Below are 72089 nucleotides of genomic sequence, written 5' to 3'. Positions count from 1 at the left end.
AGCATGGCTGAAATGCAAGGCCTACAGTCCGAGACTGAGACCTGTAAGATTTTAGCTTGGCCATACTAGGACATAGGCTTAAGAATGCTTAGCATGAGCCTAGGCCACGGGAGTGGGAGGGACTGTGACAGAGTTCTTGGCGCTGGCTGGACCTCCGAGCCCGGAGCCTCTTCCCCATTCCACCCCTTCCCCTGCAGCCATGCCCCCTGCTCGCTACTCCCCTCTCTCTCCCCCCCGCTGCAGCCCCAAGAGCAGAAAATCTTTGTGCTCCCGGTGCTCCTCCAGCCCCAGGGCTATGGCTGGAGGAGTTTTTTTCCGGGCCCCCCAAATCCACCACTACCCCCCATCCTGGTGGCATGAGGTTTGGGGAGGCTTAGCCTCCCCCAGCCTCCATTACGTGCTGCCCATGAGAATGACTCCATCTTTGGTATATACGTATGTGTGCACACACACACTTGGATGAGGGGAAACTGGTCTAGAGAAGTCTCAAATGTGAATCTCCACAATGTTTCATTAAAAATAATTGACTTTGACCTTTAGAGAGAATGAAATTATACAGGTTCACAAGGGTTTAATTGTGTTTCTTCACTAAATTCAATTTACTTGGGCTTATGATGACTTAAGTTTTGTACAGCTGCAAAAGACAGATGAAAGGCCAGCCATGAGGAATGTTGGTTATGTTTAACACATTAATTAACCATAATTGGAAGTTATATGAAACCTTTTATTCACAGACCTTAAAGTGCTTTGCAAACAAATTAATGACACTTGTGCAGTAGGTAAGTTTATTATCCCCATTTTAGAGATGGGGAAACTGAGGCAGGAAGCAGTTAAATGACTTGCCCCACAGTCACAAATTAAGTTGGTGGCAGAGCCAGGAATAAAACACTTATGCTTCAGCCCTAAAGTCATTCTCTCTTTAGTTGTTTCTTTGTCATCCCTGCATTTGTATTGTTTCTTCTCCTCCCTGGATAGATACTACATCTCTTCCTGCTTGTCTTGGCTCTCCCTTCAAACATACCTGTTGTAGATAGAGTTCTTCAGCTCACCAAGCCTTATTTTACACTTAGGAGTAAAAGCTGTTAGTTGATAAAACTATTCAGTCTTTTAATCCTTTTTTATGCTTTAAGGTTGTCTCATCACATAAGGAAGGAGAAAGAGAGGACATTGTGTTAGGGCAGCTGTATGCAAAATAGGACATGCTCTCCACTGAGCTGTCTAATAATATATCAGAAAAAAAGCATTAATGTTTGCTGGATTCTCTTCGAATTATAGATAGAATTAAGCAAAACTGGTTTGGTTTGTTCAGGTAGGAACATTTGAGAACCATTTGATTATGTTAGAGGCGGCTTGCAATTCTGTGGTCAGATCCTCAGCTGTGGAGCTTGGCGGGCACAGCCCAGCTCAGAGCAGGGAGCTGGTTGGGCACAGCCTGCAGCTGCCCGTAGGCTTCTGGCTCCCCACTCCCTGTGGGGAGCCCATCAGTTGCACAGAGGCTTCTGGGAGCCGTCTGAACTCCGTGCGTGGAGCTCATAGCCAGGACCCTGGCTGCAGCGAGGACCAGGAAGCCAAGACCCTGGGGGGCAGCCAGGCTCCCAGAGGGGAGCTCCATGTGGAGCTGAGAGCCCACGCTCTCAGTCCCGCACACTGCCCCTCTTAAGTCAGTGGAAGCGCTCTTAGGGAGGATGTGCACCACTGACAGAAGGAGGCTGGACATGAACCACCACAGTAATTACTGCAGTGGCTATAAGTCAACCTAACATAAGTCAACTTACATTTCTAGTGTACACCTGCACTCCTTTACAGGGAGCAGGAGGGAAGTGAACTGTTAATGTGTAACCTCAGAGAGGGGGCAACACTGCTCCTGAGGGAGCCATGGGGAGGGATCTATTACTGGCATTAATTCTTTGTCAACAGGAAGGTTGGGAACTAGTTCTGTCAACTTTTGGGCTTTGCTGAAGTCTAGAGGCTGCATAACTCCCCTCTTTTATAGGGACATATTTCTCCTCTGAGGAGCACATGGTCCCAAGTCTGCAAGGTGAGCCATAGTAGTTTTTTGCAGTAGTTTTTGCCTCATGCTTGGTGATTTCTCCATGGCAGGGGAGCATTGTGACACATTTGACAGGCCTGTGAACTACTAGGATGACTAGTATTTCCAGCATCTGAAACACATCATAATTAAGTTCATCATCTTTTACTATGGTGTCAGCTTAATAGATAGTTTAGGAGACAGGTTTCAGCAGATTATATTCTGCAGGGTTTGTTCCTAGAAGAATTTGGCATTGGGCATGTTAGCATTTTGGAAAGCTTTAATGTATTGGTGAGTGGAAGTTCTTACATCGAAGATTAGGTGTGTGTCCTTAGTGGTAGGTCTGAAAACCAGATAAGGACTCTCAGCTCTTCACATACCCACACATGAAGACAAACAAGCTTCTGTAGTGCTAGGCAGTGACTAGAACTGGGTAACCACTTTTGGTTGGCAGGGGTTTGTGTTTACATTTTTCCTGGCGGTATGTCACATGAGTTTTGCACCTGCTGAATTTTGTCAAGAGCTCCAGGTTAAAAAATAAAAATGAAATGCTATCAAAATAGCTGTGTTTAGTCTGACCTGAAGTGAAAAGTCATGCTGTTTTACATGGTTTCCACACAAATCTATCATTCATCCCATAACTCAGCACAGGTGCAACTGAAACTTGATCCAGCTTTCCGTAAAGATCCTAGTCTGTAATGAAGCTCTGCACCAGACATGATACCTCAGAGTGCCAGAGAGATCAACTGTAGACCCATTTCCCCCACAGTTTGTTGCCTACTGGCCATGACTTCCTTTTCAGAGAGCTCTGCTTCTCCATCTAGACTTGTTAGTGCCACTGACCCTCCACTAGCTTGGAGGCCTTGCTTTCCTTTTGGAGAGTTCAGCCTTCTCACCTCCATTCTTGTCCCAGGGTGGTAGATCTGGCTTTATATTTTGGAGGGAGTTTGAAATTACTGAAGCAACGAGACTGGCAACAGATCAATGAGGGTTGCAAACCTGACACCCGCAGACATAGATCAGCTTCATTCCAGGGGTCAGAGATGATTAATAAGAGAATATTAGGAAAATGTGTATGTTTTTAAATAATGGTACAAATTCTGCTTCCAACTACACTGTAAAAACAAAGCAATTCCCGGGAAATCACTAGATCTTGAATTTGAAATGTTCTGAATTTACATATCAGCTTTAGTGTTATAGCCCTAATCCTGCCAAGGCTTAATTATTTGCAGAATTCTGAGCACCCTGAGTAGCTCCACTGATTTCAGTGCAACTAATTACAGGGCATAATTTTCAAAAGCGTCAAATAATTTAGGAGTCTAAGTACCCCTGACTTCACAGTGCATAAAGTTATACCCAGGCGAAAGTCTGCAGGATTGGAGCTTGTGTAATAGTGACCTTTTTGACAGCAAATATGTAAAATATAATTATTCTATCTGTACTTTTGTTCATTTGCTTCCTTTTCTTTTATATAGGTCCCTCTTTCCCTTTAGTCCTCTAGATAAGTGGTTCTCAACCAGGGGTATGTGTATCCCTGGGGGGTATGCGGAGGTCTTCCAGAGGGTACATCAACTCATCTAGATATTTGCCTAGGTTTGCAACAGGCTACATAAAAAGCATGGCGAAGTCAGTACAAACTAAAATTTCATACAATGACTTGTTTATACTGCTCTATATACTATACACTGAAATGTAAGTACAATATTTATATTCCAATTGATTACAATTATATGGTAAAAATGAGAAAGGAAGCAATGTTTCAGTAATAGTGTGCTGTGACACTTTATTTTTACTTCTGATTTTGTAACCAAGTAGTTTTTAAGTGCGGTGAAACTTGTGGGTATGCAAGGCAAATCAGACTCCTGAAAGGGATACAGTAGTCTAAAAAGATTGAGAGCTACTGCTGTAGATCCTGTATTTTTCTGCAGACTAGTTTTTCCTTTAATACAGCCTAAAAAAAAAAGGGATTTTCTGAATTTTTTCTTAGTCCAAGCTGGGCTTCTTTCCTCTTTCTAAACTTTTTCTTTTTTTCAGATTCATGTTGGTTATCTCTTCTCATGCTTGTGAATAAACCTTTCCCATCTCAGTTGAATTCCCCTCTCCCACTTTCATCCTTCCTCAATACTATCCAACTTCCCATCTCTATTTTGTCGGATCCTCTCCATCTATGTTCCTCCATTTGTGTATTCCTCCTTCAGTCCATTTCTACTCTCACCTTCATTTGATTCTCCAAGCCCCCTACCTTGTTTTCTCTCTGTCCCTTACTTCACTCCCCCGTCACTCTGCATATAACACATGAATACAGTTTTGCTCAGTATGTACTGTGGAGATTGAGTTAAAAACCCCCATTCAGACAGTAAAGCTTCCTTCCCATGAGAGACATTATTATTTGTGAAACAGAAGACTAGTGTCTGACACAACATTTCAATGCAGTTGATTTATAGTAAAGAAATTATGTGAATAAATGTCACTTTACTGTTTAAACAAGGGAAATATTGTATCAAATCTCACATCATGCTCAGAAATTCCGTTGTCATAAATGGATGGACAAGCTCCCAAATAGTAATTAAGATTTATTGTCACTTCAGACACTCGTAATTTGCAAATACAGTTCCTTTTGAAGGCTGATCTTATGAAGAAATGTTTGCCAGAAGTGTGAAATTCTGCCCTTACAGTCACACAGTTGATTTCAGTATAAGTCACTTGTGTATTGGAGGGCAGAATTTAGCCCTATTTGTTTTAAATCCCACCCCACTATGTGTCTGTCTACATGACGCAAGGAAACTAGTGCAGGGACATAAAGTGGTTATGAGGGGAAGAAGCTGGCAGTGGGCAAATGGGGAAAGGGTAGTGTGTAGAGAGAAGGCATTGCATGCGTGTTGCAAGGTCAAGGCCAATATTCTTTTAGCAATGGCTTTTGTCTAGTAAAGACAAGGCCCGTGTAGTTATAGTTCGTTGACTGTGAGCATAGCTGGGGGCTATTTTATGGCATAGCTGGGGGCTATTTTCGTACCATAGAGCACAGAACAGTACCTCGCAGCTTTTTTGAGGTGGAGCAGGATTTAACCACTTCTGAGAGCTCCAACATGGAAAAGCCCTAATGGAAACACATAAGTGGAATTTCAGATGTACAGAGCTAAGGCAGCTGAACAATTTTAAATACATTTAAGCAGCTATTTGAAATATACTTTGTTAACCATGTCTCTCAACTTCCCAGACAGGAGCCTGAAGGGAACAGTGACTGGGGAGTTTTGCCAGCACACCTTGTGTTTCCTTTGCCTCATCTACTCCTTCCTGTAGCATTTTTCAAGTTACATGTGAATTATCTGCCAATATTTATTGAAAAATCCCTGCCTGACCCCTTCATATAGGTAAACTGTCTAAAATGCAAATTCTTCCCCACTCTCCTCTCAAAAAGATTCTGAGATTTAAATTACCATGCATCATCTCTCTCCTAATTCTAAGACAGAAAGGGACAATTGTGGTTATTATGGCACATTCAGTGATGGTCCTGATATAAATATGAGTGAACTTGACCGTGCAGCTTGGTGCCAGTTTCAAAGGGAGGGTTAGGGCTTTGCAACCTCTAGATGGAGCTGCTTCTTCCAGGTAGGTTAAACAATACTGCAGGCTTCTTCAGTCAATTTGATCATCCAAGTGCAGACTGCCCTGTTAAGGAGCCTGTGTCTGAAATTTGGAGTGAAATCCTGGTCCAAATGAAGTCAATGGGAGTTTTACCATTGACTGTGGAGCCAGGGATTTCACTCCTGGACTTCCTGTTTCATATGTCTTCTTTTGAGGATTTAAATATGTTAATTTTAATTTTATAATTGATTGAGAGAGCAAAATTTCATAGTTAAAATCAAGGTGGATATGCACAGAATGTAGTATAAAGGGTTACAGACGATATACTGTAGAAAAGACTCAGAGCCTGAACCATTATTGTTTTCTTTCAGCCTTACACTGGAGCAACTCTTGATTTCAGTGGATCTGCTTTAGCATAAAAGTGATGTAATGCAGTGATGAATCAGGTCCTCATTCTGTTCTGAACACGTACATTGCTGGCAAGGTTGTGCTGCTGTTGCACAAATACCTGACATTTTGAAAGTGAAAAAACAGACTAATATCTAAATACATTTTTGAACTACGATTAGAAATGCTAGGTGGCCCCCTTGTGGCTATTTAAATTAAAGCGAACTCTCCTTCCCCAAACAAATCCCTGACTCTGTAAAACCATTTGAAAAGATCCATTGTTTTTGATGATAAGATTTTTATATTTGTGTTGTGTCATTACACTTGTTAAAGATGTCATGTTGGAAAATATTTATAATTATTCATTGTAAAAAAGTACTCCTGTATCCTCTTTATACTACAACAATGGCATTATTTTAAAAGGATGTATTTATTGTTAATTTCTAAGGCCCCAGTACTACAAAAATTTAAGCACATATGCGTGATTGCAGATCTGATTAGTCCCATTGACATCAGGACTGGGTGTGTAAAATTATTCACATGCTTAAGTCTTTGCAGGATCAGAACCAGATACATTTAGTTCTCATAATATTTATATTTATTTTATTATAGGATTATGGTAGAGATTTACAATAAATAGGCATTGCAGTTTTGGTCTTTTTTTTATTGTGGCGTTGGTCAATTATTGGACTCAATAGGACTACTATGAGGACTACTAGCTTAAAGCTAAGCATGTGTGCAAGTGTTTGTAGGATTGGGGCCAGGGTCTTGGTGATATCAATTAAACAATGAGTTTGAGAAAACACATATATAGGGGGGAGGGATAGCTCAGTGGTTTGAGTTCAATCCTTGAGGGGCCACTTGGGAATCTGGGGCAAAATCAGTACTTGGTCCTGCTAGTGAAGGCAGGGGGCTGGACTTGATGACCTTTCAAGGTCCCTTCCAGTTCTAGGAGATGGGATATCTCCATTAATTATAAATTATTATAAACATATAGATATCCAGGCCTGATCTATACTATAAATTTACATCAGTATAGAAAAATCCATACCCCTGAGCGATGTAACTGTACTGACCTAATCCCACGTGTAGACAACACTAGTTCAATGAAAGAATACTTCTGTTGACCTAGATGGAGTACCTATGCCGACAGGAGAAACCTTCCATCGGTGTACATAGTATCTACTCTGAAGTGCTACAGTGGTGCACCTGCACCACTTGCAGAGTTTTAAGTGTAGACATACCCTCAGGCAGAGGTGACACATAGGGGGTAGGGATGTAAATAGGGTTTTAAAATAGTAACCGTTTAACCTATTAACATTCTATCAGTTAAACAGTTAACCGTTAAGGAGTTCTGCCGGCCCCGTGCCCAGGGTCCTGGCTGCCAGGATCCCAGGTGCAGGGCAGCAGCGGAGTTTAATAGTTAACCAAAACTGATAAGACTGATGCTTATCGGTTAGCCGGTTAAACTTTTACATCCCTAGTAGGGGAGGCATGTGGGGTAAAGTGCCTCCCCAGATTGTCCTGCCAGGGGGATGGGAGAGGGTCTCTGTCCTCCTGCTGCGGTTGCTCCCCGGCATGCTCGGCTCCTATTCCTGGCAGCTGGGCCTGGGCGGGGAGCAGAGAGGGTGGGACCACCTGCTTCTCACGCCGGCTGCTCTGGGTTGCTGCTCCATGCAGCACAGCAACTACCTCCTCTTTTCCAAGCCAAACATGCCCAGTTCCTTCAGCCTTTGCTCATATGGCTTGCATTGCATCCCTTTGTTCATCTTTGTTACTCGCCTTTGGAGCCTTTCCATCCTTTCTATACATAGATGACCAAAATCCAACTGAGGGCAAACCAGAGCCAAGTAGAGCAGTACTATTACCTCCCATGTCTTGCATGCTATGCCTCTGTTAATGCAACCTAAAACCGCATTTGCTTTTTTTGCAACAACATTGCAGTGCTGACTCATGTTCAGGTTGTGATCCACCACAACTCCCAGATCGTTCTCAGCAGTGCTGCTGCCAGGCAGTTTTCCTCCATTCTGTATTTGTGCATTGGTTTTTCTTCCATAAGTGTAGCACCTTACATTTGTCTTTGTTAAATTTCATTTTGTTGTCGATAGCCCAGTTCTCCAATTTATCACGATCCCATTGAATTTTAGCTTTATCTTCCAAAGTCTTGGCACCCTCCCCCCCATCCAGCTTTGTGTCCTCTGCAATAAAGATGTTAAACAACACAGGACCCAGGACAGATCCCTGTGGAACCTCACTTGAGACCTCCCTCCAATCTGACATCATTCCATTAACACTTACTCTTTGTTTGCAGTTGTTTAACCAATTATGTATCCACTTAATGGTAGTTCTGTCAAGCCCACATTTCTCCAGCTTACTTATCAGAATGTCATGTGGGACAGCGTCAAAAGCCTTGCTGAAGTCTAAGTATATTATATGTACCGCTTTCCCCCTAATGCTACCTTTTTGATCTGGTAGCATTTCACACCTATTACACTCATTTTGCATTAATGTAAAGGATGACGCAGAGTGCAAGGAAAGGGAAATTTGGGCCCCAGTCTGCAAATAATCTTAAATTGTTATTTAAGGAGGCACTGGCAAAATAGTGTAGTGTAAGTCATATTATATCTCCATTAACCTAAAAATAGCTCCACTCACCTAAACTCGGTTGTTGCTCCAGAGGTTTGTTTTGGGCCCATTGTTATTTACTTTGTATGTAACTGATTTGAGATGCCTTCATTTCCAGAAGTAACTCTTCTAGAACCCAGCCCACATTAGCAAAATGCTATGCTGATTTGGAAAACAGTCCTACAAACACAGCTGTAGCACAGTTACAAAACTATTTTGTAAGCAAAACTGTCCCATCCAGTATTAAACTGTGCTGAGGTACCAATTTTCTGTGTGATCAATGGTTTGCTCCACTGGACATTGATACCCTTATTTTTGTTACCTTTAGTGCTGCATATGATACTATCTGAAAGTATTTTTCTTGGTTGGCTAGCACATTTTCCCACTGTAATAAAACTGGGGCTTTTCAGCTTGGAAAAGAGACGACTAAGGGTGGATACGATGGAGGTCTATAAAATCATGACTGGTGTGGAGAAAGTAAAAAAGGAAGTGATATTTACTCTCTCATAACACAAGAACTAGGGGTCACCAAATGAAATTAATAGGCAGCAGGTTAAAACAAACAAAAGGAAATATTTCTTCACACAGTCAATCTGTGGAACTCTTTGCTAGAGACTATACCAGGGTTCAAAAAAGAACTAGATAAATTCATGGAGGATAGGTCCTTCAATGGCTATTAGCCAGGATGAGCAGGGATGGTGGCCGTAGCCTCTGTTTGCCAGTAGCTGGGAATGGGCAACGGGGGATGGATCACTTGGATAATTACTTGTTCTGTTCATTCCTTCTGAAACACCTGGCATTGACCACTGTTGGAAGACAGGATACTGAGCTGGATGGACCTTTGGTATGACCCAGTATGGCCGTTCTTATGTTCTTATCTCAGCTACCTTTTTCTCCACTTTTTGTTTCTACCTGTCCAAAAGGTCTCTTGCTATAACTAGCGCTAGTCTCCTCCTTTTATCCACGGGGTTTGGTAACTGGACTCTGCCTGTCTAACTCCACCTTGTTTTGAATTTAACCTTTGTTAATGTCGGAGATATTCACTCTAGACTCTTGACCAGTCCTCTGGAACAATCAAAGAATCTGCCCCCAAATGATCTTTCCAAGGTTCTACATGGAGCCCACATCAAGAAGGGGCATACAGGGCTTTTGAGTTTGGGGTGAAATTCACTCCTGAGCATGGAAGCCAACTCAAGGTTTATGCACAAGTTAAATTCCACTAAAGCCCTATTTTGAGGATGAATTTGATTCCACCAACAAAATGCATTAATTCCTTTGTGTATCAAATTATTATTTTTTTTTTTTGTGGCAGGTAGAAAGTAACATAATATAGGAAAGAAGAAGACTACCCATTAAAATATTTGAAAGAAGAATGCTGAAACCTAGCGAAGTCAGAGATGGGCTGTAAAAATTGGAACAACTTAGATATCTGGCTAAAACTTATATGAGAAACCCTAACCATGAGGGTCTTTTGTAGCAATAACAAAACTGTTCAATCAGCTGTACATTTAGATTGGAACCATCAGTAAAAATCTCTGGATTTTTTTATTCAGATTGCTCTTGGAACATTATGTTCTGCACATTATAAACGCTTCCCACTTTCACCTAAAAAAGAAAGGCTAGACTGAGGTTGTCTAGCTGTTGGCTGATTCTGATAAATCCGTATGTTTTCTTCTCTTCCAGACTAAAATACTGGAATGCTTTGCTTGTTAATCTGCCAAGCAGACTGATTACATCTTGTGCAAAACTCTGCTGCCTGGATATCATAGAAAGAAGCATGAACATTTTATTGACAGGAATGTGTTGTCTTATGAGTCTGACATTTCTGCACTGAGGGTGAAATTCACCCCAGTGTAGAGGACCAGCACAATGCCCGTGCATCCCTTAAATCCCTGTAACAATCTCAGCATTGGGCGTAAGTGGGATTTGTAGGGTACATGGGACCTCTGCACAGGTGTGAATTTCACCATGATTTACTCATTTTTGTCAGTAATCTAACAGCGTAATTTCCCTACAAGAGCCTCATGATCAGGGCTCTTAGTATAAATTTTATCCATGTCTCTCAATTGTCTTGGATTTGCTGAAGATCTGATTTCGGTGGATATTTTGATAGGCATGTGTAGGACTCATGGATCTTGAAATATGTGTTGTGGGGAGTATTGATCATTGTAGCAATGGAGATGTGTGTGCAGGTTTTGCATCTGTTGTTCTGGCAGAATGTGGTGCCGCTTTGAGTTGGTGAGTCCTGGTCTGTGGGAAGTTTGGCTCTGAGGATGAGCTTGGAGAGGTTGTGAGCTTGTTTGAAGGCTAGAAGGGAGGGGGAGGGTTGTGGTCCCCATCTCCACTGCTACAATGATCAATACCCCACCAGAACATACCTTTCAAGATCCATGGGTCCTACACAAGTGCTCTGTGTAGCTCAAAAGCTTGTCTGTCTCACCAACAGACGTTGGTCCAATAAAGCAGCGGATCTCAACTGGAGGGCCGCGAGCCCTTTCAAGGAGGCTGTGGGGCCCTGCAGCTGAAACCCAGATCCCGAGCCCTAGCGCCCCCAGCGGGACTCTAGTTGAGAGGCGCAGGGCTGAAGCCCTGATCCCTGCAAGTGCCCTCCCGGGGCTGAAGCTGGGAGGGGCAGGGCTGAAGCCCCGATCTCGGGTGCCCGGGAGGTGCAGGACTGAAGCTCCGATCCCTGCTGGTGTAGTGGCACAAACAGCTCCCTGGCAGAATTTCCTCTCTAGGTTCTACTGAGCACTCTCACCAGAACTGAGCAGGCTCAGTAGGTAACTGCTATTGGTGGGGAAATGTGCCTGCTGCTGTTTCTGCCGTTACACGGGGCAGCTGCTGCTCTCTCTAGTGCCATAGAGCAGGCAGCCGCAGCATTCCCTCCTCTCCTGCTGGTGCCCCGGGTTGATGCTGGTCCTCAGCTCCTGAGTCCCAGCCTCCTTTGCTTCTGCAGAAGCTGCTGGTAAGAGGGGCCTGGGCTCAGCTCCTGGAGCTACCCCCTGTCTGCACACAGCCCCTAGCAACCTCTTCCCTGTAACCTGAGCTACCCCCCCTGCCTGCACTCAGCCCCGGCCCCTAAGCTGTTTTCAAACTTTTTGAGCTAAGCCCCCGACTTTGAGTTATAATTTTTGGTTGCTCCCCCAACCCAGACAGGTGGGTGGCCTGCTGAGGTGAGTCAGGGGGTGGAGGTGGCACTCCCTCCCTGGACCACTGGCCCCTGCCCTAGAGTTACCATATTTCAACACTGGAATAAAAGAGGACACTCCATGGGGGCCCTGCCCCTGCCCCAACTCTGCCCCTTCTCTACCCCCATTCCAACCCCTTCCCCAAAGTCTCCGCCCCCTCCCCTGAGCACCCCGCAATCCCCCTCCTCCCTCCTGCCCCCCGGGCTCTGGCTACTGCTGCGCTGGGGAAGTTGCTTCGGCCCCCGCCAAGGTGGAGAGCGGCGGGAGCCAGGAAAGTTGGAGCCCAGGGAGGAGGCGGCTGTGTGCTCCGATGCTGCCCGCCGCCTCTATGCCCCAGCAGATCACGGGAGTTGAAAGTTTTGCTGCAGCCACTCGCACTCGGGGTCCTCTTACCATGCCTCCCTATTGTCCCGGACATGTTCAGCTTTTTGGAAATTCATCCCGGACGGGGATTTGAGGACCAAAAAGCCAGACGTGTCTGGGGAAAACTGGACGTATGGTAACCCTACCCTGCCTAAGGTGACCAGACAGCAAATGTTAAAAATTGGGTTGGGGTAATAGGAGCCAATATAAGAAAAAGACCCCAAAATTGGGACTGTCCCTATAAAATCAGGACATCTGGTCACCCCAACCCTGCCCCTCCTTCCCATGTATAGAAATCAATCTACGCCTATGCCCAAGGCCCCTCTCGCTGGGCCCTGTAATTTTTATAGCACATCGAGGGGAGCCAGTGAGAAAAGGGTTGCAAACCCCTGCAATAAAGGATATTTTCTCACCCACCACATCTTGAATATATGATTTCATTCCTACCCCGTGAGGCTGGATCACAGCCTGCTGTGCTCCCTTCAGGTTTTGCCCCCACTCCAGAATTGGCTGCCTGGCGTGTGTTTGTGCAACACTTTGGGATGAAAGTTGCTTGATCCAAGTTAATATTTCATTTTTGTTAACTGCCATTATAACCGGTCTGGTAAACGTGGGGTAACCGCGGAATTAGAAGGAAAGGGAAACAGGCCCCAGAGGCCCCTGTAGTGGGTGCAAACCACGGTACCGCGCTGCCAGCCCCAGCCCACACAGCGTGCGTGACTGCAGTTCACGCAGCTCACCTCCACCTCGCCCCGTCCCCGAGCAGGCCCCTGGCTGCCCCGGCCATCCGACGCCTTCTGCCTTCCCGGAGATTGGAATCCTACGACACTTTCCGCAGGTCAACGTTCCACAGGGGTATCTGCCCGCTGCCGATTGGCTCCCACAACGCCCGCTGCGCCTTGCGACCAATCAGAATCCTCCACCGTGCTTACATCGGGGGGCGGGATCGCTGCCGGGAAAGTTTGAAATTTCCGCGACTGGGTGAGGCTGGGGAGCGCGCAGTAGCCGTTTGTCATGGCGCAGGGGGAGCCTGAGCCGGTGCTGGCGGTGCACGGCGAGGAGGAAGAGAAGAAGGAGGGTGGGGAAGGGCCGGAGCTGGCCCCGGCGGCTGGCGGTGTCGGGCTGCAGGAGAACGCGCAGGGCCTGAAGCAAGGTATATTCCCCCGCCCCCGTTTGTACTCCTCGGGAGCATATTTCCCCCGGCTCCCCACACTCGCCCTCCCTTGTACTCCCCCCCCCCCGGAATTTGCACCCTGTGCTTCAATAATTCCTCGGACTCCCTCACCCTAGATCTATTCCCCCCCGACCCCTGGAATGTAGTTTCCCTGTAACCTGCCCTTCAGCCCCTGGTCTGCAATTTACTTTCCAGTCCTAGGGGTTTCCTCTTGCGTTTCTTTTCTGTCCCCGCCCAGCTCTCTAGTTCAGTTACAAACGGTTGTTGTCAACGTAATAAACTGTAGGAAGATTGTTGAAGTTTAAGGGACAGTCTCAATGAGTGTCAAGTATCAGGGGGTAGCCGTGTTAGTCTGTATCTACAAAAACAACAAAGAGTCTCGTGGCACCTTAAAGACTAACAGATTTATTTGGGCATAAGCTTTCGTGAGTAAAAACCTCACTTCTTCGGATGCATAGAGAGTGAGTGTATGTATGCTCTGGTGGTGTAGCTTGTCGGGCCTAGGATATCCGAGAGACAAGGTGGTACGGTAGAACTAACCTCTGTTTGTGAGAGGGACAAGTTTTGAGATTACACATAGCTCTTCTTCCGTATCAGTGGGTATCTGCCTGAGACATCTTCCCAGGACATTAGCCTCTGTGTCCATTCACTATGCCCATCAAAACCCGGCAGGTGGTGGTAGGACCTTTGCATTTTTGATCCTAGTGGGGTAGGGAAAAGGGGGTTTCTCATCTCCCGCTTTTCCCCAAAAGGCTATGAAATGTTCCTTTCTGCTGTGTCCATGGCACCTGTAATTGTAGGTTGCTCATGTGCTGATGATTTAACCAGGTCTAGCCTATGCTGCTCCTGGCTAGGAAAGACTTGGCGTACAGCTGTGCAGTTTGAGCCTGTCCAAACTGTAATTGTTTGTAGGGCTCTAACATTAACACCTCATTGATGTGGGTGGGGTGCTGAGTGGGGGTAGCATTCTGGAAGGTCCTTAATGGAGGTTTGAGGCCACCAGTGCAGCTAGGAACCTTTAAAGGTTATTTACATGTGAAGTTGTTCCCCATTAACTCCATGTGTGGATAAGTCACGTACAGAAGCTGTTTTTTAAAAAGGGCAATGCCCTTTCTTCTACCTTGTGATGTATAAAGGCCTGAAAGGCCTCAGTCAGTTTTTTGTGTTTTTGCATCAGAAGTTCAGATCTTGTCTACACTATAGCAATTTACTATGAATGTTTGGTCCCCATAGAACACTTGTAAAAGATTTGCGTCCACACACAAGTGATCCGGATGGGTTACATGTGTCAGCATTCTAGAAGTTCTAATAGATCGGGGATCCACTAAGCCAGGCACTGTACTAATACATGGGAAGCTGCAATACCTGCCCTCATAAGCGTACAGTCAAAACAAGGCAGATAGAAAAAGAATGGGAGGAGAAACAGGCATAGAGATGAAGTGATTGCCCAAGGTCACATAGCCGCCAAATTGGGAATGCAACCCTGGGCTCCTGACTCCCAGTCCGGTGCCTTATCCACTGTGCCTCATTGCTTACAGCAGAATGAGCACATGTTCAGTCTGTGCTTGTGTGGATGGTACTAGCATGGTTCAGATAAGCCCGGTCCCACAGATCATGGTAGCTTTTTCGAGTTTCACAGAATCCGCTGTTTGTGTGGGGAACTGTGCGATAGCTGGCTAGAAGGCATTGCAGTTGAAATGGCTGAGCAGTGGAACTTGGACAAAATTGCACTGGCTCAGAAGTCAGTATCACTAGTATGGGCCCACTATAACACGAATTTGGATATAACACGGTAAAGCAATGCTCCGGGGGGTGGGGCTGCACACTCCAGCGGATCAAAGCAAGTTCGATATAATGCGGTTTCACCTGTAACGCGGTAAGATTTTTTTTGGCTGTCGAGGACTGCATTCTCTCCGGGTAGAGGTGTATTTGTGCTTGAATTGGTTGTTAAACCATTCTAGTCTCTAGTGTAGAAAGCCTGGGGTGACAAGTGAACTGGTGAAACTGACATGCACTAGAGACTGAAAACTGAACTATTGAGGGGAAGATACTTTCAGCTAGGTTTGATTTTGTATGTCTTATTAAAGCTTAGTCAGTGACTAGTGAACGCTGTGGGGTGGGGTCGACAGTCACGTGTATGTAATTTAACATCTCTGCCTTTCAGTTACGAAGTGGATTGCGCACTCTTCCAAGAGGTGGACCTTGTCCCAAGAGGTCATCCAGGCTTGCCAGTCCTGATATTCGCAACCTAAAAAGTAGTGGTGGAAATCCATTCTATTAGCAAAAGCCTTTCAGACCTTCTCTATACTACACCTACTGGAAAAAAAAGGCATAATCTCAGTTTTAAAAATCCTGTTTGGGTCTGTATCCAATAGATAGGGAGACCCTGTTTTGGCAAGTGTGTGTATCCCTGAAAAATGGAAAAACTAATTAGCTATTTAACCACCATTCCAATAGTAAATTAACATATCCTCTAGAGAGGAGGCATGCGTGGATTTTGCATTTAGCAGTAGATCCCTGGGATAGGAATGAAAGAGTGAACAGTACTTGAGTTGAGGTTGTGACTTTTTTTTTCCTTCAGAGTTGTTCCAAGATGATGATGATGATGACAGCTGCAGTGATTATGGGAGTCGTGATAAATCAGGGACCATTTTAGGAAGGATTGTGCCAGACGGGAATGTGCTTTTCCCAGACACGTTCCAAACAAATCACCTTTTGTTTTATGAGCGATTTAAAGCCTATCAGGATTACATCTTAGGTGAGTGACCTTTCTGCTTCTAAAATTCCCTCTTGTCATGATCTCTGTAGTGCTGACTTTTCCTGATGATTCAGTTTTAAACTGTATATATTTGTCCTCCTTTTAAATTGCACCATCCTCCATCCATAGCGTGGTAACTACAGAGGATCTAGACTAGTGGCAGAGATACAGGAGAGGTCAATTAATGATGGAGTTGAGACTCTAAACTTTTACTTTTACATTAAAAATATCATGACATAACAAACGCTTTTAGCTGGAGGACTAGACCTGGTGGATTTTGACATCCCAAGAGACTGAAATCGGAACAATTGAAAGGGGGAGGGATTTTTGATAAGACTAATTAAAACAGGGTCGTCTTCCCCCCGCCACTTATTTAACTCCAGTGGCATAATTGAGAGACGTGAGTGGTCAAGTGGGCAGTTGCTCTTTTTGTGAAGCTTTTGGCGGGCTGAGAGAGCACCTTTTGGTAGTTCTCCAGTCCTCTGGTCTAAGCTGTTTGGGGGCAGGGACTGTCTTTTTGTTCGCTGTTTATACAGCACCAAGCACCGGGGGGGGGGGGGGGGGGTCCTGGTTTGTGATTAGGAATCCCAGGCACTTCAGCAATACAAATAATAAAAAGACTGAGCAGAACAAAGTTGAAGACAACTTCTGACACAATGAAGGAACACTGAAACCCCATTCTGTTCAGCTTCCCTTTAATTGCTCATGTATGAACTTGATTCCTTTTGTCCTTTTATTGCATAAATACATATTGTAAGTGATTTTAATTTAATTTTAGCTGACTGCAAGGCCTCTGAGGTAAAAGAATTCACAGCTGAGTACTTAGAGAAGGTCCTTGAACCATCTGGATGGCAAGCAATCTGGCGCACTAATGTGTTTGAGGTGCTGGTCGAGGTAAATGTAATTCAGTTGCTAGACAAGTGTCTCCAATTAACGTCACTTTACTCCACTGTTAACAGGCAAATCACTTCCTTTTAATTAAAGTTTATGAGCTGATAGAAAATAGCATATTTTTCACATCTAATTCTCAGTGTGGAGGATAGAGTATTAGGCGAGAAGCTATTTAACTGCTTGCAGTGACTTTAGTCCTAGTGTCTCTTGGACATGAGAATGCAGGAGAACAACTTGTGACATGTAGAAACTTAGCATTGACAGTCAGATGAGATGCAGTTAATTGTTAGCCCTCATGATTGTAACGCATTTTGTGCAGATTGTAAGTTGTTTGGGGCCAGGACTGTCTTATTGTGCGTCCACTGCCTAGCACAATGGGGCACTGATTGGGTCTGCTAGGCTGCTGTACTATAAATAATTATCCACAGGACTGCCTCTCTTGCTTTACAGAGCTGCAGCTGTACGGGCTGCATTTTTATTTTACTGGCTGGGCCTTTGTGAAAACAATTTGCGCTCTGGTTCTATCTGTCAGTTTTGCACCTGGTTCTACTGAACAAAAAACTGTTGAACCTATAAAAGCCTGAATTTAAATAGATTTCACCTCCTAGGCACTCTTTGCAGTTTCTAATACCAGAAAAGATGGTGTCAACATGGAATTTTCCTTCTCTGTTTCCTTGGTTTTAGACATTGCTTATCTTCTGTTTGAATGTTACTTTTTATATTATACTAGTAAGGATGGTATTGAGTTGAATTTTTTTTGAGTGTTCTCTTATATAAACAAATGCATGGCATTGAGGTCTTTTGTAATGAGCTAGATCTGCTTCAGCGATAGTATCAGTCCTTCAAGGATCTGACTTTAGGGCAGGGGTTGGCAACCTTCGGCACACGACCTGTCAGGGTAATCCGCTGGCGTGCCGTGAGAGATTTTGTTTACATTGACCATCCGCAGACATGGCCCGCCGCAGCACCCATTGGCCGTGGTTCACCATTCCCGGCCAATGGGAGCTGCGGGAAGCAGCGGCCAGCGTATCCCTGTGGCCTGTGCCACTTCCCGCAGCTCCCATTGGCCGGGAGCAGCGAACCGTGACCACTGGGAGCTAAGGAGGGGCCGAGCCTAAGGACGGTCAATGTAAATAAAATATCTCATGACCCGCCAGCAGATTACCCTGATGGGCTGCGTGCCAAAGGTTGCTGACCCCTGCTATAGGGACATGCAGACATTTGGACCACTGGAGGTATAAGAATATAACATAAGAAGGGCCGTACCGGATCAGACCAAAGGTCCATCTAGCCCAGTATCCTGTCTACCGACAGTGGCCAACGCCAGGTGCCCCAGAGGGAGTGGACCAACAGGCAATGATCAAGTGATCTCTCTCCTGCCATCCATCTCCATCCTCTGACAAACAGAGGCTAGGGACACCATTCCTTATCCATCCTGGCTAATAGCCCTTAATGGACTTAACCACCATGAATTTATCCAGTTCTCTTTTAAACGCTGTTATAGTCCTAGCCTTCACAACCTCCTCAGGTAAGGAGTTCCACAAGTTGACTGTGCGCTGTGTGAAGAAGAACTTCCTTGTATTTGTTTTAAACCTGCTGCCTATTAATTTCATTTGGTGACCCCTAGTTTTTGTATTATGGGAATAAGTAAATAACTTTTCCTTATCCACTTTCTCCACATCACTCATGATTTTATATACCTCTATCATATCCCCCCTTAGTCTCCTCTTTTCCAAGCTGAAGAGTCCTAGTCTCTTTAATCTCGCCTCATATGGGACCCGTTCCAAACCCCTAATCATTTTAGTTGCCCTTTTCTGAACCTTTTCTGGTGCCAGTATATTTTTTTTGAGATGAGACCACATCTGTATGCAGTATTCGAGATGTGAGCGTACCATCGATTTATATAAGGGCAATAATATATTCTCAGTCTTATTTTCTATCCCCTTTTAAATGATCCCTAACATCCTGTTTGCTTTTTTGACCGCCTCTGCACACTGCGCGGACAGTATGCAGAGGTATGCAAAACAGGGCTTGAGAGCACAGGCTGCTGTGTGCTGTCCATCTGAGACTTTGTCATGGTTTGGGTAGTTCAGGATTTGCTGATGTGGCACTTCACATTTTCTGGTCAGGAAATGGGTTTTCCTGGTGTTAGGGGCAGATGCCTAATGATGTGGCCCTCAGTTGGGTTTCTCCCAAGGTGGGTGAAGCAACTACCAGCCTTCCCAAATGACAATGTGGCCTTCTCTACACTGAGATTAACTGGCAAAAATGTCCCATGGTTGCTAACCCCTTTGGAATACCCCAGTGTTTAACAGCGTCTGGGTTACATGGAGGAGGGGATTCGTGCAGAGAGGCAGGGGACTGAAGGACTGTAACGGGGTGACATGGAGCTGTAGGTTCTGGTCTAAAAATGGGATCTCTTTTGGAGATCAGAGGAGGAAGTAAATCAAGAGAAGATGTGGGACATCTAAGGGCTGACTCATGGACAATGGGTGAAGTCCCAGAAGGTCAAACTAGTACCAGTCTTCAAAAAGAGGAAAAAGGAGGACCCGGGGAATTGGAGACCAGTCACCCAACTTTGATACCCAGAAAAATACTGAAACAAATTATTATACAATCAGTTTGTTTAAACCCAGAGGATGAGAAATAGCCAACTTTGGTTTGGCGTGATTTGCTCTTGACAAATCCATCTCATTTCTGCCTTTGACAGTGTCACTGGATAGGGCGGAAGGAGTAGATATGATGCATCTTGATTTTATTAAGGTTTTTGATGCATTTCCATATGACGCGCTCATAAGCAAACTAGGGAAATTTGGTCTAGATGAAATTATTGCACAATGATTAGAAAAACTGTACTCAAAGGGTATGTCTACGCAGCAACTAGACACCCGCAGCTAATCCATGCTAGCCGATTTGCGCTCACAGGGCTCAGACTATGGGGCTATTTCATTGCTGTGTAGACTTCCGCTGTGAGATGGGAGGGTCCCAAGGCGCCTGAGCCCTGCGAGCCTGAGTTGGCTGGAATGGGTCAGCCGCAAGGGTAGACATACCCAAAGAGTAGCTATCAATGCCTTGCTGTCAAACTAGGAGGACTTATCAAGACTTGCAGGGATGTGTCTTGGGTCTGGTATTGTTCTCTGTTTTCATTAATGACTTGAATGATGGAGTACAGATTGTCTCATCTGCAAATTTTATGTGAGTAATGCTGGGAGGGGTTGAAAGCACGTTGGAGGACAGGATTAGAATTCAGAATAATTTTGACACATTGGAGAATTGGTCTGAAATCAACCAGATGAATTTTAATAAAGACCAAGTGTAAACTACTACACCTAAAGAAGGAAAAATCAAATGCACAACTACAAAATGGGGAGAAAACTGGCTAGGTAGCAGTACTGCAGAAAAGTATCTGGGGGCTACAGTGGATCACAAGTTGAATAGATCAACAGTGAGATGCTGTGGCAAAAAAGGCAAGTGTCATTCTGTGGTATATTCACAGAAGTGTCTGTGAGACCTGGTCTATGCTTAAAACTTGGGTCGACAGCTGCAGCGCTCAGGGCTGTGAAAAATCTGCACCCCCGAGTGTCGTAGCTCTGCCGACCTAACCCCTGGTGTAGATGCAGTTAGTTGCTGATTGGCTTCTATAATAAGACTGAATGTGTGTTGTTTTGGCTTTTCCGGTTGTACATACTGTTCTGTCTAAAGTACCCTAATAGCTGTGTTGTTCATATTAGGTTGTGGATGTGGAGTACTCCACTCTGAAAGCAGTGGTTCGGCTCAGTGAACCTTTCCTGTGTGACTCCCATGTTAGCACCTTTACCTTGGAGTGCATGCAAGAGCTCTTGGAGCTGAAGAAGCATCAGTTACCAGTGCAGGAGCTGTGGGTTGTGTTTGATGAATCTGGAGAGTTTGACCAGACAGCCCTGGCCATAGAGCATGTCAGGTAGGAAAATGTTCATGAACAGCTAATTGTCTCCTGAACTATTATTTCTTTAATTTTAAAAGAGTCAGATAGTTTAGGCATCACATCTGAGCTACAATAAATAATGTATATGGGTTTCATACATGAACCTATAGTAAAAGATGATGTTAGTGTCCAGTCAGAAAGAGCTTTTGGTATACACCCATCTTTGTGAATTCTTGAGACCATTCCTGGGGCTACCTAGGCTTTAGAAGTAAACCTGATGGCTGCTAGCCCAAGAGCTAAGTTGACTGACCAGAAGAAAAACACCAGTGTTATGTCACAAGGAATCAAACGTGCATGCTGGGTTTCATTGTAGCGCATTACCAAATAATTTTCTACAAAGTTTAAAAGATGTAACTCGCTCTGTTCTTGCTTTTACTAGACCTTCTCACCTCCTCCATTCACTGCACTTTTTCTGCCTTTTCCCCCCCCTATAATTCATTGTGGTGTATCTTTCCTTGCAGTGTTTTTAGTTTTTCTTTTCTCTCCCTGATCTCATTCTTTCTTTCCCCGCCGTGTGCACACTACATCTCCCTTATTTGCAGTTTCTCTGATGCATCTCTACGCACCCTGCTTATTTTCTAGGTCTTCCTTTAAGATCGCTTTTCCTCTTTCTCCTGTACTTCTCCTCTTTCCCCAACCCCCGATACATACACACACACACACACACACACACACACACACACACACACACACACACTTCGTAAGGTTTAGAGAAATTGATTAATAATAGCCACAAGGACTGAACTTGAAGACTAAAACTAAGGTGAGAGGCCCCACTCGCCAGGACAATGTCCCAGTGAGAATCCAAGACCCTGGATGCTGCTCCTGGATCCTGCTTTTGTAATGGCTAACAGATGTCTGATAAACTCAAAGCCCAGAAGGAGCATTTGAAGGGTGAGGATGCTAAACTTAATGTGGAAGGTGAGAGGAGGCCAGTGGAAGAATTTGAATTGGAGCGACGGATGGCAAAATTTTCAAAAATGCCTAAGTCGCATAGCAATGCAAGTCCTATTTTCAAAAAGTAACTTAGGTGCTTAGCATAAGTTTAGTTGAAATCAATGGGACTTAAGAGCATAAGTCATTCAGGGCATTTTTGAAAACTTTACCCATGGTGTTTGCAGCGCACAAGGAATATCAGGGAATTCTGTGTACTGAATAGCCTGGAGGAGGGTGACATGTGAATTAGAGAGGTGTGATATTTTGAGACGTCTTCCTCAATTTATTGCATTTCTATTTTCAGTCCTAACTTTTGTTAAAGTGACTCTGGATTCATCAATGGACAGTGCACTCTTAACTACTTGCTTTATTTCAAAAGGTTTTTCTACCAGCACATCTGGAGGAGTTGGGATGAAGAGGATGAGGATGACTTCGATTATTTTGTCAGATGTGTTGAACCTCGACTGAGACTGTAAGTGACTTTATTTAACATTTAGTTTAAAAAATGCTGGAAGGAGAAACATGGGAGGAGTGACCGACAAAACAGAATTGATACAAAACTCTTAGTTGGCAAAGCAAGGCCGTTGCAGCTTCAGCGTATGATCAGTCGTTAGAAATCTTGTATTTGGAAAGATCCAGGGGAAACAAGCAACTTCATTGCCAGTTATTTTCCTCTTAGCCTTTTTTTGGCACAACCCTCTTCCTTCCATTAGATGGCGTTCCAAAACCAGGTATAGCCTCTTTCAAACATAAGACTAGTTTGACTTCAAGTGTGTAAGTGTAATCCTAATTAAGACTAGTGTGACACGCTCAGATACCTCTGGGTGTGGAATAAGAACCCAAATAGAACAGAATATAGAGGAAAACTTAAAAAAAGAGAGAACCCCAGTGACGTTGAAGGAGACGTGTATTCTTTCCCCAGTGGGATTACTTTGTATTAGATTTTTCTGAATGTGGCTTTTTAATACCATCTAGCCATATGGAACTTCAACAGCGCACAAGGGCACGTTCTGGAAATATATTAGAAACTCATCTTTAAATACCTGAAATGAATTGCTGGAAAGTAGCTTTACAAATTCTCTAGGGCTTTTTCCTCATATTTGATGATACGTCCGTCAATTATTTTCATGCCTGTTTTCCTCAATCCCTTTTTTTCTGCATATAATTATTTAGAATAGGAATTCAGGAATGCATGTTGCATGCCAATTCGGTTTTGATACATTGATGACTCTGAAATGGTGATTCTTTGAAATGGAATTGATTATGACAGTTCAGTTCCATGTTATACCTGGGCCATGTTGAGCTCATACAAACTGGGAGAAAATGTTTTGAGGTCTGGAAATGTTACATGTGGAAATAAATATTTCTTATGTGTTTCTGCATCTACATTGCCAGCAGATGGGGAGGCAGATGGAAGGAGTTGCTTTTTTTTCCTTGGAGGAAAAAACTTTGCATCAAATGAAACTGGAATGTAATCACATGCAATCAGACTTTTTTTTTTTTTAAGGATAGCTAATGGGCTGAGCTGGGAGTAGAAGCATTTTTAGAGAGGACCCAAAAGGGAACCATAATGTTTCAGCTTTGTATTGCAATGAAGAGTAAATATTTTCCTTTCTCATTCCCAACACCATGCTTGAAGCAAAGCCTGTACTCTGAGCTGCATTGAAATTTATATGCTCTTCTGCTCTGATATAATCACCGATGTGTCAATTAATAAGTAGCAGTAACATATCCTTCTATCCCTGAAGACAAGCAATTTTTTACATTCTTATTCAGAAGGTTTCCCATGAGCTTAAATTAATTGAAGCAGACAGTCCTCGCACTACAAATTTTATCTATGATTTTATTTCATTTTTAAATAGAAGTTCTCGTCTTGTAAAACCGGTAAATAATTCTATGTATTTTATTGAAGCTTGGTAAAAATCATTTAGTTTTACAGCAAAACCTCAGTTACAAACACCTCAGGAATTGAGGTTGTTCGTAACTCTGAAATGTTCGTAACAAAATGTTATGTTGGTTCTTTCAAAAGTTTACAACTGAACATTGACTTAATACAGTTTTGAAACTTTACTATGGAAAAATGCTGCTTTTAACTTTCCCTTTATTTTTTTTAGTAGTTTATGTTTGACGCAGTATTGTAATGTATTTTCCTTTTTTTTGGTCTCTGCTGCCTGACTGCATACTTCTGGGTCCCAATGAGGTGTGTGATTGACCAGTCAGTTCGTAAATCTGGTGTTTGTAACTCTGAGGTTCTACTGTATAAATCTACAGAGTGGTCAGTTTTAAAATTGAGAGTACACATTTTAGGGTCAACTTAGGTACAGTTTCCATTGTTTTCTTTAAGTAGTGTACCTTTCTATATTGCATTAAAAAGTCAACTATCTTTAGTTCCTCACCTACTCTAAAGTATATTCACGTGTTGTCGCCAGGCATACTGCATCTTATAACACTATCACCACACAGTTGTTTTAGCTGTGAGGTTTTGGTATCACTTTACTGTCTGTCTGTTGCAATCAAGTAGATATTTATTATTCTGCCTCCAGTTGTTTGCTCTTTATGGCACATTCTAGAGTGCCCTTTAGCGAACATCTGAATGATTGAAACTTTGCTCTAGGGAATTGTCTTGGCCCTTAATTTCCTTGGCTGTTTGCTTCTTCCCAGTAAGACCCCCTCGGTGACTGGGCATGGAGTTATTTACACTGGATTAACTTCCTTCCCCTTCAACTGTACTGAAGACAAAAGAGGATTCTTCTTTGCTTTCAGTATCTTTTCATTGCTGTCTGACCTTTTTCTGGAGTGATCACTGTAGAACCACCACTCTGGAATTTTCAGCAAGCCATCTTCTATCTGGCAGATATGTGACTCTGTCTGACTTAGGCAGAGCCACTTTGCAGGAGTGTTTCCATCTCTTGTGTGTGAGACTCCTTGATGGTACATTTCATTTTCTAGTAAATCTATCATCCAGTTCTAATTGTTGCCTCTCTCTCTTTCCCCTGAGTTATGTTTCTTTTTCTCTTGCTTGACAAAGTTCTGCTTTTGCTATTTCAAAGCCAATGTTTTCATGGTGCCTTAAAAGGACACCATCTAGTCAGTATTTAAGTAGTGACTTAAAAATAGCTCTTGGGAAGATACCTGCCTCTGAAGCCTCCTGATAATTCTTGTGTTTTTTAAAAGTATATCTTTGTATTTTTTTAAACATATTTCTCTCCCTTTTTCTGTGTGTACTCTTTAAACTCTAATAATCTTGGGTGTGCATTGTAACAAGGGGTGGTGGTGGCATATTTAGACAGATGTGCTTTTTGTCAGCCATGCCCCTTTGAACTGAGGTGTCATAGATGCAGGGAGCTCAGCACTTCTGACTCAAAGCCCATTTAAGTCAGTGGAAAGATTCCCCTGGATTAAAATAGGCTTTGGGTCAGGTTCTCTCTGCTTTGGAAAGGTGAAGAACACTAACTCTTCTACACTTTGAATTGTAGGCATTATGACATACTTGAGGATCGTGTCCCTTCTGGACTCATTGCTGATTATCACAATCTGCTGTCTCAATGTGAGGCACTCTACAGGAAGTTCATAAACCTGAGGAGTGGCATATCAAGCAGTGACTCTGACTCAGAGGCAGAAAATGTCTCCATGGTGGAAGGCTTAAAGCTGTATGATGAGATAGAGCATCTGAAGCAAAAGCTAAAGCTCATTGAGAATCCTCTCTTGAGGTACTGTGTGTGTGTGTGTGTGTGTGTGTGAGAGAGACTGTGTGTGTGGAGGGGTGGAGGAGAAGAAACCAGCTAGGAAATGCTCTCCATCAGGACAGAACTGATGGTTTATTGCTCATGTTTCAGGTATGTATTTGGTTACCAGAAGCACACTGGTCTCCAAGCCAAAGGCTCCCGTCCAATGGGTACGAAGATCACTCATGTTGTATCTTCTACTATAATGGCAAGTCTGTTGCAGTCTCTGCTCAGGGAGAAGCTTTGTCCTGAGACCTGTGATGAAGAACTAGAAATACAGGTAAAATAGTAGTTGTCTTCATTCTCTGTCCTCCATTTTCTATCTTCCCTCAATAGATTAATTTCTTCTTTCACAGTATTCGCTTCTGTATGTACAGAGCTTACCATGAGGGGACCTTAATCCCAGAACTGTAATATATATAGCGAGTAATAAGGGTGGAAGAAACAGTAAATGTATCTAACTAACTTGTAACTGCTAAATACTCCTTTACAAGCACTTTCCCCTCTCCACTCCTTTAACAATTTCATAATGAAGTATTCTAAGTAAGGCATGATATTTACTTTGAGTTTTAATGTACCTGGATGCATGCTTTTTAAAGGTATTTCTTTTAAATTTTGAGCAGGTCTGGTTCTACTGATAAATAATCAAGGGGAAGCAGGAGGAAGGAACCTGTCTCAACACATCTGTTCCTTTCGAGTTTGAGTCCTGCCTTAATTCAGTGACAGATATATGATTTTACTGCTTTGGCTCTCCACGCCTTTTAAAGCCAGTTAGGAGTTGTCATCTGCATTCTGTTCCTTGTGAATAAACTGAATTATTTACATAAGTCCAGTTACAGCTGTGTAAAAATAGATAGATAAAACTATCTCTTTCTATATACACCGCTACCTCGATATAACGCGACCCGATATAACACGAGTTCGGATATAACGCAGTAAAGCAGTGCTCCAGGGGGGCGGGGCTGCACACTCCGGTGGATCAAAACAAGTTCAGTATAACGCGGTTTCACCTATAACGCGGTAAGATTTTTTTGGCTCCCGAGGACAGCATTATATCAAGGTAGAGGTGTAGTTATATATATGTCATTTAATTGCCCAGATACCTGAGAGCTTAATTTGGCCTTCAGAACAGCTATTACTGGTGTTGTGCAAAAAGGAAAGAACTGGGTTTAACTCGCAGATCCTGGGTTGAGTGTGCAGGGTGAGCAGTTGGAAGAGGATCTTAATACTTGTAAACTGAGCATGCTTAATCTGGAAGTCACTGAGGCAATAACCATGGAACTCCATTATGCCATTTTCAGTCACAGTTCAGAGTAGAATCCTGTTGTCATGCTTGTGATAGGTGCCAGCCTGCCCAGTTTGGAGACTAACACAAAATGTCTGCCAGACAGATCCCACACTGCAACAGCAGCGTCCTTGAATTCTTTTTTGGAGGGATCAAAAAAGGGATCTCCAGGAGTGAGAGGATAGTGTCAAGACTAGCTCCTACCTAGTCCCCTTGGCTGTTACTGTCTCTGCCTCATATTTCCTTTGTGACCTAGGTGGTGGCTCTCAACCTTTCCAGACGACACTACCCCTTTCAAGAGTCTGATTTGTCTTGCATACCCCCAAGTTTCATCTTACTTAAAAACTACTTACCTTTGTATTCTTGTTTGATTTTGTAAGCATCACAGCACACTCACTGAAAAATTGCTTACTGCCTCATTTTTACCATATAATTCTAAAATAAATAAATTGAAATATAAATATTGTATTTACATTTCTCTGTGTGTGGGTGTGTATAAGCAAGTTGTATGAAATTTTAATTTGTACTGACTTTCCTAGGGCTTTTTATGTAGTCTGTTGTAAAAGTATGCAAATATCTAGATGAATTGATGTACCCCCTGGAAGACCTCTGAGTATCCCCAGGAGTACACGTACCCCTGGTTGAGAACCACTGACCTAGGGTAAATCACTTAGGGCAGAACTTCCAACACTGCATTTACAGGCAAATTGGGGTTTGCATTTAGGCTCTTTAAAACTTGGCACTTATCTTTACCTGCCTCAGTTTCCCATCTGTTCTCTCAGGGATATCTTGAGGCTGATTCACTGTTCTAAAAGTACATGGAGATACTTGCATGCAAAGCACTATTTGAACACAAAGAATTGTGTTCTATAGATGCCACTAAAATTGTTTTCCTTTAAGCAGAAGCAGTAGCATTTAGACTCTGTAGCAACATTCAAATGAAAAGAGAATTCTGTTGGCATAAACTCAAGCTAGTCTCTTGCATTTTCTGAAGGTGATTAAATGTTTATTTCTCTTTTACAGTTCCACAGTGATCCACTGACAGCTGTCAGTGCCTGCTATGAAGGAGATACTGTTATCATCTGTCCTGGCCATTATGTTGTAGATGGCATGTTCTGCATTGCTGACTCAATTGAACTAGAAGGTACATAAGACCAGCTAGATGGGTTCAGACCAATGGTCCATCTACCCGATCTTCTGACAATTATCTGTGCCTGTTGCTTTAGAGGAAATGAACAGAACAGGACAACTTTGAGTGAGTCCAGTCCAAGCTTCTGGCAGTTGGAGGTTTAGGGTAGAGCCCTATGCGGAACGATTTCTTTAATCCCGCTCCTGTTCTGTACCACAATACCACTCCCACCCATTCCCACATTGTTTCTTGCACAATACCCCCTCCTACTCCAAAAACTTAGATCCTGCAAGAGAGACAGATTTCCCCCCCAGACTATTTAAAAAAAAAAAAATCTGGTTAATAAAATATATCTTGCTTAAACCACATAAAGTACTTTAACTCCTGTTAGAATAGGCATTACATCTTTCCATCCTTCACTTAAATTTAAGTATTTAAACTTTTATTTAAAAATAAGATAGTGTGTTCCTACAAATTACAGCAGTCTGTTCCCCCCCACCCTCCAATTCCTCCTGCAACATAGCAGGACCAGGTAAAATGCACTGTTATGGCAATGGGTCCCGCAGGACCCGCAGGATCCCAGTTACTCTGCAGGGCTCTAGTTTAGGGAGATCTGGATCATGGCAATGCATCCCTGACCATCTTGGCTAATAGCAATTGATGGACATCCTTCATAAACATATCTAATTCAGTAATACTTTTGGCCTTCTAAACAACCCATTGCAACGATTTCCACATGTTGATCATGCATTGTGTGAAGTATTTTCTTTCAGGGTGGACTGATTTAAATCAGCGATTTAAATCAAAGTGGAAAGCCTTGATTTAAATAATTGATTTTAATCAACTTTTCCATTTGTACGTCAGTTACTTTCTAAAGACAGGTGTATTCTTATTGGCTGATATAACCATTAAAACATGTTGATTTACAGCTAATTAGAGCCTTTACATTAGATTTGGTACATCTCTTTGCTACCTAGGGTGGTACACTATAACTATTTACATTTATTTAAACAATTATATAGCTTAATATTTTCAGATTCTTATTAATTGTACGTTTTTAGTAGGTTGAATGGTGAATGATATTTGTGTTACACTGCATTAGGATGGTAACTGGAATTAAATTAAACACCCAAAATAGCATATAACATTTATTTTTTTTATTAAGGAAAACAAGCCCTTAGTACATGATGTATTGTCATATTTATAAAGCTTGAACTCAAAAGTTAGATGTTTGCCCTATATTCTTTCTGTATTTAGAAAAGCAGCCTTTAACTCAGTTTTTTGATTAGAGGCTCGTGTATTCATCATATTTATTTTTTATTTAAATGTTTTAAAAAATTATAATTTTGATCCTTAAAGTATTTTGTAGTAAATTCAAATTTCCTTTTAAACAGGATTATTTTTAAAAGAAAAAACTTATAATTTAAATAAAAAAATCCAATTTAAATAAAAAATCTGATATTTTAGATTTAAAAAGAAAGTATTGATTTATATCCACTCTGCTTTCATTTGTCTTAAACCTGCTGCCTGTTTACTTCATAGGGTGACCACTAGTTCTTGTGTTATGTGAAGGGGTAAATAACAATTCCTTATTCACTTTCTCCACATCATTCATGATTTTATAGACTTCTAAGTCCCCCCCGCCCTTAGTTGTCTCTCGTCTGAGCTGAAGGATCCTTCTTTTTTTTAAGCTCTTCTCATATGGAAGCTGTTCCATACCCTTAATCATTTTTGTTGCTCTTCTGTGCATCTTTTCCAATTCTAATATATATTTTTTTGAGATGGGGGTGACCAGAATGGCACACGGTATTCAAGGTTTTGGGGTACTACAGATGTTTGATATTTTCTGTTTTATTATCTCTCCCTTTCCTAATAGTTCCTAACATTCTGTTGACTGCTGCCACATATTGAGCAAATGTTTTCAGAGAACTATGCAGTGTCTCCAAGATCTTTTTTTTTTCCCCGAATGGTAACAGTTAATTCGGACCCTATCATTTTGTAAGTCGAGCTGTGGTTATTGTTTCCAATGTGCATTAATTTGCACTCATCAAAATTGAATTTCAACTGCCATTTTGTTGCCCTATCACGGTGAGATCCCTTTGTAACTGTTTGCTGTCTGCTTGGGTCTTAACTGTCTTGAGTAACTTGGTATCATCTGCAAATTTTGTTACCTCACTATTTTTGTCACCTTGAGGGGACCCTGCTATTTACTCTCTCTCCATTGTGAAAACTGATCATTTATTCCTATCCTTTGTTCCCCATCTTGTAATCAATTACTGATCCATGAGAAGACCTTCCCTCTTATCCCATGACTCCTTACTTTGCTCAAGAGCCTTTGGTGAGGGACCTTGTCAAAGGCTTTTTGAAAGTACAAGTACACTATATCATCCTTTGTCCATATGCTTCTTGACACCCTCAAAATATTCTAGTACATTGGCGAGGCATGACTTCCCATGTTGACTTTTCCTCAACATATTGTGTTTGTGTCTGTTAATTGTTAACTATAGTTTCAGTCAGTTTACCTGGTATTGAAGTTAGACTCACTGTCCTGTAATTGCTAGGATTGCCTCTGCAGCCTTTTTAAAAAATTGGCATTACGTTAGCTACCCTTCTGGTACGGAGGCTGATTTAAGCGATAGGTTACATACCACAGTTAGTTGTTCTGCAGTTTCATATTTGAGTTCCTTCAGAACTCTTGGGTGAACAACATCTGGTCCTGGTCACTTATTGCTGTTGAATCCATCAATTTGTTCCAAAACCTCCTCTGCACCTCAGCCTGGGACAGTTCCTCAGATTTTATCACGTAAAAAGAATAGCTTGGATGTGGGGATCTCCCCCACATCTGTTGTGCAGTGAAGATTGATGCAAATAATTCATTTAGTTTCTCTGCGATAGCCTTGTCTTCCATTAATCCCTTTTTAGTACCTTGATTGTTCAGTGGCTCCACTGTTTCGTAGACTTATTGCTTCAGATGTACTTAATTTTTTTTGCTGTTGTTTTTATCTTTAGCTAGGGGCTCTTCAAATTCTTTCTTGGCCTACCATAAACTTTTATAGTTGCCAGAGTTTATGCTCCTTTATATTTCTCTTGCTAGGATTTGACTTCCAATTTTTAAAGGATGCCTTTTTGCCTCTAACTGCCTCTTTTACTCTGCTGTTTAGCCATTATGGCGTTCTTTGTATCCTCTTACTGTTTTTTCCCTTAAATTTGAAGTATACGTTTAGATTGGGCCTCTCTAAACTAAACTATTTAAAATAGACTCCATGCATTTTACAGGCATTTTGCCTTTGTGATTGTTCCTTTTAAATTCTATTTAACCAGCTTCTTCATTTTTGTGTAGTTCCCCTTTTCAAAGTTAAATGCTAAGGCAGTATGTTTCTTTGGTATTCCACCCCTGCCTCCCCAGGCTGTTAAATTAAACTCTATTATAGTCCTATTGCTGAGCAGTTCAGCTATATTCCCCTCTTGGACTAGATCCTGTGCTCCACTTAGGACTAGATCAAGAATTGCCCTTCCCTTGTGGGTACCAGTACAAGCTGCTCCCAGCAACAGTCATTTATGGTGTCTAGAAATGTTTTCTTTGCATCCCTTCCTGAAGTGACCTGTATCCAGTCAATATGAGAATAGCTGAAATCCTCTATTATTGCATTTTCTACCTTTGTCGCCTCTCTAATCTTGCTGAGTATTTCACAATCACAGGGATCATCCTGGTCAGCGGGTTGATAATCTCTTTCCACTTCTGTGCTCTTATTGTGTAAGCATGGAATTTCTATCCGTAGCGATTCTCTGGTACAATTTGATTCAGTTAAGATTTAAGATAAGGTAGAAGGTTCTTGTAAGTGTGGAAGAGCCTAAAATTAATGTTAACTGGTCCATTTTCTTAAAGTAAACTGAACTGTGCAAAGGGACTTGTTAACTTCAGGAGGGATCTGTTGACTGGGAGTTTAACTTTTTTCTTAAATGCCTTCACATTTCTGCAGAGGCCCTGCTGCTAGAGCCAGGAGTATGTTTCAAACATATTGAGTGGTGTGTGCGGCTGTCTGTGCCCGTGAAGGATGTGAGTGCTACAGCTGCAAATGGGCCAGGATAGGACTTCAGAGGAATACATTTATCCCCAATTTTAGTGTGTTCTCATGCTATTTATTTGGATGAAATCATTCAGTCACTGCCTGATTGTTTAGCTAGCGGACAGACTCTGGCAGGAGTATGTAAGGAAGGATTGACTTAATTTAATGAGCACAAAAGTCACTTGAGGTAACTTCTGTATTTAAATTGCAGAGCATTGGGTCTAAAATATAAAGAGTATACAGTATACCTAAGCCTTTGGTTCTTTATCCTCACAGTAGAACCTCATTTAATTACACTCACCAGGAAGACTCACTGTGCGTTAGTTGAATTTTGTGAATCATCAAGGAAGCTAGTTTTCCCTCTTCATTGCCAGGAGAAAGCACTGCAAAATGTACTTGGTCCATGTGATTTAACATGGTATGATCCGTGATCCTATGCTAGTAAATATTCTGCATTTTATATTTATAGCTTTTGTTAATAAGTGGTAATTCGGTCTGGTGGACTAAACTGGTGGCTACGAAGACCTCAATTCTATTCTTGTCTCTGCCAGTTGTGTGCCCTTTGGCAAGCCACTTCACTTCTATGCTTCATTTTCCCTCTTTATAAAATAGTGGTTATTAGTCTGCTTGAGAAGGGTATTCTGAAGATTGTGTACAGCACAGGTTGTGTGTAATCTTATTGAAGTAAGGGACAAGTCAAGACCTTATAGCATGTTGCATTCAAATATTTGTTAAGTGTGAAGCTTAATGTGTGTAGTGCACAAATTAGCAGTGTGAATGGTGATGCTATACCATATAGACCAGAATAGAGAAGAGTCACTGGCTATGGGTTCAGAGCTCTGTGTTTATTTTGAGGAACCAAATAGGCAATGTATACATGTTCATGATATTTTCCCAACAAATGTTTCTGTGCTTTTGAGAATGGCTTTAAAATTAAATGCTCCTGCCTTGTCCAGGATACATTGCATCCTTGTATCTCTCCCAGTAATTCCTGAGCTACAGGCATGTACACCTGTTAGCAGTTTACCAAACAATTTTAGGAATACAGTTTGTTATATAATAACCAATACATCATTGTGGGCTATTCAGAAACTGCTTAAGCTGCATTCTTTATCTTTATCTTGTCAAAACTTCTTAATGGAAAAAAGGCTGGGAGTTTAATTTCCTGCTGTTGCCTACTATATTTTCTTGCCTCTTTTTGTTTTATGACTATAATTTTCTTTTTCTCTTGTATATGTTTGATTTATATAGATCTACATGCCCATATGCAATACATCTGCAGGATAAAGGGCCTCAATAAATTGCTTTATTTATCAGTGAGAATAGTATTGTTCTGAAATCCTGGTGGGTGGTATTTGACAGATGTTGTCCTGTCTTTGAGGAAAATGGTAATACAAGGGGTGAAGTAGCAGGCCTACTAGAGTCATAGAATAGAAATAGCCATTATGCTTTACGGAACAAAATATATGTCAGTTTTCTTTAATAGGGACTACTCCTTGAATGAGCAAGTGTCAGGATGAGTAAACTTGGTAGATGGACTTGTGTTGGGGGAAAGTTTAGTAGTAGGTGTTGCTGAAAATGTCCTAAAGAGGGGCATCAAGTAAAATCTCACTGGCTCTAATCTGAGTAGTTAATACTGTTTTGGTAGCTTCCTTGGCATGAGGGGATGGGAAAATTTGTCAAAGGAATAACACGACTTAATTGTGTAGGTGCCTTCGTTTATTTATTCCAAGACACAATGAGAGTGAAGATCAGTGATTTATGGTAAATAAAAGCTTTCAAGAATGTATAGTTATCAGTAAAGTCAGCACTAAGGAATTGAGATTAGACTAAATTTAGAAGAAACCCTACCACTTATGATGAAGCTCCTAGTTCGAGCACCCAGATAAATTTGCCTTTGCTGCAATGATAGTCTTTACCCTTCCATAATCTTCATTCCATCAGACATACTAAATATTTAATTCTTCATTGTACAGTGGTTGAATAACTCCAGCTGTTGTACTGTCCACAGGCAGACATACTTTACAGAAAACCTGTTAGCATGATAGAACTCAAGTTGCAGTCCTTTAACTCTAATTTTGCTATCTTGTGATGTGTACAGAGCATCTGTGTCTACCTGTGAACCACAGTAACACTAAGTTTTTTTTTGTTTTTTTTTTTGTTTGTTTTTTCTTCCCTTATCTAAACTTTTCCTTTCAGGGTATGGCCTGCCAGATGATGTTGTGATTGAAAAGAGGGGCAAAGGAGACAACTTTGTTGACTGTACAGGGGCGAATATAAGAATCTCCAGTTTGAAACTGGTTCAGCATGATGCAGTAGAGGGGATCTTAAGTAAGTAATAAAGTGTTTGTCCATTTTTATGGACAATAATTACTGGTGGAATTAAACCTTTGCTACTCTGTACATTTGCATTCAATATTACACTCACCTTCATGTTGGTGCACATGACAAAATTCATAATGTGGGGTTGGGGTCAAGGGGTTTGAGTGGGAGAGGGCTCAGGGCTGGGGCAGAGGGTTGAGGTGTGGGCTCTGGCGTGGGGCTGGGGATGAGAGGTTTGGGGTGCAGGCTGCCCTGGGGCTGCAGTGGAGAGAGAGGACTGCCCCCAGCCCTCTCTTGCCGTAGCAGCTTGGGGCCAAGGGAGGGGCTCCTCTCCCCTGGCCGCGGCAAGTCCAGGGCAGGTCCGTGCTGGGGCCGGCGGGGAGGGGTGCGGCCATGCAGTTTAGAGGGAATTTAGCTGCTAAGTCTACCTGCCTCTAAAAATTGCTACATAGCCTACTCCAGTTTGGCCGGAGAACGAAACCTGCTTGCCTTACTGGCAAAGAGAACTGTCTGGGAAATAGCTGACTATTGCTGAACCAACCTTTCCTCTCCTTAGTCACCACAAACCCCTCTGCTTGCTGACAGCACATTCCAATTGAGGCTCAGCCGGATACTTCTTTTGTCCCTTCCCTCAAACAATATTTATGTGGCTATCAAGTAGGCCCATCCCTCACTCTTCGTGCTGGCAGGTCAGTTCTATAGCTCTAAGCCGTCTACCTTTTCCATTTGTTCCCTACCCTCTGACTGCCAGCTTTGTGCTATTGTGCCTCACATCGCTTGGCCTCTCCTGTTCTTGTCCAGCAATCAAGAATCTGATCCCTTTGCTTCCCCAGAAAGCACTGCTGCCTGCCCTGGACTCAGGTTAATAAGCTTTTTCTCAGGCTGTAAACCCTTCAGTTGAGAATCTGCGTTTTTTGTAAGCAAAACCAAGCTACATTACATGCTGTTATTTTCATCAGTCCTTGGAATATAGTATCACTCAGACAATTCTTTTGATCATCTAAGGAAAAATTAGTTCCATCTGAAGGTAAACTTATTGGGGCCTGCCCTTCTGCCTTTGGGGAAGATGCTAATTAACACTTCACGAAATAGAGGTGGATTGGAATAAATATCACTTTAAAGTGTTTAGCACCTTCATGTAGGTATTTCATATTTTATCAACTTAGGTAAAACATCTTCACAAAGAAAAGGAATCAACGTTGATATGGAGAGGTTACTGCTGTCGTTAAAAAAAATCATAACTCGTAAGGGTAGATCTGAGGCTAATGTTCCTTTAATGGTTCCTTTGCAACAAAGGGCCTGGACTATGTTTGAAAGCTTGCACTGGTGTAACTATATTTGGTTTTAGTTATACCAGTGCAAACCACTACTGTAGGCAAATTTAAACTGATTTAGTTTAATTCAGAAATTTATGAAATTAAGCAACTGGTATAAGCAGAGTTTGCATTAGTTCAAGTGCCTCTACATTAGGTTTTTGCATCAGTGTAACTGAATTGATTTAGTTACAAAAATAAGTGTGTAATCCAGATCACATCCACAGGGTTATAACATGTACACTGGCATGTGAGAACATCCATGTGTGTAATTGCTTTGGTCTCAGATAAACGATAAGATTTATTTTTATTGCAAAAGAACTTCTATTTATCCTGTTTTGCTGTGTTACATGCATCCCTGACACTCTCTCTGGGATTAAGCCAAGGCAGTGCGTTACTCTGAATTATTATTCTCTTATAAAAACCATGCAATTAATGAGAGAAATCCAGCAAAGCTAGACAGTTGTCCTCTTTTCCAAGTTAGCCACTGAACAAAATCAGTTTATGATATGACAGTTTTCCCTGGGCCAATGCTGGCAAACGTATGAAAGTGTTCGTTGACGAAGCTCTGCTTGGGTGGCAGCAGATGAAGACTTTAAAATGTGGTAACACATGAAGAAATAAGAGAGGGGCCAGTCCTCCTTTTGTTGCAGAGCTGGATGTTAAAGGCACAGGACTAGAAGAAATGACTATTCCTGTATTTTCACCACAATTTTTCCAACAGGTGTCTAGTTTTGTCAGCTGTGGGCAGTAATATTGGGCGCTCCTCCTATGGACTGAGAATGTGCCCAAGCCAAATTTATAAATCACTTTATCAGATAACTGTTGTTCCCAAGTATTGGCCTATTTGTAAATGTTCACAATAATTGTATTAACATGACCATCCCACATGCTCATTATCACACATGCTTGGAGTTATTTGGCAACAGTTATGCAGAAAGTGAACTCTTTGGCTTTAAGCCCCCTGTAGATCAAAACATTTGACTTTATTGCATTGTTTCCTTTAAATTTAGGTTAGTTCTAATTCTATTTAAATTTGCTTTAATCTTCTGAAAGTCGAAACCTGCAAATTATCCACTAAGGTGTAAAGGCAAAAGTTTAAAACATTTTTGCTTGTCTGATAATTTGGATCATGTCGCATGTCTAGGGGTATGGTGTGCGCATATACCAGGGAGGCCAAACTTACTGACCCTCCGAGCCACATATGATGGTCTTCAGAAGTTCAGTAGCCAGGGCGCACCTGCCAGGGCTTGAGGCTTCAGCCCCACTCCTGCTGAAGCCCCGCCCCCCCCCCCCCCTGCTGAACAGAACCCCCTACCCCATCACCCTACTGCAAGGCAGAAGTCCTGAGCTCTCCCCACCTCCCCAGTCTCTCCGTGAACCACACTTTAATGAAAAAAGTCACATGTGGCTCATGAGCCATGGTTTGGCCATCTGGGCATATACTCAGCCACTTTCTGACATACTTCAGAAAGTCTGAAATAAGGAGGACAGTTGATCTTGCAGGCTAGGTATACAGCAGACATGCTTGTGGTCCCAATCACAGTATATGTGCGCCAGACTGTCACTATCCATTGTCAGACTCAAGAGTGTTAACTTTAAAGCTGTTTCACACACTTCTGATCCTGCTGCAGCTCTGTGTGGGGCTGGTCCTGGTCCCTATGTCCCCCGACTGAGCAGCCTGATGAGTACTCAGATTTTTGGTTGGGCTGCACTGGCCATGGGGCAGGGGCTGAAAACACAACTGAGAATCTGCAGGGTCCTCGCTGTGCCCCATTTGCTTTGGCTGTCCACCTTTCCCCAGTGGAAACAAGCAGCGGGGTGGGGGGTGTGTATAAGGCAGAAGAGCCTTTTCCTTGAATATCTGCCACTGGAGGATCATTCATACATTGCCTTGATCCTCCCTGGTTTTGGACTCAGATTATGCTGTTGATGTGCTGGAAAGTACTGCACTGCAACAGTGTGTCCCAGAATGTGTATGGAAATTGTTTCCATTTAACTTTTGGTGGTTTGTTACCCAGAAAATAAATACTTTCAAGAGCATGCTCGTTAAAAAGGCTGAATGGTAGTGTCTACTTCGGGCTCCACTGAAATCTTACTGAAGAAAATGTTTCCTTAACAGATATTAATCTAATATGGCCTCATTACAGTATCTATCTGGCCGGATGAACAGAAAATTCCTCTCGTTATAGATCATCCATTATACTCTCTTTTTAGAATGATTTCTGATGTCGACACTGGGTATCTTTGATTGCAGGTGTTCACCAGGGGAAAACCACACTGGAGAACTGTGTGCTACAGTGTGAAACTACAGGTGTTACAGTGCGGACATCAGCCGAGCTATTAATGAAGAACTCTGATCTGTATGGTGCTAAGGTGTGAACTACCTTTTAAATATTTTTTTGAAACAAAACTACAACTTGAATAAAAAAACTCCCTGCCGGCAAATAGGGAATCATAATCAGGAAAGAGGATGACTTCCTTGATCCTTTAGAAAACCACCAGTATTTTCCATTAGATGGCTAAATATAATTGGTGTTTAAGAAATCAGAGAATTCTCTTAATCTCTTATATAGTATGTCTCTATTGGGGGGGCGGGGAGGGGAGACTCATGTTGACTTGCATGTTACACTGTGAAAATCAAACAATAACAAGAGTCCGTTATGAAATAACTCCAGGTGCATTCTTGGAGCTGATTCATGGGATAAGGCTGTTCTTAAAATGAGCCTCTGTTTTGTGCCCCTTAAATGTTCTTGTCTCTCATTAAACTAATATTCTTTCTCCAGCTGAACTGCTTTTTTGAACATGTTACCGATTAATTCTTACAAAGAGATGATCAAAATCTAACACTTTGTTACATCACAAAAAAAACCACTGGATTTCCTAGGGCTGGGTGTAGTGTATTAAAGATCATCTACATTTCTGTGCATGTGTCATGCAATCTCTTCCCAGCAGAACTTTTGTGGGGTCTGATGATAGCAGCATTGCCAGTGAACCATGAGCATCTGCTACCTGACTTAGTTTACTAAGCCCAATAACAGGAGGAAATAGAAGACTCTTATCATGTAGCCACTAGCTAGAGACAAAGACCCACTTTGGGGTAATGGGTTACACTGGGAACTTGCTGACTCATTTATGATATGTCTCTTTAATTTACAGGGTGCTGGTGTTGAAATATATCCGGGTAGCACATGTACCCTGCTGGGCAATGGCATACACCACTGCAAGGAGGGAATCCTCATAAAAGTGAGTTCCAGATGGAATGTGCTCTGATCAGTTATCAAGATCATACCTGTTCAGATTGGTACCTGCCAGTAACTATTCTAGTTAGTTATCTCATGATGTCACTACTTTTTGATTTTAACTTGTTTGAAAGACAAGGTTTGATAACACTGATAGCAGTGGACTTAAATTCTTGTCTATTACAGCAAAATATTCCTTTATTTCATGGCTGCAGCAAGGAAAATGGTGACTATATTTAATTATGTCCCTTAAATACACAAATAGTTCTAGTTCTTTTGTATTTGTGTTTTTAGAGAAGACACTGTAGCTGGGTTGAAATTACCTTTCTGAGAATTTGCTACATAAATCATTTTTTACATTTTTCTTCTGCTATAGGATTTCTTAGATGAGCATTATGACAGTCCCAAGATAACCATGGTGAACAATGTGATCCATAATAATGAAGGGTATGGAGTCGTCCTGGTTAAACCTACAGTTTCCTCTGATGTAAAAGACATTGCTGCCAAAAATTCAGAAGGTATTTTTTAACTCTAGTGACTTAATAGGAGTCTAAATGTAGTGGTGAATCTACTGTTTCTCTAAAATATTTAGAAAATTCACATCATATAACTTGGCAGAAAGAAAGTCTTAAACATTCTAATAAGGAGAAAAATGAGTCTAGGTCTGACTTCCCTGTAATTATCAGAGGACTGAGATTTCCCAGATCACAGCTACTGCAAAGGAATGTTTAGGAGTAGCTGCAGGTTGCATGTGTGTAATTACTTGCACTTCAATTTCACTTTTTTATCCAATGATATCAAAGCACTTGTAAAAATTTATTCTGGGCACTGGAAGCCCGTATCAGGCAGCTGGCATGATGGTCTTTCAGAACATCCTGATTACTTAGCCATTTAAAATAGGACACTTTCTGCTATAAAAAGAGTTTTAATCTCTGTTCCATCTAGTTGTGCTTGAGGCTTTTTCCATCTGGCTCCCCTCTAAACGAGTGGCTGGGTCAGTGTGTCTGAGTTGATCTTAAATGGTGTGTAGCTATTCAGTGAGGAAAAGGAACTTTCCAGTTGAGTCTTGTCTACTGAACCCATCTGCTCCACTATGCAGATCCTGCAGGACTGGAACTAACTACTTGGTCTCACAGACAAAATGACATGTCAGGGAGAAAGTGGGCATATTCCTCCCACAACCCTTTCCTACCCATATTAATCCTCTGCTCTCCTGTTCCACCATGCAGCAGAAATGAGACTTGTTGGATCTAGCTTATTCCTCCCAGAGTAGTTGTTCTCCACCATAATATCACTTGACAACTGTACTTTCCATCTTTTATTTCAAAGAAAGATACTTGCTCTCTGTTGCAATGTCTAATCCCCACTCAGCTGCCTCTCTAAAATACTTGACTGTCTCTGAGTAATTTATTTAAGTCTCTAGATTTTCTTAAGCATCACACTCGTATACTTGGAATATATGGGGGGATCATTAAAAATGCATCCGGAAGGGGTGATAAGAGGAAGCTGATGAATTTTCCCCCTGAATCTTTCATAAAATATTCACGGCCGCTTTTCTGTTTCCAGTGGCAATCATCTTGAAAGCTTATTCTTGCATTTTAACTCTTCGTGCTGGATTGTCATTGGATATCCCAGTTGCCACTTGACTTTGTTCTTTGTGCTATATGTACTGAACCTTTGTGTTTGCACTGGAAGAATTAGCTCTTATTGGCAATAGCAGATGTAGCTGAACTATGTAATACTTGAAACAGTTATTGCAATATGGGGAATATTTTCATTGTTTAATAAGACTTAAAGAAAACCCCTAAATTTCAAAGTATTCCAAGTTTGACACTTTAATTACTTCAGCTCCTCCAGGCATCTGCACAGTCTGTAATAACCTCATCACTGTTTTCGGATTTAGGAAATATACAGACTATCCAGTCAAATGGCGAGACAGACAATGTAGAAGATTTGGGACATGAGCTACACGAATGTGCAACAGATGACTTGGAGCTCCATGAGAGAGCTGAGATTTCTGAACAAACTGAAGGCAATTATGAAATTGCAAATGAACTTGTTGCTACCTCTGTAAAGAAGAGCCAGATGCACAAGAAAAGGCTGAGTGAACTGGGAATCACGGAGGCTGATGACAACTTAATGTCTCAGGAAATGTTTGTTTCTATCGTGGGCAATCAGTTCAAACGAAATGGGAAAGGAAGTTTTGGCACGTTCCTCTTTTGACTGTCCTGACTTGCAGTGCCATTCATGTAGACTATTTGCACAAGCTGTTATGTTCACTGCTACTTTCAGAGAAGTTAATCGGACTCATCTGCTTTCCATTATGTTGCTAGAATGTGATGAAATTCAAGAATATTTATTTTTTTAACAGAGTGCATGTTGCACGTGTGAAGTTGCTTCCTTGCAGCAAATGTAGAAAACAGAACTCCAGCGGGGACATTGCTGATCCACAAGCTCTTCCTTTACCAGCCATGTACTTCACTTTTATTATAGTATTTATTTAACTACTAAATGTAAAACACTTTTTAAAAAAAACCTAGGCACCAGAGCGGAAGGTGGACAACAGCTGCAGCGATATAGCTCCCTCCGTGCTATTTTTTAACCATGCCCGAAGTGGTTGATTTCCATTTAATACTGGCATGGTACTTCATTAGTATGTTAATAAAGGCTTTTTTATAATTAGGGTATTACTCAATCACTTATTTATCGTTAAGAAATTGGGGGTTACCAGTATTCTAGTTACAGGATTTATTAGGAAACCTATTGAACATCTGAAATTGTATTGCTCAAAACAATGTGTGTGTGCGTGTAACTTGTACTGCCTTGTGCTAAAAATCAGTGTACCCTTTTCTTTAGTGTTCTGAATTGCAACAATTTCTAAATGAAAAGGAAATAAAGTAACATGTTTGTATTTGTTATATTTTTAGATGTGTAACACAATGCTTTTTAAGTAATAAAACATGTTACTTGTGGCATCAGACCACAGTCTTAGAAAGGAATGGAGTATTATCACAAATGTAGTTTTCAACTGGAATTTTTTCTCTAGCCCATGGAAATTTTTATCAATAAAACAAAGGCAAAGCATATCAGATCTAATCCTGACCAGTCACCTCTGTGCTCCACAAGGTTAATGGAAGACAGAGGGTCATCTCCCAAGTTCTTACTTGGTCCTAACTTGAAGAAAAACTTGCATTGACTGCCTGAGTGAGAATTTAGTCCCATAACTGCTATAGCATCTTTCTGGTGTAACTTCTTAACGTTCTTTATCCTGTTGTCCTTTAAGATCTACAGATTTGCTTTTTTTGTAATTTAGAATGCATGTAATGGAATACTAGCAAGGAGACCGAGGACCTGGAAGTCCCGTAAGGTGTAAAATAACACAGCTGGCTGATAAAGGGATCATCAAGTATTCTCAATGTTAGGCTCCTGAAAACTTCAGAAGATAGCTTAACACAATGTAAAACAAGAAATGAAATGCATAGCTTGTTGAAAAAGTGATGTGGGTTTGACTATTTAACACTCTTCGCTCCAACCTCAATCAAGTAGTGATTGAATACCTGAATTGTTTTCTGCAATTAGTCATTGGTGCCAAGGAAAAAGGAAAACTTTATAGATTTTCGGTCAGCATTCTGTTTCGGTTACTGTAATTTGCACTGTTAATAGAACTGTAGAAAACTTATTGCTGTTTCCTGCTTTCCTATCCCACCTTTTGCATGCTTTTCTACTTAAGACACGCAAATTAATATTTAATTTCCATTGATTGTTACTGAGAATTGAATGCCACACAGATCCCAATTGCACTCCAGTTATCTTAATTCATTAGGCACAGAGCCTTGCATTTCTACTAGTCAACAAATATATGGAGATTTTGTCATGGTTTAAGATTATATATCTGGTTTGAGTATTTTCACTCTGAGACTCAGTAGTCTATCTCTAAATAATACATGTCACACAAACCATTTTACTCTTCATGGAGGTTTATGCACATAGCAGGTGTGGTTTTATATCTAACTTTTAATTTGTATTCCTAATTAAAGAATTGGTGCAAAAAGGCTGCAGTTCTGTGGTTCTCTCCCCCCTCACCCCCCATCTCTCTTCAAATTTGCTGGTTTAGAGATGGTATTTCTCTCTTCTATTGTTCACTTTAAAGCTATCTAATGTCTGACATGTTGCCTCTTTTTACTTTTTTTAAATGGGAAAATTTATGGCAGTAAACTAAGACAATATTCTCTTAACATGCTTGCTTTACTACTCAGTTGCTTTTTGTATGCCAGAGACTAGAGTTGATGCCAATGGAGGTCCATATGTGTAGTGAGAGCAAATGGGAAAGTGGAGTACTGCCATTTGAGTCAGAAGAACTTTGTTCTTTTTGCCTGTTACAGAAAATAAATTGTTAAATGGTGGGTTACTATTTGGCATCTGTGTAGTACTTTTAAACCTCAAAACACTACATAGTCCACGGATACAGGCTGTCTGACATACAGAACTTGGTTTGCTCATCACAGTTCAATTGTCTCTCATCAGTTCATGCATGTGTCTGCCCAAGAAACATGAAAGCCTCTTTATTTTACCTTTTGGTAGCCCTCCATTCACAGCTTGCTTTCTGTGAGGTAGGTATGCTTAAACAGGAGAAAGCAAGAACTCTTCACTGGGGCCAGAACAATTGCTTGTGTACGTGTTGACTCACCAAGCTGTACAGTTTTCCACTGGATTCTAAATTCATCTCTCTAAATGAGGTCCCTATAAGATGGGGAAGGGGAGAGAGCGAGACATATGTGGTATAGGAACATATTCTCACAGCTTTATAGTGTGACTTATTTTCTTTGCATCCTAATTTAGAATCTGTCTCCCCAGTACTCTTCCTTACACTGCTGAACAGCAGCGGGATGGCATCTTGTTGCCAAAACTTTGGTTTCAAGAACTCTTCAGAGGGTTGCTCTTTTGTTTGGTGCAGGCACAAGATGTTTTATGGCGGCATTTTTAAAAACTCAGTGTTGGCCTTACCTAAAGGCCCATTGATTTCAAAAGGAACCAGAGTTTTGAAAGGGTGAACCTAACACCCTTGAAAACTAGCTCACTCTTAGTAAAGAGGTAGTAACATTTAACGTAAGCCTAGGAACGTCTGCCGTGGCCTCCAGCCTTTGGCTTGTTGACTGTGGTTGATGTGGCCATCCCCCCAGAGTATATGCCTTTCCTCCTTCCTTGATTCTATCTCTTCTTACACCAGGGTCAGTTAGTTGTGTGCTTAGGGTGGGGTACAGGATCAGCTTTAGCCATTTTGCCAGCCAGGGAGGAAAACATTTTCAGTAACCCTCCCTCTGCCCTGCCCCCCATTCATTGCAATCATTTAAAGGGCTTGAGCAAGAGCAGGGTGCACAATACTGCACAACAAGCTTTTGTGGACTATATTTAAACATAAATCCTGTTAGGCCTTGGCCTTTGTAGACAGGGACTGATTGTGCAATAAACAGTCTCCAAGCTTTGACTAGTCAAAGTGTGGTTTTGGACAGGGGTATTTGGCATGGTTAGGCCGTATGTACACAAACTAAAGACACTAGCACTCTTAACAACCACTGTTCTCTAGACTTTCCCTGGCCCGTGTAGAAATCACTTACCTAGAGCCCCTCCCCTCTCTTGGGCAATGTTCTGTACATAAATTTGGTGGGAGATAGTCACTGCCCTGATGAACTTAAAATCTAAAGACCTACAGGCTGGGACAACTGAAGTATCCTATACAGCTGGGAAACCAAGGCAGAGACAGATTAAATGACTGTCTGAGGTTGCTTGTCAAAATTCTTGTCAGAGTCAGGAATTGAGCCCAGATCTCCTGATTGTGTTTCAGTTCCCCACCTGTAAAGGGAGATAATGCATTTCCTTACCTCAGAGGGGTGTTGAGGATAAATACATTAAAGATTGTGGGGCTCCAACAGTATGGTATAGGGGCCATATGAGAGAATTTCCTACTGCCCATCTAAAGGCCTAAGCTGCTCCTGTAAAGGAAATTGTATGGAGGACATGTCAGTAAGCCACTTCCTTCTATTGAACCTGGATTTCATTTCAATGAGCAGCGTGCAGATGGGTGAAAATGGTGTGAGTAGATTCAATTTTGAAAGGAGAAAATGAGAGAGTACAGAGTGGCAAGAAACTTGAATACATACAGAATTCCTGCTCAGCCACAGTAGAAAAACAAGGTGCCGCTCAAAACCTCTGCATCTTAGTCCGGGCCAATTCTTATTTACATTTAAGGAGAATCTTTGTATACCTAGCCCTTGATAAATGCTTAGTCGGGAACTCAGTATTCAGATGAACTTTTATTTGAGTATAAAGAATGTGCTGAATTTCAGAACTATTTTTTAAAAAAGTGAATCCAATCGGAGACTAATAAATTATAACAGTGCAAATTGGAATCCTACCTCACTTTTTATGGTACACATAAAACACTGCAGGTGTAAGTAAATGATTCTGTTAAAAGTCATGTGTAGTTAATAAAATACTGTTAGCTGGCCTTTAATTCACAGTCAGCTTTGTACGTGATATTGGCTTGTAGGTGATGTTTTGTCTGCAAAAATTTCTTGGCACCAACCTGCTTAACGTTATCACCCAGGACTATTGTAGGGCTCCACATATATGTAAACTACAGTCTCAGTAAATCTGAGAGTCTGTTTTGTGTCTAGTATCCTTGTGGGATACTCAGTTAGTTGCAAGCTTGGGAAATCGATTCTAGTCACTAACTGTTTCTGAAATAAGGTTTTAATTTTTGCAGCACTAACCAGCTCATTATTTTTGTGTCAACACAGCTAGGTAACATTGAAATTAATTATTCCTGGTTTTGTGCTTGTGTCTTAACACTATTGTCAGTGAAACAAATCCTGTTTTGAGATGCAAAAGGTAAAAGAGCATTTTGGCTTTTCATCATAGCATCTGTATTAAATGTGCAGCATACATGTCCCTTAACCTTTGTAAATCCATTCGTGGGGAAGAGCTAACAAAGAATTGCCTCCTCAATCTGTGTGCCCAGGCTAATGTGCGTTTCAAAAGAGTTTGTCCTTCTAAACCCATTTCTCACTTGTCCTTTTGAATACCTGCTTTGTTTAAAATGGACATCATAATTCCATATTACAGAGAGGTTTTTCCTAATTTAGAACATTGGGTCAATGTCTGTAACTGTTTTAATGGATGTAAAATGTATGTGTCCAAAACTGTGACAGTTTTTTGCAGTGGATCGGGGATGATTCTGCTCCACCATACTTTAAGCCAGGAAAGAAAAGATTGTGCTCTAGTGAATGCTATATCCTAAAAGGCTCCCCTGAGAGGAAGCTGATATGACTTGATGTGATATCAGCTTCCAAGCCAGGTAATTAACCATTACAAGGAAATGTAAAGAGGAATGGAGTCATTTGGGAGAGGCCAGGGACTTACACTAGCCAAGGAACCAGCACACTCTCCTTATTTAGCTGTATTTTTAAGTCATATTCTTACTAGATGCCTCACTTGCCCAGAAAATGAAACACAGGCTCTTTTAAAAAGAATCTCATTCTCTGCCTCCCAGTTTAGAAGTTATCACCTAGAGCCACAGTTGTGGTTTTTTTGAAGGGACAAATCCTTCAAAAAGGAGGAGCCTCTGTTGGACTGGTGGTGGGCTGAGACCACTGCCTTTCCTGCTATCCCATAGCATCTGCTTGTTTCTTTGTGCTTCCCCATCTATCTACAGCCACCTGTTGTCTTACACTTTGACAGCTCTTTGGGGCAGGGATTGCCTTTTTGCTCGGGTTGGGTACAATGCCTAGTACAGTGGGGGTTTTGGGCCATGATGTGGGCTCATAGGCACTACCACAGTATAAATAACAATAAAACCTCTTAGATGACTGGAACCAAGCAGTGTTACTGACTGTTCTCTCCAACCCTGTGTCCCTCATTTCAGATTGGGGACAAAAGCAGTCAGGAATCTGAATATTTATATTACAGTAGCATCTATCAGGGCCCTGCTGGGCTATGCACACCAGAGGTAGCCTCAGTCCCTGACTAAAGAGCTTGTAATCTAAGGCACCAGTCTTGCAAGCTACTCAGTGTGGACCCTGCACCAGCTGAAGTCAATTGCACTGACTTGATACATGTAGAAGTCAGTGGGGCTCCATACAGGTGCAGGGGTGGGCACCAAGCTGCTTGTGGAATCGAGGCCTCAGGGATGATCTTCACTGTGGTTATCTGATATGCGCAGTGTCTCTTCATTGAATAGCGAGAATATCGTCATGCTGGGATTTCCATAAGGGGATAAAGTGCAAAAATGTAGCTTGCACATCCACCTTTCCTCATGCTCAATCGTCCTGAACCATAGCCATTACTGCATGATGAATTATATTAATTTCTCATTCCTGACAGCAGTTGGATCTATATTCTTGTTTTCTGTAAGTCCTTTCTTCCCAAACGATCCCTCGCCAGTACAGCCACTCATAACTAACTATTGATATTTACGTGTCTTCATCTAGGTCAATAAAAATGACATGTAAAATATCTTCTGTCTGGAACAACCATAGCAGGGTGCCTAAGGCTTACGAACAGCCTTTGGAGTCAAATCAATAGTGCCGGAGCTTCTGTTTTAAAACTCAGTAAATGATTAACAAGGTAAGTTAAGAGAAATCAATAACTGGGTATATATCACTTCACAGTTTAGGCAATTAAAAAAATTCACTTAGCTTTTCCTTGTAACGAAAAAAACAGATGGCAAGCAAAGAGAAATTGATCTAGGTTTTGTTATAACCAATAGCTCAACACCCACCTCCTTTTTTCATAAAACATTCACTGGCTGTCTTGAAGGCCAAAGTGAGAGGGGAGAGCTGATATTATCTAAATGAGTGTTCTATAACAGCAAAAACCCTATGATTTTAGGAGAAAATGGGCCGATTCTAGAGCTTTGCCAGCTTATACCATCTGAGGATCAGGTACAAAATGTCTCTTAAATGGGGAAAAAATATTGTCTAGGAATAGAACAGCTTTACTTGGTTTTATCCCAGGCTTTACCTTGGTGTTGCTGTGTGACCTTGAGGACAATACTCATCTACTTCAGAGGTGTGACAGTAATAAGAATTAGGTATTATCATTACTGTGTTGCGTGAGCATTTAGGAGTGAAGGCTGTTGGCAAAGAAATCCACAGCATACTAAAGAAACTTCTTTCTTACCTGTTACTCTCATTTCCATTTAGCAGCAATGGTGGCACTTCTATAGCTACTTTCATCTGCGGATGTCAGACAGTGATGTTAATTTGCACTTTCATATATTACCTTTCATGCGAGGATCTCAAAGTACAATTATAGATGTCTCAGAGATAGATGAGTATTATCTCCATTTCACAAATGGGAATCAGGGCATGGAACAGTTACATGACTTGCCCAAGGTGAAAGAGCAAAACCATGGTGAAGTCTGGGATAAAACCAAGGCATGCTGGCTGTCTCCTGCTCTAAATTATCAGACAATATTTTCTCCTTTCAAGAGATAATTTGGATCTGATCAGATTGCATGAGATATGGCATTCAAAGCCCCAAATTGTAAATAATGATTTTCCGCAAAAGGAATAAAGGTATCACCTCAAAGATTTTGTGGAGGTTGCACATCTTCTTTCTCATGTTTTTTTTTTATCTTGTCTGCTTTCTAACCACAACTGCAGAAATGTGTTAACATGGAGGCTATTCTGTCCAGGTTCTCACTCCTCCCCAATAATATAACAGACTTATTTTTGTCATACTCCAGGTTGACCTGAAGGAACAAGTAATAGAAAATCTTGCAAGATCTCTACCCCTGTTTTCTAGACTCCAAGAGCTTTTTGCACAAGGTCACCAATTACTACTATTGCTAATAAATTGAATGTCACCTCTAGTGATAAAGATTCAGCAGACCGAATAGTGCCCTGGATGAGAACTGTGCAACTCCACTGATTATGGATTGTACTTTTCATGACACTGGTGCCAACAACCATTGCTGTCAGAATCTGAACAGGTATAATTATTTAGCTCTGTAATTAGAGCTTAGTGACTGCTTCGGCCGATACACCAGAAGGAATAGAAACCCACTCGCTCTGTTAACTGCAGGGCTAACAGGAGTAAAAAGTAGTAAACTCTTATTTTTGTCACTGAACTAAAGAGACATAGAATCACAGGGTTAGAAGGGACCACAAGGGTCCTCTAGTCTAACCTCCTGCCAAGATGCAGGATTTGTTCTGTCTAAACCATCCCAGACAGATGACTATCCAGCCTCCTTTTGGAAGCCTCCAGTGAAGGAGCTTCCACAACCTCCCTAGCCAGTCTGTTCCATTGTCCTACTGTTCTTACAGTTAGGAAGTTTTTCCTGAGACTTAATCTAAACCTGCTCTGCTGTAGTTTGAACCCGTTGCCTCTTGTCCTGCTCTGTTGGAAAAAGAGAACAACTTTTCCCCATCTTTTTATGTCAGGCTTTAAAGTATTTGAAGCCCTATCATATCCCTCCTTAATCTCTTCTTTTCCAAACTAAACATGCCCAGTTCCTTCAGCCTTCGCTCATATGCCCTGCATTCGTCCCTTTGACAGGGTTGAGTTCACCCAAGGAAAGCATCCCTATTCAGGACAGCACTTAAGAGCTTTCCTAAATCACAGCCCTGATGAGTAAGAAGATAACATAGTCACTTTTCAGAGTAGAAACATGCTTTAAATTTGACATTTCCCACTTCACTTCCAACTCACTAGCACCTGCCCAACTACAGCATGTTTAAAGCCCAGACTTTGCTTCCCATTTACTCACATTTAATAATACCTTACTTGGCGAACAGTTCTACTGAAGCCAGTGGGGATGTTTGTGGAGTAAGATATGATTCACTATCAATGAGAAGGGAAGAGTCAGTCCCTAAATCATTAGTCTGTGTCCTTTATAGAAGCGTTTCATTTGTTACATGCCAGACTAGTAAGCCAGTTGTTGCTGGCACATTTCCAGTTCCATGTTCCCTGGAGGTAATCAAGCTGTTCCATCCCACACTGAGAATTCTAATTAAAACCAGCTCTTGTATGCGGTGCTACATGTTTTGACTTGTGATTTTTGTTACTTAGGACTTACAAAGCCACCCACTGTATAGTACATTTTATAATACTGCTTGGACTGCCAGAGTACTCTGACTACAACTGAACTGGGGAGCTTTGGACTCAGTGTGGGTGCTTGGGGTGAGGGAGAGAAAATAACGTTTATTTTTTTTTTAAATAAAGAATCCTTGAGTCTTCCTATTTTTCCTCTTCACTGCAAGATTTTTGTCAGGTTTCTCTTTGTTACAGTTAAGTTTTCCTGCGGATAATGTGGTGTTACAATCATAAGCACATAATTTCATATAATAATAAACTAAAATTGTAAAATCAAAGATAGGCAGTTGTCCAGTTACATTTAGGAGAAAAGGTTAAAAGTTTAATAACTAAGTTGGTCTTAAAAGGCAGTGTCTTTGGAACTTGTCAGGGTGGGGGGGAAGTGTAGAGAAGATGAGGAGGAAGGCAAAACAAGTAATCTTAGTTCCTAAATGTAAGACCAACAAAATACTGTTATTTTAGGGTTGATCTCCCTGTTTTTTTATTGATGAATAAAATGCCTTCCTATGACTTTGGCTTGAAATGAACAGTTGGTATTGTTATACGTAGGAACCCCACATTATCTATCAGCCTGCTCAGCAGTGGTAGTGCTCTTCAGTTAGCATAGCCAAGATTTTCAATAGTGACTAGTGACGTTGACTCAAGCCTATCTCAAGATACTTTAAAAGTGGCCTTATATTCAGAAAGTGTTGCGCACCAGCTCTTTGACATTCAGGCCACTTTAAAGTGACTCAACCTAGACATCCAGAAATGGGAGCACCCCACCTCAGTGGTCACTTTTGAAGATTCTGGTCTCATCGTGTGTTTGTAATACAACTTTTCACTCGCGTCCAATTTTCAGATGGGAGCACCAGGGACTTCAGCTGGCATTGCAAGTGCTTTGCAAAATCAGGTCCATAGTCCCTTGTTGTCATGGGGTTTCTCAGCATCCATTTCTATGCTGTTCAGAGCTTTGCCTTTCTCTAGTTAAATGGAAACTTTCTGACACCACAGAGATCTGATTTTTTCAGATGTGTTGGGCACTCCCTAATCCCGTAGGAGACAGAGAGAGTTAGAGGTGCTCAGCACCTTTGAAAATCAACCCATAAATGAATAACCCATCTAAAACAATCCAAATGCAGGCTGAAAGTTGTTTTTAATATGACCTGAGTTTTGGCTCTAATTATCCATCAACTGAATTAAGTAGACATCCCTGTGATGGTTTTTTGAGTAGTCTTTGTAACTATCCTGAACGTTTCTGTCATGTTATTTTCAGAATTGTGACTAATCTCAGACTATTTACTAATGCTAAAGGAAGGAACTGCACGGGAATTGCCATAGTGGATCAAACTCTTGGTATATCTAGTCCCATGTCCTGTCACTGAAAATGCAAGCTAGATTTTCTGATGGTAACTAAGCTGAACTGGATTGACTGCTTGGTCACAGAAACATAGTACCACAAGAATGCAAGCTGATCCAAGACCTAATTAGAGGAGGATCCACACTTTTCATGATGCCCTTTGTTTTAGTTCTTCCCTTCCCTTTATGTCCTTTATTATGTGACGTTAAATAACGTGTTGTCTATGTACTTTGTCAAAAATGTTAATTAAGTATTCTACTGCAGTGGGTTTGCCAGAAGCAGTATGTTGTGTCAGAAAACCTTTTTTCCAGTGCAAAGGAGTTCTGCCAGATAGCTGTTTTTGTTTTATTTTGATTTTTTAATGGAACATATCAGCTCATATGCTGTTCGGAACTCATTAGTGTGGTTTTGTTTATTGTGAATACAAAGTTTGTAATATGCAGAAGGCTGAGGATTAAAACATAGCAATTCAACTAAAACTGACAGATTTTCATTTTTTATACACCAAGTCTGGGTTTTTTACTTTTCTGTGGTGTGATTTCAGGGAATGGTTTGCAGATATTGGGTACATTGAAAGCACCGTTTTCAAATCTTTTGGGAATTAGAAATTGTGAAAATCGATAGGATATTTCAAAACCCAATAAAAGGCTCTTTTAATCAACAATACACTTAAGATATTACATTATGTAAAAAGAAATAAAATTGAGGTCTCAGCTAAAAAGCCTATATCATTCAATGCATTTCAACAACGCTGCTTTCTGATTCACTAGTTATAATCTCCATTGCTTATGAAAACAGGAGGAACCCAGTAGGTGGTAGTTGTGTGGAGCCCTCCTTCCAATCCACATACCGACACTGTGAAAAGATGAGCCCTCTGCCCTCACAATCCTGGTTTTGGGCAAGAAATCCCAACACTACTTCCTACTGTCAGCTCTTCTCTGACTGAACGATGAGGTAGTGAGCAAAATTAGGCCCTGGAAAATACTAAAAAAATATTTTGTTTCGATTACTTTTGAGTACTGTGTAGTTGGGAGTTGCACTTGAACCAATGCCCTTCTGATTTCAGCTTTCCCTTTTTATTAAAAATCCTTCCCAGGGTGGATAACTGTTTTCCCCATTTCTGATATTGTAATAAAAGGCTAACGTTTCAGCTGGAGCTGCAGATAAAATGTGATTTAAAGATGTGTTTGTACTGACCCAATTCATGACAAAGAATTAGATTAAATTGTCTGAGTGAACAATTGCATTTTAGATGCTACCTAACTGTCTGACTTAAAGTTTTACTTTTTTATTAAAAATAAAAGTGAGCTATAGAAAGTTTGTAATTCTTATGGTTTAGAGTTTTTTAATAAGTGTCAGAGCTAATATATGACATAAATTAACCACTGCACCAACCCGTGAGTGAACAAAGTCCAGGGGGAATGGAGAAAAGAAATGTAATTAAAATGAATATATACCGTCTCTAGATTGATATATATCACTTCAGCTCATCTCCTAACATCATCATCTGAGTATGTTTTATATTACAGGCACTTAGGGTAGAGAGCTCACGCATATTAGAAACACATAGTTAGGGCTTGATCCTATCAGATGGTGACTTGAGAGGTGAGGGTGCTGAGTGCCTTGCATTGAATCCTGATGCCTTTCGATATGGGTTGAAGGAATATGGGTGATGCTCATACCTGTGAGGTATCTCAGTGCACAGTGATGGATGATTAACTTTCTGAAAGTTTGCTCCATAATTGAGAGTACAGACTTCCTCACTTTAGGCTTGGATAAAGAAGTAGATTTGTTAATGTATTGAGTGATTTGATCATCCAAGCTAATTAGCTGTCTGCTATCTGGCACAGGGGTCCTCTCCTCCCATTTGAGATCAGACAGATCCTCCCCTCCCCTTCATAATCGCATACAGCCCTATGGCTCACATAGTTTGACCACTTTGTTGATATTATTTTCTATCTTCAGCTTCTTAGTTTGCCTTATTTTTAGCTGCTATCAGCATGTGAATAACCACCTGGCTGCAGACCACACTCATGTGTTTCATGGTCCAGGGACTACGGTTTGTGAGCCATTAATCCAGCATGATACCTTCATGTAATTCTAGGTGAACAACTGGAAGGTCTAACCAGCTGTTGCTGGCCTTAATTTGCCAACAGAAAATTAAAATTTGAAAGGAATGAATAGAACTGAGGTGTCAGATTATTTGAGAATTCTCAGTGTTTTTCAGATCTTCTTTTCAAAAGAGCATTTTACAACATGCCCTTTTATGCAAACACTGCTCCACATTTTGGTGTGCTTGTTAGATACCATTATGCATCTTTGTCACAAGTATTTATCACTAGCACAGTCTCTAGTCCTGCAGTTGTTTTTAAATAAATACTAGTCTCTAATGTGCACGCATGTTGGGTGCAGCTCATTTTCTGCAAGTTTGGGAGAGAGTTATTAGTGCTTTCAGGCTTATGTATGGCTGGCAGGATGTCTTCTCCCTGAGATAGACTCAGGAAAAATTCATTACTGTGCTAACTTGAACAGCTTCCTTCTCCATTTTTTATTTTCCGGGACAGAGGTAAGACCATGTCTCCATCTACATGACCTATGTTAATAGATTAATAGTGGTCTCAAAAGATGATACATTCTCTTCACATTGCTCTGTGAAAACAGCATATTTCCAGTACTTGTAGCCATTTGTCTGTATGTTGATTTAAACAGGCTATCTGCTAACTTAATGCCCTTCTCCACAGGTTGAAATACATCCCTTCACAGCTCCATGATGCTTTGTACCTGGTTAGTTTGAATAGTTTAATTTTACTTGTCATTTCAAAGCTGGTGCTTTTCAATTGATGTTAGTGTCTGTTACGTAACTGTAAATTATTTTTATTTTCATTGGTAACATGGACAAGCACGACATGTTAGTCATGGGATGTATATTTGAAAATGAAACAAGTTACTTTAAAAGGAAGCTTTTACTCTACTGTTGTTTCTGGATGTGTGTGAAGGATCACAGGGCTGGAATTTCCCCCCCTTTCCAAATGATTAATATTTGAGATTAGTCTGAGCTCTAAGCTTGAAGTCATTTGGACTTGGTTGTTCTGTGCCAGGCCCATCTTGAGATGATCCCAAGCATGACATTTTGATTAGATCGTCCTCAGAGTTCAAGGAGGTTCAGATCTACTCTTTCAATTTGGGCCTATCACTAGTTAATTTGTCCTCCTGTATGTTTACCAAGCAGTGCATATTCTACTGTGGGGCAGAGATAGAGGGGACAAAATACATCTTCATGGTTCACCTGAATTCATGGCATGCTTATGGGCAGAGGAAGATAATATGAAAACGTGGGAGGCTTACCTAAAGGTATGATGGTGACATATGATTTGCTTCTTTTTAAAGATCTCTGAGGGGCCGTAGCAGTGTCTGTGTAAATCTTTCCGATTATTCCTTTAAAGCTGTTCTGTGGTTTTGATGTTGGTTTACAAACTTGTGTTCATGCATCATTGGGTTTCATGACTTCCTGACAGCTGCAGCTTTTTTACTGTATTCAGAGTTACTGAAATTGAGAAGTCAGTGCTTCATGCTAACACTTAAACAATACAGGAAAATTAAAAGGAAGGAAATCTAGCCTTGCATTCTGACCTGAAAAATCACAACATAAAACAAATGATAGAAAAACAGTGAGATTGTACAGTGACATGAAAGAAGCCTCCTACGTATCTCATACATAAATATGACAACTGTGTTGATATTTATATTTAAAGGGGAAGGCCTATGTGGAAAGGGTTGGGGAAAAAAAACTTGGTATTTTCATCCCCAAATACAAATTCAGAGAATATGAACAGAAGTGGGACTGTCTTCTGAATTGAGACACATTTGATAAAATCTGTTAAGAATGAAATGGAAAGAATCTGCAATCTTCTTTAGATGCAGGTAAGTGGGGAGGTGTCAAATTCACTTTTATTTTTTTGGAAGCAGCACAAATCAAATACTATCTTTCCCCTTTGTGTCTCCCTCTCCTCTGCAACCTCCATGGGATATTGGGTACAGATCTCAACAGCTAGTGACATTATAATATCATGTTAGCTAACTTTGCTTCATGCTAACATCATACAGTGAGCACAGGGTTGTCTTCCTGCAATAAATAGGGAAATGAGAAAATGATACTTGACAGCTCTGTCCTTTTTCTTATTACTTGGCATAGACTCCACCAAATAGGTGAAATACTTTATGCAGATATTAAGGGCATGTCTATGCATACAGCACTGCAGCAGCGTAGTTGTATCGATACAGCTGTGCTGCTGCAGCGTGTCTGGTGAAGACGCTCTATGCTGATGGGAGAGAGCTCTCCCTTCAACCTAAACAAACCACCTCTGCAAGCGGCATAAGCTATATTGGTGGGAGAAGCTCTCCTGCCGACATAGTGCTGTGCACCCAAAAGCTTATGTCGGTGTAACTATGCTGCTCAAGGGGGTGTAATATTCACACCCTGGAGTGATGTGAAATTTGCCAGCATAGGCTGTAGTGTAGACATAGCCTTTGTCTGTATTTGGTGTATTATCTCACACACAACTCCCATTGACTTTGATCTGAGTTAGAATTATGTAACTCAATGGAAGTTCAACATGCAAAAGGTTGACAACAGTGAATAGCCAGGGCACTTGATGAAATTATCCAGCCCCCATGATAGGTTCCGATTGTGCAGAATGCACACTTTTGTAACCCTCATGATTGCAAAGAAAACCTTTCAGATGTACCCTGATCTAGTTCTGTCTTAGCACTCAGAACGTTTCTGGATATGAGCTGCCCCCCTGCATTTATCTCAATGGGGTGTTAATGCTTAAGCTTAATGTTGCCATGTTAGGGGGCAGTTTATTATACGGTTGGCTGTATTTTCCTTGACAGGATCAGAGAGTGGTGAGACTGGAAAGATTGACAGTCTGAATAGTTTGCAATCAGACTCTCCAGCAGAACCCTTCACAGTTTGGAATGGCTGTATTGACTACAGTGTTTTGCATTTTATATCAGCAGCTGGCAAATTTAAATCCTTACAGTTAGAGGCAGTTTATGTAAGGTTTGACGGTGAACTGAGGGAAGTGGTTGTATCCCATGTTAATGCACTGCTGTGAGAAGCCAAACAATATCCCAGCTGCTTTCTGTGCAAAAGTGACACCACTTATTTTAGCTACTAACCACATGTGCATGAATATGTGATTATTACAGAATTTCCAGCTCATAGAGATGCTCACAATGAAATCTGTCTCCTGGTAGATAATTAAGTGAAATAACTGCACTGCTGCAGGTGTTTGGATGTGATGGTGGATGTGTGCATGATCTAGTATCCTCTCTCTGCAGGTACTACAAATAGCTGACAGATATCTCTGATATCTACCACTTTGCCTGCCTTACCTTGGCTCAGGTGTCATTGCAGCAGTGTAAGCCAGGCCTATGTGAGATGAGCCCAAGCACGAAATTCAGATTTGATCTTCCTCTGAGTTCAAGAGGGTTCAGATCTACTTTCAGTTTGGGCCTATCTCTAGATAATTTGTCCTCCTGTATGTTTACTCAGCCGTGCATATTCCACTGTAGGCAGAGATGGAGGGGCCATAATACATCATCACGGTTCACCTGAATTCATGGCATGCTTATGGGCTGGAGGATCAGTGGTTCCTGATCTGAAAACATTTGATGCTATTGGGAGTGGATTGTTCTATCCAGGTCCAGATGTGGTGTTAAGATCAGCAGAGAGAGAAACTTGTCTAACGTATAAGTATATTACCCTTACCAGTTTGCACTTGCCAAGCATGAAAAGTCTAATATGATATCCTTATGTAGTACTGTTCATCCATGGATCTCAATGCACCTCACAAAGATGTATACATATCCTCATTTTACAGACAGAGTGACACAGAGAGGTTAAGTAACTTGTCCAAGGTCACCTGGTGAATCACTGGCAGAATTGGCAATAGAATGCCTGCTAGTCTCTTGTTCTAAGTAGTGCTGTCCAATGGATGACAATTCTGTTTCACAACAACTTTTGAGGCTTCGAAATTTGTTTTTGTTCCTTATTTGAACAAAACCAAAATCTTCTGTTTGAAAACCAAAAAGGATTTCTTTCAAAACAACAGCTGTTTTAGGATTCAACAGCTCCAGTTTTTTATTTGTTTTTTTTCTTCTCTCTCTCAACCGGAGAGCTCTGAACCTAAAAACTTTTCAGACAAAAACATCATCAAAACCTTTACCTGTCTGCGAAACATTAGCACTTTGATGAAACAGCATTTTTTGTTGAAAATACTCAAACCAGCTCTAATTCTAACTACTAGGTTATGCTGCCTCCTCCTCTTTTGTTCTGCTCTCCTTTTGCGCTTCTTTCTGCACTCTTCTCCAGTTCTTTCCCTTCCCTTTGCTTTACTCCTCTTCCTTCTGTGCAGTTTCTTTGCATTTCTCTCTCTGCTCTTTTGTCAATTCTTGCCAGCTGCTCAACAGTCATAACTACAAGGGGATAAATATTTAATTGAAAATCTGGTGGAAGCAGCTGTTATCTCTCTCTCTCTCTCTGTGTGTGTGTGTGTGTGTGTGTGTGTAAACAAGCATGGCAGAAAAGAACATTCTTGCAGCATACAAATACCTCTTCAGTTTAATTCTCCTGCATCTCTTACTCTCTCCCTCTCTCTTAAATAACTATGGTCCCTGCTTCACAACAGTCCTGTGAGGAAGGGAAGTGCTGTTATCCCTATTTTACAGACTGCCTCAGTGGATCTGGGCCTTAGAGAACTAAGACATTGAGATGTTCAGCATTGAAACGCTTAACTTTTAGGTGCCTTGAATATCACTGGGTTCCACAAAGCCTGGGTTAGGTACATAGGCTCCCTATTCATTGCACGGGGGAAGAGATGGACCTGAGAATGGGATTCATAAAAGTCGGTACTCTAGGCAGGGATTTGTCAAGGAGAGGGGTGTCTTAAACCCACCCACTCTCAGAGTTTGGTGCCTTAGTCCAGGATTGGTGAAGGTGCCTATCTCTGACTGTGATCCACAGCTGGAAACCCCTCTCCTGAGGTCAGGCGACTAAGGTGCCAGTGATGAGGCATATACCCCACACTGGCCCACAAGGGGTTAATAGAACCCTAGGGAGGCTGTGCAGCAGGCAGCCAATTAGACAGGGCCCTAGGGAGGCTGCGTGGGAGACAGACAATTAGAAAAGGGCTGCGAGGAGCAGCCAATCAGGCCCATATAAGAATCGCTGCAGGGCAGAGCAGAGTTAGTAGCTGCCTGGAGCTCGAGGAAGGAAGTTCAGGCTCCTAGGAAGAGGAGGGAGCACCAGCACCTTGGACAGAGCAGTGCTGCTAGCAGTGAGGGGAGCTAAAGGTGACTCCTGGGTGGCTGCAGGGCTTTGCACACTGAGGCCCTGAGGCAAGGGCGAAGAGAGTGCTGAGGTGCCGTGGGGAAGTGGCCCAGAACAATGAACTGAGGAGTGGGAGGGAATGCATCAAGTGGTGGCCATCTTACAGAGTCCTTGGGCTGGGACCCGGAATAGTAGGTGAGCCTTGGTTCCCTCCCCCTCGCCACTGAGGAAGTGGCCAGACAATTGGCTGCAGTTGCCCGTGAGGGAAGTGGCTGGACAGCGGATTGCAGTTCCCCCAGAACAGGGGAGAACAGAGCATGACTCGGCCAGAGGCCTGTGTCATGAAGAGGACGCCACAGTCTTGGGAGTGATAAGGGTTCTGGAGCAGAAGTGACGGTGGCGAGAAACCAGCAGAAGAGGGCGCACTGGCTAGCAGAGCTAATCCCCAGGACAGCCAGCAGGAGGTGCTGCTGTGGTGAGTGAACCTGGTCACAGCGCCTAAGCTGTTTTTTGTTAGAATGGCTTAGGTGCCTGCCTAACTCCACACACAATGTTTGGGGAGGGAGGTGGCCTCCCTTATAACCTTTAGCCCAGAGGTTAGGGCACTCATCAAGGATGTGGGGGCCCTGGTTCAAATCCCCCATTTACCTGATGAGGAGAAAGGATTTGAACAGTGGTGTCCCACCTCTCAGGTGAATGCCCTGACAGCTGGACTACAATGTTGTTCTCACCCTTTCCCGGGCCCAATTAATTTGTAATTATTTAATAGAAGATGGAAGGGCCAAGACAGACTGAGAGAGCCCCACAACAGACTATCCCATAGCCCAGTGATTAGAGCACTCACCAATGATAATGCAGGAAGTCTCTGGGGAAACAGAAAAGAATTCGAGTCTCTCAAATCTTAGGCTAATAGTCTAATCACTGGACCATCCTCTTCTCTACTCTTTGTTCATTAGAATTTATTTGCATTAATTTTTATGGATGAGATTTTTTTTTTTTTACCTAAGAGATCCCTTTAAACTGCACATTTGTGGGCCTGGCAGCATTCTTACTGGGTGAAATTTTATGGTTTCTACTTTGCAGGACGTCAAACTAAAGGATCATAATGGTCCATTCTGGCTATAAAATCTATGTAATGTTATCTACCTCATTTGCCCACTTCCACTGGGTCTAAAAATTCATATGAGTGGCCAAGGAAAAATTCTGCAGGGAACCCTTTTCTGCAGTCCTCTTTCCCTTGGCTCAGATGCCATTCCTCTTGTTGTTCTGTCACTCTGTAGTCCAGGGGAGGCGTATGCACACAACAAAATGGGGAGTTTGAGTTTAAATAGGAATAAGGAAACTGAAAAGTACAGTTCCAAGACAGACATCAACACCAATAAGCAGAGCATGAAGTAAACATGCTTTTTAAAAACATTCTTAAGGGTGTAATATAAGAAAAATGAAGGAGGATTATATTTAGAGAAGGAATAGTCAATGTGCCTAAGCATCAACCAGTCTGCATGATGTGTCTTTCCCATTCATACAAGCAGGCTGCTGATGCTGTGGGAAAACATCCAAAGGTGATTACTGCTGGTTTATTGAATAATGACCCATGTACATTTTAGCTGTGAACATGATCGGTTCTTCCATGTGTAAAGGAAGCCATTCAACAGGCTCATGCTTGATTTCTGCACGTAAGCACACACTTTGTCGGCTGGATTGTATGCCTAAATTTTTCATTTTGAATCAGATGTGGAGTATGAACCCTGATTCGGGGTTAAGGGACTCATGGCACATACTTTTAATGTCCCTATAAGCACTTTTTCTAGGAATGCAGCTGGCAATCTTAACCAGTTGATTAGAGAGGAAATTTGATTTGGGGTGTATTTAACATAGTTTATCAGGAGAACAAGTGATCTGTACAATTAAGTCTATAACTGCAATTTGAAGGAGAGGTGGAAGAACTAAATGCACTTCATGCTAAAGTGATTGTATAAAAGCTATGTAAAGTATGGGATAACTGGCCAAGATCTCCTTCATAATTTTCCAGCCTCCTAGGAGGATTTGGTTTGCATGGTTCCAAGTGCAGTCTAACCAAGCATCCTTAAACAGTCAAATCAGTTAACATTTCCCTGTGGTTGGGTTCGGCAGAACGTCAGACATTAGCAATCACACTGACCCGCGTTAAAAATGATATGTTCAAAACGTGGGGGATTTGTTCCCAATTTGGGATTTTTCAATGGAGGAGTGTGTCATATTTATATTACCTTGCATAGGACTGGCTTACTCTGCTGCAATGACACAGGAGGCATGGTAAGGCAGGTAAAGGGGTAGTAAGCATTCAGAATTGGGCCCTGAATTACCAAGAGGTAGGGAGTGGGTCCGTCTGTTCTCAGTTTTCTGTGCTGATATTAAGCAGTCCAAATAATGGAAGAACATTTACTGTAGATTAGTTTGTCAGTTTCTTTTCACTAAACACAAATACAGCATTTCATTTTTAGACCTGCTTTGAAATATATAAATAGAGAACATAAGAATGTCCATACTGGATCAAGCCAAAGGTCCATCTAGCCCACTATCCTGTCTTCTGACAGTGGCCAATGCCAGGTGCCCCAGAGGGAATGAACAGAACAAGTAATCAAGTGCTCCATCCCCTGTCGCCCATTCCCAGCTTCTGGCAAACAGAGGTTAGGGACACCATCCCTGCGCATCCTGTCTAATAGTCATTGCTGGACCTGTCCTCCATGAATTTATCTAGTTCTTTTTTGAACTCTGTTATAGTCTTGGCTTTCACAATATCCTCTAGCAAGGAGTTCTACAGGTTGACTGTGCGTTGTGTAAAAAAACCCACAAAACTTCCTTTTGTTTGTTTTAAACCTGTTGCCTATTAAATTCATTTGGTGACCCCCTAGCTCTTGTGTTATGAGAATGAGTAAATAATGCTTCCTTATTTACTTTCTCCACACCAGTCATGATTTTATAGACCTCTATCATATCCCCCTTAGTCGTCTCTTTTCCGAGCTGAAAAGTCCCAGACTTATTATTCTCTCCTCATATGGCAGACACGCTATACTCCAATAATTTTTGTTGCTCTTTTCTGAACCTTTTCCAATTTCAATATATCTTTTTTGAGATCGGGCAACCACATCTTCACGCAGTATTCAAGATGTGGGCATTCCATGAATTTATATAGAGGCAACATGATATTTTCTGTCTTATTATCTATCCCTTTCTGAATGATTCCCAACATTTTGTTGGCTTTTTTGACTGCCATTGCACCTTGCGTGGATGCTTTCAGAGAACTATCCACAATGACTCCAAGATCTTTCTTGAGTGGTAACAACTAATTTTATATGTAAAGTTGGGATTATGTTTTCCAATGTGCATTACTTTGCATTTATCAACATTGAATTTCATCTGCCATTTTGTTGCCCAGTCACCCAGTTTTGAGAAATCCTTTCGTAGCTCTTCACAGTCTGCCTGGGACTTAACTATCTAGTCCCCGTACAAACTCCCGGGGGACACCACTATTTACTTCTTTCCATTCTGAAAACTGACCGTTTATTCCTACCCTTTGTTTCCTATCTTTTAACCAGTTACCAATCCATGAGAGGCCCTTCCCTCTTATCCCATGACAGCTTACTTTGTTTAATAGCCTTTGGTGAGGGACCTTGTCAAAGGCTTTCTAAAAATCTAAATACACTACATCCACTGGATCCCTCTTGTCCACATGCTTGTTGACCCCCACCCCAAAGAATTCTAGTAGATTGGTGAGGCATGATTTCCCTTTACAAAAACCAGAGAGAACTTTTTGCCTTATAGTATATAGTTACCTGCAGCATCCATTCATTTTTTTTTACCTGCATTCCTGTTCATTTTTCTGTTCTGCTAGGTACTTTCTCTCGATCAGCTTAATTCAAGTTTTAAACTATTGAAATAGTGTGACACACATTGCAGTACCTATTACCATCTCAAACATATAGCATCCTTCATCTGTCAAGCGCTTTATTCACATTCATAGGATGTTTTCTTAGAAAACTGCATTTTCGTTCTTTGCAAAGGACACAGTGCTTTTAAATTCATCCTTACATTTGTGCATATTGGGTATAAAGAAACAATTTAATAATTGACTCATGCAGTATTAATCCTAGATTATTTTAATTAGAATACTTAAATTCAGAGGGAGCAGTTAAACAAGCTAGATTTCAATTGTGATTTCAGTGTTTCTACTTGCATGTTGTCATTCCTGGATTTCATTTCTTGAGTTAATTTTTGTTCTGCTGCTTTGATTATATACATGGGTTTACACATGCTGTTAATTAACAGTAGTTAAGTGATGCAGTAAATGAAACTGTTTTGACTTTTTTTACATTGTGCTTTCTTCCAAATCAATAAAGGACTTGGCAAAAAAAAATTCATGGTTGAGCATTGATTTTTTTTTCCCCATTAGGTATATAAAGTACCTGTATTTTAATGATAAATCAATTTAAACATTTTAATGCAAGGTGTTTTGGATGGCTGCTACAGTTTGAGGATTTTGCTTTCCTGTTCCCAAATCAAGTACATTTACTTATTTCTGTGACTGCTTCCTTTTGAATTCAAGTACAATTTTCAAATGTGTCTAAGGCCCAGATCCACAAAGGGACTTTGGTGCCTAGAAGATCACAGGAAGAACACCCTGATTCACAAAGCCTAACTCATGTTCGGCAACTAGGCTCCTTATACAATGAATAGGATGAGAGGCATCTTAGAATACAATCCATGAAGCCAACATGCTAGGTAGGGAGCTGCCTGAATTAGCCAATGGGAGATGCTGGTGAGAGGAGTATGTCCAAAGCCTTGCCCCCTCACACAGTTTGGCACCTATCTCTGCTGGCAATCCATGAACTGGGGGGGAAGATAAATGCTCCTTTGCCTAACTCAGGTGTGGGGCCTGATCTGGTAGGTGTGCTCAGAGGCCACCTAGATCTACAAAAACAGCTTATAGTGGGGGAGGTGAGCCTCTCTTACATTACTTTAGCCCAGTGGTTAGAGTACCCCATCTCTGTCTGCTGAAGGGAAGAGATTTTAACAGGGATGGTCCACCTCTCCTGTGAATGCCCTTACCACTATACGGGATAGTCTGTGATGGGACTCCCTCAGTCTCTAACTGAAATATTTCTATTAGATTAAATATTAACTGGCCCAGAGAGTCTCTGTAGTCCAGTATGCTAACCTGAGAGATGAGAAACCCCTCTTCAAATCTCTTCTCAGGCAAAGTAGGGATTTGAACTACAGTCTCCTATATCCTTGGTGAGTACCTTAATCGCTGGGCTAAGGGGACCACCACTACCATGCTACAGCTCATAGGGGAGACCCTTCCCGAGCTGTCTTGTGTAGAACTTGGCAGTTTCTGATCATGCCTACCAGATTGGGCTCCGCGTGTGAGTTAGGAGGAAAAGTACCTAGCGTCCCCCGGTTCATGGAGTGGCCTGGGACTTAGGCACCCAGATGTCCAGAGTGAGGCTGCAATGCGCATGGTCCCAGGCAGAAACATAGGCATCCAGGGAGCTCCGACTGCAAAAACGGAGGCACTAAGTTTAGGCATTTACAGCATGAGGTGGAGTTGAGCAAGGATTTTAATTGGAGTGGTGCCTAAAAATAGGACTTAAAGCACTTGAATATTGGGGCCAGGCACCTTTGTGGAACTGGCATAAGTGACTTTGGAGCACAAGTCCCACTGAAAATCAATTGGATTGGGATCTTAACTCACCAAAGTGCACATGACACTTCCACCTGTGGTGTGAATACAACAAATGGATAACAGCAGAAATATGGTAAGTTTAGAAATAGATCTAAGCACACTGAATGCAAAACAGTGATATTGAACAAACTCAGCATTGGCTGTCAGCACCTAGAAATAGAAAAATATGATGGTACAGCAGCATAAAGGGGGGGGAGCACAAGACAAGAAATTCAGTTACAAACTGAGAATTATTGAAGAGGAAGACAGCAAAAAACACAAATGTCAAAAATAAAAAGTGGAGATGATTCTTTGTCCAAGGGGAGGAGGAAAACGTTTTGCTTTGAAGCTAAGAATGAAGACTAATACTTGATTCTAAAGAGCTAGAGGAGAGAATGATACTGCCTCTTGAAGGAGCCTGATTTTATCAGGAAAAAAAGGAACAAAGTAATTAAAGTCATAAGTTCCAAGACGTTGCAGAATCCTGCCAAAGCATTAATGAGAAACACAAGACCCCACAGTAGTTTTCTCTAGATTAGTTGAAAGATGCTTAAAGCTCTAGATACACAGAAGCTCAAGGAAATCAGACTTCTTCATATGTGTTTGGTCTTCTTTTCCTGTTGAGAAGTCTAAGCCAATCAGGCATTTGTCACGTGTTTAAAGTTATTAATCAAAGTGCTATATAAAAGAACAAACTACATTCTTTAGTTCCAAAGCTATTACTAAGGAAAGACAAGCTGTAAGGATGAATATTATAAATCATCTGTGCAGTATGCTCACAAATATCAAAGTTATTTACTGATAGTTGTAATAGGTTATGAGCAGCTATTATTTCTGAGATATTGTACCAAACCTTTTTCTTGGAAGCTGTCCTAGAACATGGTTAAAGAGAACCTGATCAGGGATTTTCCATAATTTCTCCTTGTTTTTATGTATAAATAAGACTAGAAAAGGTTGGAGAAAATGCTTATGACACTTCTTGCTGGTTTGTTTTGTGCAGTTTTCATGTCCTCAGAATTTCAGGAGTCCATTTTCCCGCGCTCTGCAGATAGGTTAAATTTACTTCTAGCTCAGGTTCTCAAAGTACCATGGCAACCATTTTGAGGAATTTTTATTTAGATATTGAGTGACACTGACAGAGCAATAGAAATAGTCTCACACGTGAGTTGAGGTAGAGAGAAAGGGAAGGGGGGGCAGCCAGGAACCTGGCAAAGGGATCTCTACTAGGTTCTGTGCACCAAAATCTTTCATCCTGTGGCCCCCGTCAGCTTAATGTGCTAATCTGAGGAACAGAAACATATTGAAGACACCAAGTGTAAGCTCTTTTCATGGTGGCACAGATGAGGGGTCTTCCCTCGCTTTTGGGGCTATTTTCATTAACATGATCATGAACAAGCAATGAAGGCCTATCTCACCACTGCACAGATAAAGGCCACCATCTTGTAGCTGGTGGTGCCAATAGTGGAGAGAACATGGAAAATTCAATAATCACCTCTGAGAAAGTGAGTCAAAATGGCTTTTGCTAACCTATCATATCCGATAGGGTAAGCCAAGCTAATCAGGGAACCAGAACAAACATTCTATGAATTGCACACTAATTACAAACTCCCCCATTTTAAAATTTGCTGCAAAATGTTCAATCATCCTAACATTAACAAAATTACTGCGTGGAATGTCATAATTCTTCCAATTTTACAAGCGTTTAGGATACACACAAAAATAAACATTTTTAAATGGAAAAAAAAGTTTTGCTATACATTTTTCACCCACCTCTAATAAATAATAATCCATTGGAAATGCACTAATTTGAAATCTGTTTCCTAACATCTGTTTCATTTTTCCCCCTCCCCTGCCTGGCACTTGCATAGTAGTTTATTACTGTATTCTAAGGCTGCATGAGTTTAAAGGTGCAGGCTCTTAATTTTTTTCTCTTAAAAAAAATTTGTACATTTTGTTTAGGAAAAGAAACCCATAAAGAATTTTGAAAACAGTCAAAATCTGACCTACATTTTGATATGTCCTTTTATGTCAATAAACATAGAGAATACTTTAGTCAGAATGGGGACTCATCAATCAAATAACTATCAGAGTTGGAGATAAAATATCCCACAAGTCACTTAATACAGATCTAGATGAAAAAAAAGTAATAGTATTTTTGGAGGCACAAATGTAATACAATATAGCAGAAATAATTTTCTGGCAATGTTCTGCTTATTATTGAATTAGATTAGTTAAAGGAATTGCGGATTTCCTTATTGACATTCAGAAAAATTGATTCTTCTTCGAGTGATTGTTCATGTCCATTCCAAACAGGTGTGTGTGTGCCATGTGCACGCCAGCTGGAAGATTTTTTTCCCTTAGCAGCAACCTTAGGGTTGGCCTGGACACCCCCTGGAGTGGCCCCTTCATGGCGCCCAATATAGGGCCCTGCCGACCCTCCGCTCCCTCAGTTCCTTCTTACCGCTGGTGACGGCTAGCTGGAACTTTGCTCGCTCCTGCAGCAAGCGCTCTAGCAGTGTCTGATAGCATATCGTGTATATAGTTTCTCAGTTAGTTAATAGTTTAGTTATAGTTAGTTGGTTTGGACCCCCTTCCCCCCCCCAACGTTCCCCCTCTTGGGGTATGCCTGGGTCTTCAGGGTTTAAGCTCTGCGAGGCATGTGGCAAGTTTATGCCCAAGAGTGATCCTCACTCTTCCTGCTTGTGGTGCCTTGGTGAGAGTCACCAGAAGGAGAAGTGCTGTATCTGCAAGGGTTTCCATCCCAGAACCCTGAAAGACCAGGAACAGAGACTAAAACTTCTGTTGATGCAGCATTGAGGCCATACTCCGACCCGGGACCCACTGAACCAGCACCAAGCATGTCCTCATCAGTGCGCAGTGCTCCGGCACCAACAGCGCATGAAATGGCTACGACTAAGGACTCTAAGGCCCCTCTGCACTGCCATGGTTCGGGCCATAAGAAGTGCCTCCATCCCCGGTGTCTGTAAAGAAGAAGAGGCCGGTGAGGGGTCGATCGCCCCTCTCGAAACCTAAGGGGTCTGCGGTGTCCATGAGTGTGTTGGGACAGACCACCCCCTCCTTCCTTCCGCCTAAGGTCTCGTCGACTCCTGCCCCGGCCGAGGTCCGGTTGAATCTGAACCTTCCTCGGTCCCTGGACTACCAAGGGGACATACAGCTACTGTCGACGCCGAAGGCGTTCAAGGTGGCCACAGACCTGATGCACCTCCCGGTGCCGTCCTCCCCACAGAGGAGGGACAAGTCACTGGTGACCACGTGCCCCCTGTTCCACTCCAGGGATAAGCCTGCCATGATAGCCCTCCGGTCTCCATCACCACCACCCCAGGCACCGCCCGCACAGACAGAAGGGCTGCACCATTCCCCGGCTTTGCGGCACCACTTGCTGGCAACCCGAGGTACTGCTCCTCTATGGTCCTCCTAGTCGGAGACCTTGGAGTCAGAGGAGAACTCTTACCACTCCAGCAGATCGCGGAGCAGGAGGTCCAGGTCTCGACGGAGTCACTAGCCATATCCAGCACTGTAGCAGCGACAGTGGCAGCCATCTGCTCAATGGGCCTTCTGGACACCCTGGGCTTACCATCGGAGCCAGGGTCAAGTCCACGTTCCACGATCCAGGACTGCGTCGGTGTCTTCGGCATCTTTCGTGCCACAGTCAGTGCTGGCACCGCCGCCAGCAGCACCATCGTCCGAGGGAGCAGCACCACTGGCACAGCCATCTCTGGCACTGTCTCTCCAGACAATGGCACCGCCAGAGGCCCCAACCTTGACCCCACTGGCACTGTCAGGCTCAGCACCACTGGATTTGTTGGCCCTGGCACCAGCCACAGTGCTGAATCCCTCATCAGCACCGGCACCGCAGCCCGAGTACCGTGTGCCAAGGGACCCCAGAGGGGTCAAGGGTAGTGAACAGGGCCCACTACCCATCCTCTCATCCTCATCCTTGCTGGATGAAGCGGTTGCAGGGACACTGGCCCCGGCTCTCGTGGACAACCGTGTTCTCCAGCAGCTATTGAGATGGATTGCTCAAAACCTGGGGATACAGACCAAGGAGATGGAGGAGGATTTGGACCCTGTTGTGGACATCCTTGCTCCCTCTGGCCCATCCAGGGTTGCTCTGCAATTGATAAAAACAGTAGTTGACACATCCAAAAATCTGTGGCAGACCCCTGATTCTTTGGCCCCTATGGCCAAGAAAACCGAGCGGCGCTACTTCATACCATCTAAGGGGTACAAACATCTTTATACCCACCCTTCCCCAGACTCTTTGGTGGTTGATGCGGCCAATCAGAGAGAGTGCCAGGGGTTCCAAGGCTCCACCCCTAAAAACAGGGATGCCAAGAAGCTGGACCTATTTGGCTGAAAGGTCTATTAGACGGTGGGCCTGCAGCTCCACATAGCCAACCAGCAGGCCATTGTAAGGCACTACGGACATAACACCTGCTCGGCAATGGCTAAGTTCGCAGAGCTCCTGCCTCAGGACTCTCGGGTGGAGTTCTCCGCACTTGTGGAGGAGGGGAAATTGGTTTCCCGGGCCTCTCTGCAAGCGGCTCTGGATGCGGCAGATGCAGCCTTGAGCACGCTGACCACAGGGGTGGTGATGAGGCGAGGCTCCTGGCTACAGGTCTCTGGACTGCCCCACGAGGTCCAGCAGACTATACAGGACCTCCCCTTCGAGGGATCCTCAGTTTTCTCTGAAGAAACAGATAAGAGACTTCACAGTTTGAAGGACTCTAGGGCTACTCTGCGCTCGCTGGGGCTCCACATGCCAGCTACCCAGCACAGGCATTTTAGGCCTCAGCCTGCCCCTTGGCCTTACCGGCTGCAGAACGGCCAGGATGTTCCGCGTAGGCGAAACAGGAGTGGTAGGAGGAGGCAACATCTCTCCTCTGGGCAAAACTCTGGCCAGCCCAAACCTCCGCCTGGGCCTAGACCACTCTTTTGAAGGTGCGGTCAAGGACGGCTCACCAGTATGGACTCTGGATCCTTCCCCCTTACCTTCTCGTCCCATCTATCCCCTTTCTATCATGCCTGGTCCCAAATTACTTCAGACTGTTGGGTGCTCCGCATGGTAGAATACTGCACGGTAGGGATAGTTCATCCAATTTTGTGCCCCCCCACACCTCTAACCCCCTTCCCCGCCCCTCTTCAGGGTCCCCTCTCACAAGCAACTTCTAATTCAAAAAGTGCAGTCCCTCCTTTTGGTGGGGGCAGTGGAGGAGGTTCCTCAGGAGTAAGGGGCAAGGGGTTTTACTCCCAGTATTTCCTAATACCAGAGGCCAAGGGGGCCCTCAGACCTGCGGCAGCTCAGCAAGTGTGTAAAGAAACTCAAGTTCCGCATGGTCTCACTAACCTCCATTATCCCCTCATTGGATCTGGGAGACTGGTACGCTGCCCTCGACTTGAAGGACACGTATTTTCACATTGCAATAGTCCCACATCACAGACGCTACCTCAGATTCGTGGTGAGCAGTGGCCACTATCAGTTTGCCATCCTTCCGTTCGGACTGTCGACAGCTCCCTGAGTATTCACGAAGTACATGGCAGTCGTTGTGGCGTTCCTGCGCAAGCGCCAGATACAGGTTTTTCCTTACCTCAACAACTGGCTGATCAAGGGCCGCTGAAGAGCCCAAGTGCAGGGTCAGGTCGAATTCATAAGAAGGACCTTCCTCGAATTGAGTCTCCTCCTAAACGAGACCAAATATACTCTGTCCCCAGTGCAGAGGACAGAGTTTATAGGTGCAATCTTAGACTCAACTCAAGTCAGGGCATACTACCTGGAAGCCAGGTTTCGCTCACTAGGGGACATCCTACGGGGCCCCAGACAGTTCCCCACAACTACAGCAAGGAACTGCCTAACGCTGCTAGGACACATGGCTGAGTGCACCTACGTGGTACAGAACACCAGGCTCAGACTGCGCCCCCTCCAGTCTTGGCTGGTGTCGGTGTATCAGCCAGCCCGAGACGCTCTGGACAGAAACATAACCCTGCCCCACCCGATGTTGGAGTCCCCTCCTATGGTGACTCGACCCGTGAGTGGTTTGTGCAGGAGTGCCCTTTGCCAGCCCTCAACCCTCTCTCTCATTGGTGACAGATACCTCAGATCTGGGCTAGGGAGCTCATCTAGGGGACCTCAGGACTCAAGGTCTCTGGTCTCAGGTGGACCTTGCTCTGCACATCAATGTAAGAGAGCTGAGAGCAGTATGACTGGCATGCCCGATTTCAAAACCCACATAGGCAGGTGCGTCTCAGTCCTCATGGACAACGCCTCGGTGATGTTCTATATAAACAAACATGCACACTCCTCTCCCCTATGCCGGGAAGCCCTCGTGCTGTGGGACTTCTGTGTAGAGCACTTGATCCATCTGCAAGTGATCATACTCCCAGGAGTGCAGAACAAGCTGGCGGACAGTCTCAGTGGACCTTCCATGGCCACGAGTGGTCCCTCCGGCCAGATGTGGGCTCTTCCATCTCTGGGGCTCTCCCCAGATAGACCTGTTTGCCACTTGCGGCAACAGGAAATGGCAGGTATTCTGCTCCCTCATGAGTCACAGTCCGGGGTCCATCGCAGATGCCTTCCTCCTCCTATGGGGGGGTTGCCAGCTTTATGCTTTTCCACCAATTCTGCTGGTCCACAAGGTGCTCCTCAAGATCCACAGGGACCGGGACCGAGTCATACTGATAGCGCCGGTGTGGCCGCACCAGCACTGGTTCACATCACTCCTGGGAATGTCCATAGCAGCACCGCTCACTTTACCGCTGGTCCAGATCTGATCATGCAGGACCATGGCCGACACTTGCACCCGAATCTAGAGTCGCTCCACCTCATGGCCTGGATGCTCCATGGCTAAACACCGCGGCGCTGTCCTGGTTGGATCAAGTCAGACAAGTCCTCCTTGGTAGTAGAAAGCATATCATTTCACTAAAGAAACAAAGCAAAGAGTTAGACCAGAACTGCAAACAGCTGGGAAACATTTTAATCAACAGAAAGCAGCTCGCATAGCCTCCTTAAAGAAGGAGATATTTAATCAATGCATGTTGCTTTTGTTTATCAGTGCAAGTGAGCTATGATTTGGATAATGAGATGGAGAACATCTTCAGAGTAGACTAGTGGACTATGAAGCAACTGCGATAACTAAGACAGCATGATAAGTTCTTGAACTAGGCAGTAATCTAAATTTAAAAATGCAATTAATTAAATAGAGTGATGAAATCATTAACAGTAGGTGGGCCACTTGGCTGGAAAAAGTGATGGCAAGTGGAAAAAATAAGTGACAAAGCAGATGCGGAGGCAAATCAAGAGGGGAAAAATTATACAATCAGGTATATGAAGAATTAAAATGAAGGCCTTAACTTGTTCAAAGGAGAAACATTTGTGGAGGTTCTGGCCTAACTTTATCCCAGAACTCTTTCTGCAATGCAGTGTTCTGTGGCTCCTTATGAACTAAAAACATAACTTAACCAGCCTAAAAGGGATGATTTTCTCTCTCCATAAATTTTATTCTCTAGTACTTTAGTCTCAAGTGGGGAAAATATATATCCCTTCAGACAGATCCTGTTTGTTTATTTAACCCTTCCTTCCCCAACTCTCCATTACTTTTTCCCAGTGAGGCTGCACTTT

General features: G+C 42.4%; 1 protein-coding gene across 2 annotated transcripts; it reads left to right on the top strand.

Annotated features, from left to right (window-relative positions):
• The first annotated feature begins 13145 nt into the window (after positions 1-13145).
• On the top strand, positions 13146-43023 carry SHCBP1 (SHC binding and spindle associated 1). 2 transcript variants are annotated; one of them, XM_034788849.1, is made up of 13 exons: positions 13146-13330; positions 15933-16109; positions 16888-17003; positions 20732-20940; positions 22280-22372; positions 25377-25610; positions 25737-25905; positions 27934-28054; positions 34306-34437; positions 37999-38117; positions 38901-38987; positions 39360-39501; positions 42297-43023. In XM_034788849.1, the coding sequence occupies exons 1-13, from the start codon at positions 13192-13194 to the stop codon at positions 42305-42307; spliced, it is 1749 nt and encodes a 582-aa protein (XP_034644740.1). In that variant the 5' UTR covers positions 13146-13191; the 3' UTR covers positions 42308-43023. The 2 variants fall into 2 exon arrangements, with proteins under 2 accessions (XP_034644740.1, XP_034644739.1); XM_034788848.1 differs by having other exon boundaries at positions 13147-13330; positions 40887-43023.
• Positions 43024-72089: the final 29066 nt, after the last annotated feature.

The sequence above is a fragment of the Trachemys scripta genome, chromosome 13, assembly GCF_013100865.1.
Source record: "Trachemys scripta elegans isolate TJP31775 chromosome 13, CAS_Tse_1.0, whole genome shotgun sequence".
In the NCBI taxonomy this organism is placed as follows: Eukaryota; Metazoa; Chordata; order Testudines; family Emydidae; genus Trachemys; species Trachemys scripta.
Note: the sequence above shows the minus strand (reverse complement) of the source record. Positions and strands in the feature narration are given on the sequence as shown.

Excerpts from the sequence above, each read along its gene's own strand:
- SHCBP1 (XM_034788848.1), top strand. The coding sequence starts at position 13,192 with ATGGCGCAGGGGGAGCCTGAGCCGGTGCTGGCGGTGCACGGCGAGGAG. Across the intron at positions 22,373-25,376 it reads GTTGAACCTCGACTGAGACT|GCATTATGACATACTTGAGG; the intron begins GTAAGTGACTTT and ends TTTGAATTGTAG. Across the intron at positions 38,118-38,900 it reads CTGATCTGTATGGTGCTAAG|GGTGCTGGTGTTGAAATATA; the intron begins GTGTGAACTACC and ends TTTAATTTACAG.